Source organism: Oryzias latipes, chromosome 21 (genome assembly GCF_053564925.1).
Source record: "Oryzias latipes strain Hd-rR chromosome 21, Olatipes_Hd-rR_3.1".
In the NCBI taxonomy this organism is placed as follows: domain Eukaryota; kingdom Metazoa; phylum Chordata; class Actinopteri; order Beloniformes; family Adrianichthyidae; genus Oryzias; species Oryzias latipes.
This window is the reverse complement of record NC_136257.1, coordinates 21,971,161-22,037,827: the sequence shown is the minus strand read 5'-3', so window position 1 is coordinate 22,037,827 and position 66,667 is coordinate 21,971,161. Positions and strand designations below refer to the sequence as shown.

General features: G+C 37.0%; 3 protein-coding genes across 6 annotated transcripts; all 3 read right to left on the bottom strand.

The window, feature by feature from the left end:
• Nucleotides 1-16,846: 16,846 nt before the first annotated feature.
• On the bottom strand, nt 16,847-24,516 carry arsh (arylsulfatase H). 2 transcript variants are annotated; one of them, XM_011489673.4, is made up of 11 exons: nt 24,385-24,516; nt 24,013-24,162; nt 23,803-23,924; nt 23,562-23,684; nt 22,576-22,778; nt 20,900-21,120; nt 20,367-20,503; nt 20,106-20,243; nt 19,873-20,032; nt 19,563-19,684; nt 16,847-18,535 (listed from the first exon to the last, which is right to left on the bottom strand). In XM_011489673.4, exons 1-11 carry the CDS (start codon nt 24,387-24,389, stop codon nt 18,111-18,113), a joined length of 1,806 nt encoding a protein of 601 aa, XP_011487975.1. In that variant the 5' UTR covers nt 24,390-24,516; the 3' UTR covers nt 16,847-18,110. The 2 variants fall into 2 exon arrangements, with proteins under 2 accessions (XP_011487975.1, XP_004081913.2); XM_004081865.5 differs by having other exon boundaries at nt 24,013-24,159; nt 24,385-24,479.
• Nucleotides 24,517-30,215: 5,699 nt separating this feature from the next.
• On the bottom strand, nt 30,216-54,900 carry si:ch211-39i22.1 (uncharacterized). 3 transcript variants are annotated; one of them, XM_023950497.2, is made up of 12 exons: nt 54,544-54,900; nt 45,727-45,839; nt 41,924-42,563; nt 41,734-41,786; nt 41,593-41,668; nt 40,634-40,686; nt 40,518-40,557; nt 39,105-39,137; nt 37,845-37,895; nt 34,666-34,782; nt 33,493-33,552; nt 30,216-32,897 (listed from the first exon to the last, which is right to left on the bottom strand). In XM_023950497.2, the coding sequence occupies exons 1-12, from the start codon at nt 54,605-54,607 to the stop codon at nt 32,863-32,865; spliced, it is 1,335 nt and encodes a 444-aa protein (XP_023806265.1). In that variant the 5' UTR covers nt 54,608-54,900; the 3' UTR covers nt 30,216-32,862. The 3 variants fall into 3 exon arrangements, with proteins under 3 accessions (XP_023806265.1, XP_078796067.1, XP_078796068.1); XM_078939941.1 differs by lacking the exon at nt 39,105-39,137 and having other exon boundaries at nt 54,544-54,821; XM_078939942.1 differs by lacking the exons at nt 39,105-39,137; nt 40,518-40,557; nt 40,634-40,686 and having other exon boundaries at nt 54,544-54,811.
• Nucleotides 54,901-57,579: 2,679 nt separating this feature from the next.
• snx4 (sorting nexin 4) lies at nt 57,580-66,403 on the bottom strand. The gene is made up of 14 exons (XM_004081704.5): nt 66,243-66,403; nt 64,953-65,077; nt 63,196-63,337; nt 62,944-63,093; nt 62,248-62,295; nt 62,017-62,072; nt 61,799-61,871; nt 61,408-61,469; nt 61,261-61,326; nt 61,048-61,137; nt 60,437-60,536; nt 59,329-59,474; nt 59,001-59,115; nt 57,580-58,901 (listed from the first exon to the last, which is right to left on the bottom strand). Exons 1-14 carry the CDS (start codon nt 66,336-66,338, stop codon nt 58,854-58,856), a joined length of 1,317 nt encoding a protein of 438 aa, XP_004081752.1. The 5' UTR covers nt 66,339-66,403; the 3' UTR covers nt 57,580-58,853.
• Nucleotides 66,404-66,667: the final 264 nt, after the last annotated feature.

The window sequence follows — 66,667 nt, the reverse complement described above, 5'->3', positions numbered from 1 at the left end:
GAGTCAAAGAATGAGACAGAAGAAAAGGGAGGAAAAGAACAGAAAGATTAGAAGAGTGACTCGGGGAAAATTATGGGATGGGAACGTCATTTCAGACTCATGGTGAGGCTGGATTGTATCACTTTCCATCCATGCTTATGTCCTATTATTCTCTGCTCTCTGTCACAATTCAGTTATATAATACCCCTCATGATTCTTCTTTTTTTTTTCGCAGAGGCACAGAGAAAAGTTAAGATATGCAAACATAACATGCTTATAGCTTCAGTACAGCAGCCCAGGGTTTCCATAGAGTACATCTTTTCACCATCTGTTATTGTTTAAATGTTACAATTCATCAACATAAAGTCTGACCTTATAGATTCTTCGGCAGGACTGCAGTGATTTATATATGATGTAAGATATTACAGACAGCCTGAGGTGATTTACAGCGTCTTTGAAATATTGTTTTAAGTTAGATCTGGGTGTGCACAATGAGACGTGGGCATCAGGGGCCAATCACTTTCTTTAATCTCTTTTGAAGGGTTCTTTTCACTTTTGTTTTCTTTGCTTTATTTGTATGTGCCTCACATTCCAGCAAAAACAGAGGACTGCACTTCTTCATGCATGTAGCACATTTTCTAAAAAGTCACACTCTAATAAAAAAAAGTGTTTTTTAAACTGTAGGACATATATAAAGAAAATTAAGCTCAAAAATCACACTTCTGAGTATTTTTTATTCATATCAGGAGCAGACAACAAAAATGCTGTTGGAAAAAGGGGTTATTTGTGGAAATGCGCTGACCGTACCACAAGCTCCACAATGGGTAGGGGAAGGGGAGTGGGGCTGCCCTGCTCCAATGACACAATGACAGTATATATTTCTGGACATACTGACCCCTCCTCCACCCATTCCAAATAGGAAGTACCTGCTGGCTCCAAGACGCCAAAATCCCATAGACTTCTTCTATTGAGAAATAAACAGTTAATACTCAGTCATTCTACTTGTCAGAATAACCATTTATGCTCTAATACATTTTTCTTAGCATCTTCTTGCTAATTATAATGTCATTCATGATATATTTTTCTTCATCGCATGTTAAGTCATAAACTGACTAATTTGATGCCTCAGTAAAAGCATGTGGTGCTTGCTGGCCCCCACCACCAACATTTGATTGACAGATTCTCCAAAGCTGCTGTCAGTGGAAGGGGTGTGGACTTTGATGAAGCTTACTCCTGATTGGTGACTGCAGTAACCTTAGAAACGTGACAGACCGACTCGGACCAATCCCTGTCGTGTGGCTCCAAATGGTGGTGCCCGTGTTGCAGAAAAATGGCTGTAGTGATATATGTCTATACTCCGCTCCAATGGTTCCGCTGTTGGAGTGGAAAACTGCACCGATTTTTTTATGTTGCCTAAAAGTGGTATAATCGAAATTAAAATAACACTGGGAAAACTTTTACAATAGATCAAAAGGTGATCCAAGTGGGACTTTAAGCACAAAAGTAGCATGTAAAATAAAAAATTCCAAAGTGAAGTACAAACTAGTCAGAATCAACTCATTTTAGGCATCATAAAAAAATGCAGTAAGTATCTTGTTATGTTCGTTTTCACACAGTCACACTAAAAAACCCAGCTCCCTGGTGTACTGTGACACATTCATTTAATATTAAAAGGTGCCAGGCCCAACATCAGTTTTCGGTTACATTTGATAAACACATGGCAGCTGCTGTTAATTTTCTCAATGAGGCATTAAGAAGAAGACTCTGAAGCAATTATGAATAAAAAAAATGGCAGAGACAGAGCGTTTCATGCACACAATGCTGCAACAGTATGCTTACTAAGTTGGACACAATTGAGTGTGACTAAATAAAGAGATGCAATGAAACGGAGAAGACCAGTCTGTTACTAAAGATCTTCTTCTGTTCTGTATTTATTCAAGTTATCAAGTCTGACACATATAAAAACAATACACTTTTTCATCAAAATAAACAAAAACAGAAGAATAGGTTGTTGTTGTTTACCTAATGTGAAAAGTTAGACTTTGCCTTTGTTAAATGCATAATCTTTATGAGCAATAAGAATCAAAATGTGCTTTTCCAATTCTTTAAATGTGAGGCATATTTAATGCATGTGTATGCGCCCAGAGTGAAAACAGACTGTGCCATCAGTGATCAAATGGAGATGTCAGAAATCCTGAGGAGCTCTGACTCAGCTCATGACTCGTTGGAGGTACCAATGCATGTGTGTACAGTCAGTGTGATGTGCATGAAGGAGAAACGTGTTTTGTCCAAGATGTGAATAAGTTAAAGGTCACAGGATAATGCTGATGATCACACAGTGAGTTGTTCTCATCTCTTTCACTCTTAGTTTAACATGACATTAAGCTTTTAACAAATGCCCATGTTATATCATCAAACTGAATGAAAGACATAATTTAAAAACACTAATATCGTGCAGGTTCCGTGCATTGCATCTAAGGAGCAACCATGTGACTTCCTGGTTGAGACCAGTTAAGGAATAAAGATACCTGGAGCCAGGTCCGCTTGCCAAATAATTAACTAAATTGGCTGTTGCACAAACAAGTTAACCCCCATTTAATCCAATAAAAAACAGCTCACCCATAGGGTACAACAGAAATAAATTGACTTATAAAAATCTGGTAACAAAAAAAGCATTTCACTATTGTGGGTAAATAGATTCTACTGTAGATATTTTTTTATGTTTCTTGATTTTACATAAGTAAAACAGTGCACATTACTAAAAAGAAAAATAGAAAATAAACAATATTGGTGTTTTGACTGACACGTGATCATTGATGTTTACAATGAAATTGATTTTGCAAATGCTTTTACAACAAGTTGTAATAAATATGTCAAATTCCAATAGTGTTTTGTGTTTTAGCATCAATTCATCATTAAAAAATTGGTTTTAACTTGGCCTACACACACAAACAAAAACAAAGGTCATGCCTTCACCCATTCTTACAGGGATATATCATTTTTTACCTACCTATAGACACAAGTTATTTTTTAAAACAGACAAATTTTCATTGCTGGCAATGCTTGCATAGCATTTCCTGAAATACCCTCAATTTTTCAAGTTGGTAAAAAAATGGTCATAAGTCTGTAGTTTTGACAGTTTGTCTGTTTTAATCAGTATTTTTTTTCTGAACTCTGTGGTGTTGACAGAAATCCTCACTTCCTAAGGCTTCAAGGATGTTATTATCGTGGCAAAAGGTCAGAGTTCAGGGTTTTAAAAGATAATCAAAAAAACAATAAAAAAAGTGGTTAAACCTTGTGCTATCCTAGGCACTTTAACGTTGGGAGTTGGGTCATCTAGACCCACTAGACAGTGCGCTGAACCTTTTTTCTTCAATGATTTGTGAACCTCACTGGTGTCCATGGATTACACGAAATCTTTCCACCCTTATCCACCTTTGTCATGGTAGGGAGAACACGTCAAAGTAAGGGTGGGGTCATCTAAGATAGCACAAGGGTTAATTAATTACAATGGAAAAAAAAGTTAAATTAAATCCTACAAAAAAATACTTTTTTTTTTTTTTGCTCTCTAAAGGGATTCTTTTATTTTTATGTAGCCTATAGCAAAGACATAGATTTCATTACCTTAATCCAAACATAAAAATTGTGCACAATTACAAAAGAATGACATACATGTATTTTTTTTTTTACAATTTGTTATTGATAAAATCTATATTTGTCTAGACTAAAATATTTAGACACATTCTTATTACTTGTATTTCCTAAGTCTAATGACTTTACTTCTAATAACCAAATTCTCTACCATTCTAAAAGACAGGCTACTAAACTACATCTACCTTTGTACAAAAGAAGTTGACAGTAATTATTTAGTATAAGATAACTATCTATAAAATCATAAAATAGTCTCACAGATCTTAAAATTCAAACTCGTCGACTATCTACAAAACTAAATAAAAATAAAAATAGACTGCCAACCAATTTTTTGTTGTGGTGTTATTGCAAATCAAATAACATGTAGACACAGAACATGTTCTTCATGTTATTTTATTATTGTTTTAATATTAATTATTTCTTTTAATTTACTGTGTTTTATATATCTGGGGATGGTTTCACCAAAAGCCATTTTGGTTTCTTCCACCTCTTGTATACATGTATCACGTAGATACTATAGTTTTATTCTCTGTTTTCTCAAATTTTTATGCCATTATGTTAATTAGGTGCTAAATAAATAAAGACATTTCAGCCTACCTTCTGTTAAATCAAAAGGGACCATTGTTAAGCTTCAGCTCTACTTGCTTCATTTTGACAAGTCACCACTGATGAGAGAGACAGGGCTGGTGTAATGGTTAAACGCAGACGAAGTGTTTATTATCAGAAATAAATGCATGTTGTGGAAGCCTGAAACTTTCGCGGAGAGCGTACATTTCTGATAACACTTCGAAGACTATTATCCCACTTATACCATGGTAACTTACAAAAGAAATAAATATTTAATCCGTTTTTAGTATTTTCTTCTTGTTATTTTTTTCGGTTTAGATGACCTTTTTCCCCAAAAGTTGACGATTTGTTACGGGGTGCGGCGCATTTTCACGGTAACATAACAACGCGCCGCTTAGCCGGCTGAGCCGGCACAGACCTCAATAGCAGCGGCAAAGGAAAGCGATATATGTGCTCATGTACAAATGGGTTGAATAAAGCATCAGCTCAGAGAGAAAGTTCAACTCCTCCAGTTTGTCTTTGTCCAGAAGATGAAGCAAAATTTTCTTACAAAAACACAACCAGCAGTCAATCAGAATTAAGTATTCACCAGGCCCATGGTATGAAAGGTTTTATCCAATACTTATATTTATTTATAATATATTGAATACTTTGTAAAATATCTTTTCATTTACTCAGTTGCTAGAAAAAATGTTGTTGTGATGGTAATTGCTCACTGATGTAAGCGTATACTGTATGGATGAATGAAACTTCTTTATTCTCAGCTATCCTCATTTCTTCCCTTGTGCCACTTGTCATACAGCTTTTCTCCGGCTGTTCTACAATGTTTTACTTGATTTTCTTGTCAAATCCTTCAAATCCTTCACCTGCTCTTACCCAGACCTGCTTCTTCCCTCCTCCTCATTACCCCCCCCCCCCCCCCTGGTTAGTAATGACTCAGCAGTTTCTCCATTTTCATCCTGCCAACTCATCTATTTCTCTCGGAGTCCATCATCTTCTTTATCAGCACAGAAAACTTGTCCCGAGTTGCTAATGTTTAACTCAAATGTTTTGCTGTTTGACCAAAATTCTTTATTTTATATTTGTTAAATTTGAAATTTTGACTGAGATTTCAATATTTGTTTCAGCTAATTGACCAACAAACAATATTTTTCTCATAGTGTTTAAATCTGGACTAATAATGTCAGAATCTCAAGCAAAGACTATAAAAGTATTGGATCATTTGTCGTTCAACTCCTTTTTGTTCTTAAAGGACAAAATACAAGGAATCAAAACAAACACGTTGCTTCTAATTCTTCAGGTTTTTTATTTTTTGGTTTCTTGTTGTATTATTATTTTTCCAGACATCTGAAATATCTTTTCAGGCATTTTTACCTGAATTTTCTTCAGTCCTGAAAGTCACTTGTGAACGAGTAAAAAAAGTATATATATATATCATGCATTTCCCAAATGACTAGTGGGGTGTCCAGAAAGTCAAGCAAGGGTTTCAGGCCATGTACGATTTATGTCATCTTGCAGTTTCCAGAATAGCAGCCTTTTAGAAAATGTTATGTGAAGAGTGGGCCTGTGCAATGGCAAATGCTAGCCTGCTCCTAGTGTTTTAAATGTTACTATTATAATACTAATTTAACAGAACAGATACATATTTAACTAAAAACATATGGTGACATTTTTTTATGCTTGCAAAGATGTTAGAGAAGGGATCTGGTGATTGCACTCCGCAAACTATGTTGTTGCCTTTGATAAATAGAAGTTGTTCTGCTTATTTAATCTTTAACGGATGAAGGTTCTCCCTGATTCTATCATATTTGCACCACAAATAAAACGAAATACTGCAATAGCTCTGCAAAATCCATCTTAACATTAAAAAGAAATCCAGATGACCTAAAAAAAGACCTACATTCCCCCGTTTCAGCAGTGATCTGTGGTGAACATATAGCTCGACTGAAGAGCCAGTTAAACAGATGGAGTCTGCTGCAGTCATCTCTCCAAAATAATAAAAAAAAATCAAAAAACATCAAATATCAGGATCCAGTCCAAAAATTATCTGCTCGATACTGCGTTTTATCGCTTCCTCAAAAGGTAAAAGGAAACATTTTGAAACACAGCAAGACAAGTTATCATGACATATCCATCCATTTTCAACAGTAAAAGGCAATTTAAAGGGGATTAAAAGTTGTTATTGTGCATAAATTAAGTAAGGCTTCTCCTAGATAATTGGTGACATCCGTAGATTCTAACTGCTATATATATTTTCATATTTGATTGCTGGAAACTTTATCATTTTAAGTGCAAAAATAAAAAAAGGTATATATAGGTCTTTTGAGTGAATGTTGTTCTCATTTAGCTCCTAGCCAACAATTTTAAGTCTTACCAGGCAAGTGTTGTAATTCTGCAACACCTAATGTAACGCTTCATTTGTAGTGTAATAACCAGACAGACCTATGTTAATACGAGCATTAAAACATTTTAACACCACAGCAAAAATGAATTAAGCCCTGAGAGGGTTAAGGCTTTGACATATTTGAATTCATAAAAATATAATTATTTTATTTTTGAAAAAAGAAAAACATGACTTGAAATGATACTTCATACTTACACCAGCCATTGTGACCCCGAGGCAACAACATACGGTAAACAAAACCATAACATGTCTCTGCCTTTCTACGCATCTATAATATGTGATTATATGCAACAGAGGTTTGAAAAAAACTTGAATTTTTTTTTTTTTTTTTTTTTTTGCAGTTTCTTTTTCATTTGGACATCATTTCTCTCTCTGTGAAAAGCCCAGATTCTGGTTTTGTCCCAATTTTAGTCAATGAAATTTGGCTAAAGAGCTTCTTGTCTCTTTGTCTGAGCATAAAGAGGAGCCTCTCTGACTCATCAACCTTCTCATTCCCTCCCGTCTGCATCCACCCCCACCCAGCATCTAACAAACAGAGAAATCACTCATGCCTCAGCCTCTTTTGATTCATGCAGACCTCCTCATCTGTATAAAAACCAACGTGTTTGCTCTAGCCATCGTGTTTCCTGTTCGTCTTCCCAAAGCATCAGACAACTACCTCTCAGCAGTAGACTCCATAATCTCATTGGATTTCATCTCCTCTGTTTCTCTCTTTTACTTTCATGTGCTTCTTTTGCCCCCACTGCCCTTTCTCTTCCCTCTGTGACTTTAAACCCCCTCTCAGGCTCTCATCATTCCCCTGCTCCATTGCCCAACCCCCCGCCCCCTTCTCTTTTCAGAGCCAGAAGCGTTCTCTCCATCGTGAGCTGTCTCTGTTCATCTCTCTCCTGCCTCCCCACATCAATATCCTTCAATCTCTCTTTCTCCCAGTAAACAGAGTTACGCTTCCGCCCGCTATCGCCTTTCTGCCTCCAAACCCTCCACCATCTCCCTCCGTCTCTTGTGGGTACACATGACCCATGCCTCCATCACTCTTGTCGTTTTGTCATTATTGTATTCTCTTAACCCCAATCCTTCTTTCTTTAAATCACTTCTTGCCCCTTTTGTCTCTATTTTAGTTCACCCCTCAGTTCGTTTCACTGTTCTCCATCTCTCCTCAGTCATCTTTCATGAAAACTGCCAATCTTTCCCACTCAATCAGTCTCTCATTTCATCTTCCATTTTCTCATCAGCCACCACTCCTCAAAACAGATGGAATGACACAACTCACTACAGTAAAGCATGCACAGTACATGGTTCCTGAATGTAGCCTTCCATGTCTATAGCACACCCTTTTGGTAATAATATTTTAGCCTTGAATCCACAGCATCTAACTTTTTATTATTAAAAGGTATTTGGAGAGGTAACAAGAAAGGAACAGAAAAAAACTGTTTATTGAACTAAGATTCAAATCTTTCTTAATTTGGTTTAGTTACATTTAACCTTTTTAGTATGTAAAAAGCCTATAGCTTTGTTGATGTGGCTTTAAACAAGACATGTTATTACTGAACTCATTAAAATATGCATTGAATCGTTTATCCGTTTAAAGAACCACCCAATTGAAAATTATGCTTTTTTTTTAACATGCTCTTGTGGTATTTTACTCATGATGGAGGACATAAAAAAATTAGGCTTAAAATTGCATTCCTGTATTCAAATGATTGTGAATTAAGAGCAGATGAAAAAATGCTGTTGGAAAAAGCATGGAGCAGAGTGTGTAGGTGCAACATTCATTGGGCCTCGAGTTCCCAGCTCCGGTGCATCTGCTTGCACACAAATAGATCCACAAACATCTTTGTTTTCCTCATCCAAGTTGGCATCTGGCTCAAAACTGTACGCCTGGATAGCTCTAGTATTGCTCACCAATTTTGTTGCACCAGTAATGTTGTGTGGGGATTGTGAGAGGTTGTAAGCTAGCAGGAGAGAGTGTACACAAAGGTATGATGGGAAATGAGGGCAAGTTTCTCTATGCACCAACAGTTCTACCCACAACTCAGAGGTGAATTTCTAAGGAATGTCCTAAATAATATTCCAGAAAACAACACAAATTTTTGTTAATTTTGGCAAAAAAACCCAGCATAATCTTAATTAAAAGACCACTGGGAATGCTTTTACAACAGATCAAAAGAGGGTCGAAGAGGGACTTCAATGTATATTGATGGTATGTATATTGTGCATGTTTTGTGAAACCTCTTTTGTCATTTAAATCTTCTCTACTTTTGCACAAGCATTTCCCTCCTTTAAACTGAGGGAGTGTTTTTTGCTTTAATCCATAAGACTTTATCAGTCGGAAATATGTTCAGGGTCTCTATATGCTTTTATCAAATCAGTACTGTGTCTTTTTCTCATTTCCATTTAATGTTAACCTCTTTATCCTGTTTCCTTTTCAAGTTCCAAGGTTTGCAGTGCATTTCCTATTTTATATCCTTTTTTTTTTTGTCTTTCTGCCTCCCACTTCTTCTATTTTATTACTCTCCTTTGAACAAAATAATTTTTTTTAGTCACCAGTCAGCCTGCATTTTGTTAGTCACACTTCAAAAACTTCGTTTTTGCTGTTCCTTCTTTCTAAATCTTTTTTCCTGCTATCAGTCATAGCATCACCCAGCACCCCTCCATCTCTGACCATCACAGCATTTTTCAATTATTTATTCCCTGCTCCCTGTTACCTCTTGCTCTTCGCCGGCCTAGACCCTGTCATAATGAGTTATGGTGGGAATTTCTGGACAGAGCCGTTATGAATCTTTCAGGCTGATTTGGTTATATTTACATATTCTAAGGACTGCAGTGACTTTCTTATCTAGGCCTGTTGTGAGGCAAGCTTCCTTTGTGACTTAATATCCTATTTCCAAAAGTTCTAAGCAATTTTTTGAATAAATACTCTGGAATCATAACTTTATTTTGCTTTTCTGCCCCCAACAACTAATTCAGATCTTTTCATTTGTCCTCATCTCCCTTTTTATCCCCTTAATTACTTCCTCCTTTAGGGAGTCAGTCCGCCTGTTTTAAGTTTTTACGAAATTACTTTTCCCACATACTCAGAGAATAAGTTTGCTCAAATTACAACCATCTTAAAACCCTATTTTACATATTGGTTGGCTTTTATTTGAAGACACCAGGCTTCAAATTTTTAACTCACACAAGCGCAGATACTGCCACCTACACGGACACACCCATATATGACTAATAAAGTTAGGTGTCCTAGTTTATTTGAAACAAAATAAATAATTTAAATATTTTTTTTACAGTCTCATTAAAGTAGGGCACCACAGATGCAGATCAAAGTGTAAATAATCAGCTTCCCCGTGTTTATCTTCAGCCAGAAAAGGGGTTAGATGGGGGGACGGCATCAATCCATCATCTTAAATTGGACAATATGGACTGGGGCAGAAAACATAGTTAAAATGATGCAATCCCAAAAATATTTAAATTACCCAAAAGCTTTTGCAGGTGTTTTATTGAGACATATACACTATCTCCGGATTGTCATTTGGTAAAAAAAAGTTTTATGGTCTGTTTGATGATTCGTGTTACAATATATTTTTTTCTTTCCATAAAGCGCCAGGATTTATTTTGTAGATAATTTGTGTAAAACAAATAAAAATTAAGCTGCAATAAAAAAGGTGTTGTGACTTTATAAAGTTTGTCTTAAAAGTTTATGGTTGTATTTGAGTAAAAATGTATCTGAATTTTCCATGAGACTGCAAAGTAAAACAAAAGATTGTAGTTTAAAACATAAAAAAATTTAACTGTCTGTATATATTTAAAACTGCACAAATCCCAATCACACTCAATTAAATACAATTACCATAACTCACAAACCTACATGAATAAAATCAAATTAAAAACCAGCCATATTTAGTGCATTTCAAGAAAATAACAAAATAATTTTCGATCAAATTCATTGGTTATGTTCACATTTAAATTGGAAGTAAGTACAAAAAAGTCACTCTATTCCTTATCTCATGTACAAATTTCAGACAAAACATTTGGGTACGAAAGAGAAAACAATCTCTATACAAATGCATTGCCCAAAGCATGATCTAATGCATGTTTTACTATTCATAAATGTTTTGAAGAGTAACATTTTGTCAAGGATCAGCAAATAAAGGGAACTTGTGGCATTATTTAGAAAATAAAGACTTTCCCTCCTTTTTAAACAGCACATTCAAAGCCAGATGCTTTTTAAAAGCAAAAAACAAAAACAAAATACCATTTTTTGTCTTTAATTTTTTAATGTTATAAAAATACTTTTCATCTAACCCTAAATTACATTTAAATATATCTTCATATTTGATGCTGAATATCCCAGTATAGCACCCTTTAATAATGACAGTTCAAAGAAACACTGGAAAAAATGTCTCTATAAAAACAAGGAGTACACATATGCAGGCCATATTTGTGACTTCTCACAGAACATGACCAACATCTCTCTGACATCGGCACCGAGAGTCATTATACACTGCTGCAGCCTGCGTGTATTTTTCTGGGAGTTGGTAGGTCGAGGTGTCAGATGTGGGAGTGGGTCGCTCTTTGAAAACCTGTAATTGGTCTAAATTATACACAAAAACTCCCAACACATCCAATAAACAGGCTGTAATTTATCACTTTGCTGCAGGACATTTTTCCCCCCTAAATCAAAGTGAGCCACAGGAACATCAAGCCGTGGAGCAGTTCCTCTGGAGTGCTAAAAAGAAAAACAGATGAAGACTTTGGGGCCAAATTTAGTCAATTTAAGAGACCTAAAGGCTGGAGGACTTGTAATGAAGACTATGTGTGTGTGTTCATGCATGTGTGGTGTCCTATTAGTCAAGCAATTTCACTATCTGCTTTTCATCAAAACCCCACCCTCAAAACACTTCCTGTCACCAAAGAAGGGAAGACCACAGCCTTAAATGTTTGTAGTGTTGACTTTACAGAGGTGTGTTTGTACATGAGTGTGTCGTTGCACATGTCTGCCTGTGTGTGTTCTTGCCAATTCCTCTACCCAGGCTGTATTGCCCTCAAGGTGCCTCATTAAAAGCACATATTCACATGAATCAAAAGACAAACAAGAGGACACGTGTGTAAAAACAGAATTCTTTAGCCCGCTATCCAGATGCACAGATCCAGGGGTGCAGTTTGTTTGTGATAGTTCCTCTGCATAGACGTAATAGCCTCAAGTGGCAACAACTCAGCCTGACTTCTGAAAGCACACACAAAACATACACAACACCTCCATGCACAAAAACCTGCTCCTGCAGCCTTTAAAGTTGTGATAAATGGCACACTAAAGCTATGCATCTGAGATTTTCTCCTCTGTACTGCATCATTACAAACATGTGTGCACACTCATACCCTATCAGCATATCTACATTGCCTTTTAAAGGCTTCACTAATAAAAAAAAGTCATTATCTTTGTCTTTATTTTTACTATCACAAATGCTTTTTATGCCATCTAATGTAATAGTGCTGTAATGCTGTGTAATTGTTGCTTTGCACCAGCCTCTTTTTATCTAAGAGGAACCACAGCCGAACAAATCACAGCTTAGCTGCACACTATGACCTCAGATCTCTCCTTATAGTCCATGTGTTTTAGATATAAATTAGGCAGCAAATGGAAAAGATAATAAAAAATGACAGGTGATCTTCTCACAACCTGTTGTCCACGTGATTTGAAATCTTAAAAAAAAGATAGAAGCTAGAGAGGTGTATTCTGAGGAAACCTTTCATCTCCTGTATTTTACTTTATCCATATTCATGAGACTTTGTTTCAAGTTTGGGCTTCGTATGTTTAATCATTTTCCTGCGGCAGCAGGTCTTTAAACACGTAGCCAGCAAAGCTCTCATTCTAAAGACATCAGGAGGCACACGTTTAGTACCTCAAGTCAAAGGAAGAATGCTTTGCTGAAAGCTTAATAGTATGTGAAGGAATCACCATGGATGTCGGTTGCGGTAAAAATCTCAGCCAACATGAAAGGCAATATGACACCTGGCTGGCTGCAGACACGATGCTCTCATTTTCATATGTCTGTGTGAATTCATTCCCTCAACAAACAAATACCCTGCTGCGCTTGTGGATCTAATCGTACTTGAGATGGGTAATAAAAAGGCAAGAGGATATGTTCTAGAGTTGTTTGATGAGTTTAAAACCCTCCTGGAACACTGGTAATGTTTTGTCTGGTCTCATGTTTTATTTGTAACACTTGCCTGTCCTAGCAGATCTTCATGTATTTATTTCCACAAGCCCCTGGTTCCGCCTTCCACACCCCGATCTGCCTCCATTCCCATCAATCAACCTCAACCTGACTGTTTTTTGTGCTAACTTGTCTCATCTTTCTCAGGTTCATCCATGTGTTCTTTGTTTGCTTGACTCATTGCCTACTCCCCACCATCATTTTTTGGTTTTAATTCAAAAATATGTAGATTTTACATTTAAAGTATTAGGATTCTGTAAAGTTATAGGATTGTATTTTCAGGCCAGACCAGTTATCAACCTTTCTTCTTTTTTCTGCAATTGTCCAGAGTACTTTTCAGTAATATGTTGAATGCAAAGTTAACCACACTGAAGGTCTTATATCATTAATATGTTGCTGAACCAGGAAACATCCTTGAAATAACAATTATAGCACCCCGACCTGCCTGAAAGCTCACTTCAAGAGAGTCTCAGCCCATAACAAGTAGGGAACAAAGCTTTCTGCATGTAGACTGTGTAAACTATCATCTAAACATCATCTGTGTTCATCAAAGCAAAAATATGTGAGTCTCTAATCAGAGTCTACCTGGATAGACTGAATGAGAAGGTTCTGACATCAACAGAATGACCAGACCTCAGCTGTACTGTAAATGTCAGGGATGTGCTGGAAAGGAATCAGCAGCCGTCCGACTCTCTCATTATTACTGCAAGAATACCTCTTATATAAAGTAATTTGACCTTTCGCAGAAATAAATGCTATGATGCTGCATCTTCAATAACAGGAAACCATAATGAAAAGATGCTGCAGTTACATAAAAAAATAGTCCAACTAAATAGTGGGATTGATTTCCTGGAAAGGCAGTGTTTATATTAGGAAGTGTGTGATTGAGTGAAGAAACTACCGAGCACCTTGGCAGGATGTAAAACAGAAGGTGTCACATTGTAAAATTATGTATCATTGATTATTTCCAGAGGTGGGGAGTGTGGCATTACATTTACCAAAGTACTTTTAAAAGTATTATACCTAAAGTAATTTCACAGCATCACACCTTATACTTTAGCTTGAAGTAGATTTATGACGAGGACTGGTACTCTCATTCCTATTCTTAGTGCTGTAAGTGTCTCATTGACGAACACTTTATTGTTGCCCAAAGACCCAAAAGAACACTCATTTCAGACATTTGGAAACATTAGGATTTGCATATTTATTTAGATTTTTTAAATGCTTGAGTACTGAGATTTTACGGAATACATCAATATTGCATTTAAAGCATAACTCATTAATGAAATGATTATTTCACCTGGTAGTTCTTTACCGTTCAGTAAGTAACTGGATGATTTCTCTTTATTTTTTCCCCTTGGACTTTATTAATACGGTTTTGCCTCAATAGCTTTTACTCAATTACATTTTTGCAACGTTATCCACCTCTAATTATGTAACAGATCCCCAAAGTTAAAAGGATTATGAATGTAGATTGAATACATGCAGCTACAAGTGTGTTTGCGTTCCTTCAGTTTGTCTATGTGGTGTAAAGATAGCAGCAATTTCAAAAGCAATTGAACTTAACATAGACATGGAAAAAGGGTGTCAAGACAGGAAGCTTAAAGTCCCACTCTGATCATCTTTTCAACAATTTTCAAAGCATTCCCAGTGGTTTTATAATTATGATTATGCCGTTTTTAACCAAAATTTGAAAAACTTCTAATACTGTTTCTGCAGGGCAGCAGTAATTCCTTTTATTTCTTATTTTTTTCTTAGTTGTGAGCTGGACTGTTGGTGTGAAGTAAGCCCGCCCCTTTCCCACCATCCATCTGTTAACAAGCTCTCCCACCAGCTTACAGCCCCTCACAACCCCAAGATAACATTACCGGTGAAACAAAATTGATGAGCAATATTAGAGCTGTACAGTTTTGAGCCAGATGCCAGCTTGGACAAGGAAAGCAAAGACGTACATGAATCTATTTGCCTGCAAATGGATCCATCAGAATGGAGCGAGCGGGGCAGGGAGCTTGTGCCCCGCCGACTGTAGTGCCCACGTCACAAATAAGCTCTATTTAAACAGCATTTTTTCATCTTCTCCTGATCCACAACAATTTGAATGAAGAAACACTCAGAAATGCTATTTTTAAAAAAAATGCTATTTTAATATTCATTTTATCTAAATATGTTCTCCATCATGAGAAAAATGCCACAAGAACATGTTAAAAATACCAAAGACACTATTTAAATGTGGGACTTTAAAGCTACCGTACATTTGTATGACTTCCATACCACTGAGTGTACAACTTCTTTACAGAGTTGATTTAACCTTGATGCAAGGATACATCTGCGAAAAAGAAAATAAAAGGAAGCCCTGAGTACCTCTGTTTGGGATGAAGGGGAGCAGTTTGTTTAAGCTGCCAAAGCGCAATGCTGTCTTCTCAAGCTCCATGTGCATTTGTGGGTGTCAAACGGAGGGTTGTAAAAAATACTTTACGACATGCCATGAAACACTGACCTTTACAGAAAACCACTGATCTGTTCAAAACCAAGTGATATACTGTGTGCATGCTTGCTCATGAACATGGTTGCGCATTCACGCCGGTGCACAGATTCCAGTTCCTGCACGGTTAGTGTGCGAACACAGCCTGGCATGTGTGTGACATGATGTACAGCCAGAAACATTCTAACCCCAGCAGCCATCTTTAACTCTGATGTACAGCCAAATGTGGTTATGTATGGCCAACCTGATGATTTACTGATCCAGCTGTACTGGAAGTGGCTACTGTAATGAACTTATGGAGAGTTTGATGAACGGGACTCTGCTGGCGGATTGAGGGTGGGGGGTAAATACTGCGACCATGATGGCAGCGATTACAGTGATAATGATGATGATGAAACTTCTCTCCTCACTTACAAATGCGACTGCAATTTTTGCCGGAGGGGGGAGGCAGAGGAGAGGAGGACAAAAAGAATAAGGAGAGGCAGAGAGGAGCTAGGAAGAGAAAACACAGGAAGTAGATTAATTATGGGTTGCTGCTGTTGCAAACTAGGGGGCTTTGACAGTCAGCCATTGCTGGAGGGAGGCAATCTCGAAGACGATTAGAATAAATTATGATGACACTGACGATGCATAGGTTCACACAATATTAAGCAGTCCTTCATTATTCAAGATCTGAGAGCCCAAAAGGTGCTAGTTAGGTCAACCAGCATTTATGCATCCTGTCAATCTAACATAGAACTTCTATTGAAAAGTGTTACTGCGTCACCAAAAGCCTACAATTTGCAAACTTGACTAAAAAAAATAAAAGTACCAAGTGTTATAAATAAAATAGTAATAAACGTTTATTTTTTTTAGTTAAAAAAAAAAAACTTCAAGTAATTAAGTCATTAAAACCTGTATAACTGGGGTCATAAAGCACAGAGACAGGAATGAAATCTTATTTTGCATTGTTCTCTTGTCCCAATCACAGTTTGACTTTGCCCCCTAATGGTGGAAAGCTGTATCTGCTTCCTTACGGATTTTTTTTCTCCTTGCTCAACTGGACTTGAAAATGACTGCATTAAAAACGTGCTCACTAGGGATGCCACAATTCTTGGTTTAAATCCGAACCATATGTTACACCGTTAAACCGAATCTTGGGGAAAGTGTATTATTATATGCCAACTGCATGCCAGTATGTTTATATTGAAAGTGTCAAGCGCATGTGTAAGAAGAATTTATTTATCATTTTAATATAATACACCAAGGTTATATGAGACCACTGAAAGGGTTTTTCTCCATTGTGAAATCATTTATTAACAAATTAAAAAAAATATTTTTCTGAATTTTTTGTTGTTGTTTTCTAATCATATCATAAAATCATAAATTGAACCGGAAAAAAAACATGACCCGATCCAATTATGAAGAAGATGTACTGTTACATCCCTATTGCTTACTTTATATACTTAACACTGGAAAAGTCAGAGTCTTTATTAGTTAACTGGTAAATTTGGTTTTTTATACCTTTGTAATGTGACTGCCCTAAAACACAATAGTACTTCAGTCTCTGATGCATAAAAACATATATTTTATTATAAATATTGAGAATCTTTTTATATGAACAACTATTGGCTCATTATAAAATCGCTTTTAATAATGATAAAACTTAAGAGAATCAAGAGATTTTTTCCTTTCTTCAGATATTTCAAAATAAATAACCACAAGGAAACTCATTTCAAGCTTATCCCAACAGTTCTACATGGTGACAGTAGTATTATTGTGTGGGATTGCTGGTAGGATATAGGAAAAAAAGAAAAAAAATCAAGATGTGATAATGAGTATGACAGTGCTGAGGATCTCAGAAAAAAAATGTTTATACATTTAAAAAAGCAACATTTAGTTAAAAGAACAAAGATTGATCAGAGATTTTGTGTGAAGGTTAAGAATTATTTATATGTCTTAAAAGATGTATGGCAGCCCTGCACAATAAAACATCAAAGAAAAACACAGCGAGCTTAAAGAATAACAACCGGTAATGTTTTTCACATTTTGCTTAATCAATACTTTGTACAACAATAATGACTTTTAAAATGGTGTGGTTTTTTTAACCAGCAATACGAAGTATATCTCTCTTCTAACATTGAGCCATTTATTGATCTGCTGCAGATAAAAGAAAGCAGACACTGTCTGCTGTTTGAAGAAGAAAAAAAAACAAGAGGGCTGAAGCAAGCGTATGGCCTTTTTGAAAATATAGTATAAGAAATATACTTTTCTATAATAATGCAGTTTCTTTTCTTTTCTTTGCTATTTCGGTAAAATGTCTACCGTGGTCAGAACTGTGTGAAGATTCTGTAGCATGAGTTTGACATTAAACACTTTTCTGACCTCTTTTCTTTCCAATGTGCAGTAAATAGTAAATACTCCTGTATCTTTCATTGATTTGGTCTAACTTCACCCCACCTCAGTTTCATTTTCTTAATTTCATTATACGTGTGACAATGATAAATAAAGATCTATTATACATTGTATTTGTAATTTGTTTTAAAAATAGTATTACCTTATTTTCCTTAGTTAGCCAGACTATAGTTAAGACTAATACGTCATTTTGTGTACTGAAGATTAGCACATTAACAAAAAAAACCAGATGGAGTTGTTTTAATCATTCAATAATCAAACCTTTTAGGGGAAATATATTACCGGTATTTATTTTTTGTGTTTACTTCTGTTAACCTGTACAGCACTTTGGTTCCTCAGTCATAAAGTGCTTTATAAGTAAAATAGATTGAATTTACTAGTAAAACAAAATCCCTGATTTGTAAAAGATATGATTAAAAACCTATGCTGTTGTGCTCTCATAAATAGCTGCATCCTCTTTGCACCCACAGAATGGAAAAGTCCCACAGCAGGGCTGCAGCCAGGGTCTCCAGAGAATCTTTTCCCAAGTCATTTGGTTCTGAACGTTGTGCACATCTGTGCTGGCCTTTGAAGCATCGTCGGCGGATGTCACTTCTTGTGGAAGAGTGCTCCTATGTCTCATTACGGCTTTGGCAGTCCGCTCAAGGACTTCAGCATAACGAGGTTCAGTATCTGGAGTCAGGGGGCGGGACTCCGAGGGGTCATGGAAAAGATCAAACAGGAGCGGAGGGTTGTGGTGCGTCACGTGCTCACCATGGCAAAGGCAAACCTTTGTGTCATAGCATCCACCAGCTCCAGGTGGAGAGAAGTTTGGGGTGAAGAAGTGCACTTTGAAGACTGAATCACCTGAATTAAACACACACACATATTAAAAACCAGTTTATCGGGTTAGGAGGCAGTGATATCAACAAATACGTAAGAAGATCTGCAAATGCGATGATAAAACTTTCAAATCATCCTGAGAACCAGCCAAACCTGGAGGACATTCTTTCATTAAGTCAAGACAGTCAAATCAAATTTGACTTGCAATTTATATTAACAAGACATGACACAGCAGCTTTATTTTAACTGAGTTCAAATAAATACAACAAAATGACTTATAACTGATAGGACACAACTCCATACAATGTCAAGTAACCAAAAGCTTTGCAAAACAGACGTTTGCTCGCAAAGCTGGAGTTGAAATCACAAAAAAACTGATGTTTGCCCAAAATTCTTACCTACAAAAAAGTGTTTTCAAAGAAGTGTTTTTAAGAATTACCTTAATCCATTTCTATGAATAAATAATTTGATCTATTTATTTTGTAGGATTATGTCAAAAAGCAGAAATCTTCAAGAATATGAAATGAATATAAAATGAAAACATGAATGAAAATGAAGCAGCAGTCAAGAAATGTTTCTGTCTCTTATAAAACAGGTGCATTTCTATCTAAATACAAACAAGATCTGTTACATGAATTTGGGAAAAGTCACTAATGCACAAGTGCAAAAGGCATTCCACACATTTATAGATTTTAAAATCTTTTAAACTTTTAAAACCCTGCTGAATTATATTAGATCAATCTGGAATAAACATTTAGACTTCTGTAATATATTCATATTAGTTGATGCAAAATCTAAATCAGACTCTGCAGACACTGAAACCAAAATGAAAAAGCGACAATAAATTTTGCAGAAGCAGGTGAACATATATATTTTTTTTTTTTTATAATGCCTCTACAGTCCATGAAAAACTGAATGAAAACTCTGTATCTGTGGAAGTCTGTAATAATGCATCACAAAAGTGACAGGTTTTGATCTTTCTCAGAACGACTATTCCTAAATACGTAAAAATCAAAGATGTGAATGTGAGGGACTACATGTGCAAACTTACTGCCAGGGGGGTGCCAGCGTACTGCATTGAGGTAGATGCCACAGTAATGGAACATGAATTCGTGTTGTGATCGCGCAGCTTTTCCTTCAAGCAGTGGCATGAGGTTGTAGCCATCAAGTTCTCTGAGAAAGTACGAGTAGATATGACAAACCCTGATTACTACCACAGAAATGATTGTAGAAAATTACACAATGTTTTTGTTCATGTGAACAATTTTAGCAGAACTTAAGACTTATTTTATATACGAAATCAGTTTATCTGTTGGAAGAAAGAACACAGTGAAAAAAAGCATAGCCTTCCATCTTTATACCTATCTGGTTTTTTGTCCCCAGCAAGATACTTCAGTGTGGGGTACAGGTCCATAAGGCTGGTGGGTTCTTCCACCACCCTTCCTGCTGCCAGACGGCCAGGCCAACGGAAGATTCCAGGTACCCTAATCCCTCCTTCCCAGCCCCCCATTGCCTTCCCTCCTAGAAGCAACACAAAAAAGAAAATACTTTAATATTAAAATTACTGTATTCCCATAAAAACAAAGCCTTATACCTTTGTATATTCCATTCCATCCTCCTTTTTGGCCAATGTGAGCATTGGAATCCTCCAGGTGTCCGCCGTGGTCTGATGTAAAATACATCAGTGTGTTGTTGGCCAAGCCAAAAGAATCCACAGTTTCTATAACTTTGCCTGCAGAAGTGAGTTTCATGAATAGAAACAATTGAACATTAGGACCTAACATGTATCACGTGTGAACAAATGACATGAGGTCCTGGACAGTTCTTAACATGTTGCTTTACAAACTCCAACTACCGATGATCCAGTCCACCTCCTCCAGATTGTCACCATAGCGACCATGGCGACTCTTGCCAGTAAAGGCTGGACTTTTGAACAACGGCGTGTGGATGTGGGCCAAAGAGAAGAAGAGGAGGAATGGATGATCAGCATTCCTAAAAAAAAAAGGAAGACAGCAGTCAAATTATCTTTAATCTTCTGTATGAATAAAACACCTTCATTATTATAAAACCACTAATGTACAGGTCTGGGAGTTGTGGTAAGAATTAACTATTGTCCAGGTGAGTAAAACACTAAAAATGCTTAATTTATTGAATATTTAATATAAAGTGACAAACAAAATCAGTATGTCGGATTGGGAATTCATCAAGAGGAAAACAGGACACAGCCAGCTTTACCATTCTAAATTATTACAAATATGGGGCTTTATTTTATCATCATGATTTTTTTTTTTACCATGCATTTAACTCTTCAATAAAGTTACATTTTACCTTTACATTTAACATTTTTAAAGGTTTGGGATGACTGAACATAGGCTTTCTTTTCCCTACCTTTTTATAAAATTCTGTGCTTCTCCCAGCAATCTCTGGGGTAGTGTTTCCACTGTCATGGGCTGCTCAATAACTTCTTGGTTCCTCATGATGATGCAGTTCCAGGTTTGCAGGAGCGCAAAGGGCACATACCACACAGCAGCTGCTACCAAACCAAGAAAGAAAAGCAGCACCAGAAACCAGAGGCTGACCTCAAGAAGACCGCTTACACGGACGAACACCTGCAAAAACACACACAATTGACATATTTATTAAGATCTTCACTGTGTAATAATCTGATTATTATCTCCTGAAGCGTGGAGATTCTGTTGGAATGAAAGCGCACATATGGGGGTTTCCAATTCAAGCCAAAGCTTTATTTCCTTAACAATATTTCTAATACAGATATCCGGGCTTAATCAATTTCCCTGAATGCCTTTTAATAGAACAGGACTCACAGCATGAACACAAAGAAAGAGCACTGTTTCTCTCCCTGTCCACGGATTTATGCAATGGATATATGAATATGTACGTGACAGGGCCATTAGCTGTCACGTAACCATCTGCACAGAGAGAATACAGAACACATCCTGCAAACAGCCTCCCCCTTACACCCTGAGTGCCTGGCACCCACCTCCCCAACCTGACCTCCCATGTGTCTGCTCCTCTAAACTGCAGTGGGGCCTCTCACATGTATGGCATGCATGATCTCCTGAAAATGATTCTGAACCAGTTTCTATGGGTTTTATTTTCTTCAAGTTGTATGTGTCATATATTCTTCACTCCTAATCTTTTTATATACCCCTTGTGCTATCTTAAATGACCCAACCCTTACATTGACGTGTTCTCCCTACCATGACAAAGGTGGATAAAGGTGGAAAGATTTCATGTAATCCATGGACACCAGTGAGGTTCACAAATCATTGAAGAAAAAAAGTTCAGCGCACTGTCCAGTGGGTCTAGATGACCCAACTCCTTAAATTGCCTAGGATAGCACAAGGGTTACTGATACATATTGTAGTTTACTGTTGTGCCGTTAGACTCTTGAGTTATCTGGAAAAAACCACTAGGTGGCATCATACACTAAGACAGTTTTGCCCTTCCAAAGAGTAAAACGACTATTAAAAGCAGCTGTTACAACGTGTTCTGCTATGAAGTCAGAAAATTCAGTTGAATCCATGTGAAACACTTGGGAAACTGGCAGTGAATCTTTCTTATTGACCCCTGTGTTTATTTGTTAATGTTTGATCTAAAATCGTTGGGTTTGTTCCTGCTAACACAAAGAGGAAATAAACTTCTTTCACACAATCTTCTTCCTACATATTTCCCACAATTATCTTGTCTATCTACATGATAAACAGATTTTACTGTCAATATGGTGCTACCATGAAGACATCTTACAGGCTGCCGTGACTGCGAGTTTCACAACTCAGCCTTCTGTTCTCAATGTTCTTTCAGTCCCTTTGGCACATGTCTAAGCAATTGCTCAGTTGTTTCGCTTTGGGGTGAAAAACACAACAGCTCTTTGTTTTCCAATTTCCTCTATGTTGTCTGGCAACAAAAGCATATCTCTTGTATTTGCTTTTGTGTGCAGTTCTTGCCTTTAAAGATCCCACTACTCAGCAGGATGGGTGTTTAGCGAGTTTACTTTGAGGTGTTGATTTCTTTTAACAACAAAAGACAAAAAAAAAACCTACCATGGTGAGAAGACCTACTCCAAACAAAAAAGTAAGATGCTGGAGTGTTTGCTGGACATCCACCAGCACGTCTCTGCCCTCTCCGGGAACGCAGTCATTGAACAAAGTGAATGGCAGACCATAGAAGTAGCTAAAACCATGTTGGTTTGGGTGGTGGCAGTGATCCCCTCTGGATTCACAATTTACACCTAAGTGCCATTTACCTGCACACAAACAATAACAGCAACAAGGATTACTGCAGATCCAATGAAAAAAAAATATGAGCCCACCTAAACATTTTACAATAAAGTACTTCAGCATCTGTTTTGGTGCTTTTAAAGGTGGGTTAAAGTCTTAACCCTCTAAGAGCCACATTAATTGTGGCAGTGGTACTAAAATGTTTTAAGACCCACTTCAGTGAAAATAGTGTTTTCAATGTTTTTAACATGCTCTTGTGGCATTTGTCTGATGATGACGGACGTATAAAAAGAAAATAAAACTTAAAATTGAATTTCTGACTATTTCTTTATTCAAATTCTTGTGAATCAGACGCAGACAAAAAAGAATGCCGGGAAAGCATATACACAGAAAGCGGGAAGGGGGGGTGGGATTATTCCGCACCAACAGTCCAGCCCACAATTTAGAGGGGAATTTTTAATTAAACTCCCGACGCTCTGCAGAAACTATGTCCTAGAAAACAACACAGATGTTTTGGTTTAGGCTAAAAACGGCATGATCATAATAAAAAGACCCCAGGAAATGCTTTTAGAATAGATCAAAAGAGGATTGGACTTTCAACATTCGGTTGGCTGTTCTACACAAAGCGTGCTGCTAATAAAATCCATTGTTTTTATGTGCTGCCAATGCTTGTAAAGTGTGAAATGATTTCATAACTTCTGCCTTCTCCAACCTGCAACCATAAAAGGTTTTATTATCATTTTTACTAAACATATCAACAAGAAACAGGAAAAAAAAACACAAGCAAAGACTTATTCCACAAACCACACCAATTAGGCCAGTGGAGTATCCTTGTTGCTGCAGCCTCTTGGCAAAGGTTGTCTCGCTGGCTGGGAGTCCTCCTGAACCTGCGAGGAACAACAGCACCTGCACGCGACCTGTGCTCGCCATTCCTATGCAAGACAAAAAACAACATGTTTCCATTTCAAATCATCAAATAGAGATGGTGAAGATGTATTTTGGGATTAGCAAAACTAGTCTTGCATTGACTAGACAGCCACAAAGCCTCACCTGAGCGAAGAGCATAACGCCCCGTCATGAAAGCTGCCCGGCTTGGGCTGCAGAGAGGAGCTGCAGCGATATGCTGGGTTAGTTTGACTCCCTCTGAAGCAAGTCTGTCGATGTTAGGAGTCCTGCAACCGTGCAGCACGTTAAATGTGCAAATAATTAAAGAAAAGTGTTGATATATATGAGGGGCTTCGTGCACCAGTCAGTGTTTACCTGATTGTGTCGTTGCCATAGCAACCTATGTCCCCAATTCCGAGGTCATCCACCATCATGAGAACAAAGTTGGGCTTCTGCTCCACTGCGCTGACATCACTTCCTGTTGTCAGAATCAGGGGGAGAAGAAGCGCCAGCATGGCAAACCTGCTGCACGGGGGGGGTTTGCAATAAGTTCTTGTAAAATATCTCCGAGAAAAAAGGGAATTCTGCAGCAACATTTTATATTTCATGAGGTTTAACTTTTGGTTTGTAATACGATTAGAAACATTTGAAACCCATTTTTAGTTTTCTGTAGCCGACAGGTCGTTTATTCATACCTGTTGTTAGTTTACTTGTTGTTGTTGTTTTTCTAAAAGCAGGTAAACTCACCTCATATTTTCCAACCAAAGTGTCTCCCAACGTGTTCCTGCTTTGCTGTCCCGCCTCCGCAGCTCTACAGTAATGACTGGAATAGGAGCGCACGTGAGATTTGGCCGTAAAGTGTGGTTGACAAATCATCACACACAACTATTTCCACTCTCTTTAAAAAAAAAATTTGTTGTGGTTTTTAATTTAATGTTTTTATTTGTTTTGTTTTTTGTATAACACATTAAGAGGGGTTAAAGATGCAATTTCTTCCAAACGTTCTGGTCTCTTAGAGCTTTCAAGCTTAATTTTCACCATTTCTGGCCATTATTATTTAATATTTTGAAACTCATTGACTTCATTTAGCATTCATTCAAACATTTAGGAGTAACTTTAAGGTAACTCAATTATCTTTTTCTTTAACAAAGTACCCCAAGACATTGCTGATAAATTTTGATTATTATTTTACTAAAAGAAAATATCCAGGAGCTTGTGTATTTCTATTCTAACCATCAAAAATGTCACTAAAAGGGTAAGACCACAGGTTTTTTTAAATAATTTTACCCATTTTCTCTCTCAAAATTAAAATTGACTTAAAATACTGAGCTCAATTTCCTGTAAACCTTCATATACCCAAACACTTTAACTTAATCCATTGATTTATTTCCTGTTGTGAAAGAAAAACAGACATTTTTGCTTTCAAATAGATGCTAAAATAAGGTAAGTTTGGAGCAGGAGTGGTTTTATGCGACTTTGCTGTCTGGGTTACTTGTAAAGTGTCCAGTTTCTGTTCACATAACTGTCTGTCAGGTTGTTTTTTAGGCACTTTGCAGCTTTTGTTTGACAATATTTTCTGTTTTAGCTTGTCTGAGTCACATAGGTCTCAGGTTCTTCACTTGGTTTCATCATTACACCCTCCCCTGTGGTACATTTGTTACCTCCAGTGTTGTTGTGTTTTACTTCTGTAGATATAATATATGAAGTAACTTAAAGAAATACAGGACTCATGTTGCTGATTTAAATTTTGTGAGAGTAATATTAAATGGTAGGAGATTACTTTTGAAAAATTTGTAACAAAGTACAGTATGGAAAACTTGCACAAGAATGCTTACAGCACTGCATGGATTAAATTCCCCCCATCAACTAATTTACACTTTCCTTTTGCTTCTAACCCTTAGCAAAACTACAACTGTACTAAAAGTGAGGCAGAGTACTTGAGGTATACTTTTTATTTTCTATCTATATATATTTTGAACTTAAAATGTTCCATTTAGTCTGAAAACGTGTTCAGTTAGTAAATTTCCTACACTACAAGTAGATGGTCTATTGTGTTCATATTCTCAAATATACTTAATACAATGCACTTCAAGTGAGGGAAGTCCTAACATTTAATTTGTTTTCCAGTAATTACCTTGCCTCAACCGTTTTTCACTGGTTATACCTTTCCAACAAAAGGTTTCCATGAATTAAGACAAGACTTCTTCTATTATTTTTGCAGCCTTTTAAGCTTTCTTTACTTCTTAAGCATGCTTCTGCTTAAAGCATACATGCTATTTGTCTTTATCTTTTGGATCAAAAGTTTTGTTTTGAATCAACATAAATGAAAAATAATCCCAAGGGTTATTTCTTTTTTAAGTAACTGTTTAAACCATATTTCAATATTTCTTCTTCCTGTGCTGTGTTTTGATATTTTCCTAACAATATAAATAAAGTTTAAAAAATTATTTGAAAAAATGGGAGTAATTATTTTTTATCAACAGTTTGGTGTGGGGATGAAGACATTCACTTATATGACATTTTTAATGGTGTTGCTTTTGTCATTTCTGTTCATATACTCAGTTTGTTGTGTTTATAGTCTTGGAAGGTTTGGTTTGTCAAAAAATGTATGAGCAGAAATACTACAGCCACAACTGTGATACAGTTTGATTTTGAAGAACATTACTCATTAATACCTTCGATATTTTCGCTTTTTAGACATTGGGGCGTTACTGGATGAAGTAAACTATTTTTTTTAGATGCTGTTCTTATGTAAGATTTCCGTTTATAAAAGCTACTTAATTGCTTTACTCCTGCTTACCTTAAGAACCTGTTCTTCTTTTATAGGAAATTACACAGAATTTCTACAGGAAGACATTCTGCTGGAGATTCTGACTCAGACTGTCAGTTAAGGAAAATTCTGTTTTCACAGAAACAATTATCCGGTTTTAGTTTCAGTGGAGAGCTTTAGCTGGTAGGTATGAATTTGTTATGCATACATGTTAAACGAATGGGTGTGTTTGTTTTGTGAAGCAAGCCTAACAATTTTCCCACACCAGAGCACCTGAGGTGCATCTTTGTAGACTTGTCGTTATCAATCTTTCATGAAGTTTGAACTTGTTGAGCACAAGTTTCCATTCGAAAATACCTGACATGCTGATTATTATACATCATGTTCTCATCCTCATTTCATGAAGGTGAGAAACTGAGATGAAGGGGCTTCTTCTTCAAAGAAAAATATAAATTGAAATGTATTTACGGGATTATATTAATATTGCCAAGCCAAAAAAAAAGGTGAACTGAAGAGCAATTCAATGTCCGAGATCCTTTGTGAAATAGGCAGGGTGTCCGGAACTTCACCAACTTCAAAGACAGCAGTAGAACTCCCGGTGACAGAGATACCTGAATCACCACGACAACCTGACACTTAGAATTTCCAGAAGGCTCTTCATGGCGTATAGTCCACAAAGGTCACTGGTCCACTTGGCATCCCTGAGAGGGTCTCCTGTAGTTTACAAGCTCAAATGTATTAGAGGAACAAGGTTTCCTTCACTTCAATTATATCTCTCTTTTCATAAATGTTTTCCCCATTCTAGAAGGATGGACTGAGTATCAGTAGCAGATTACTAATGTACTCTTGGTGAAAGCTGATTGTACAGGGAGAAATCCTCCCAAATTTCCAAAGTTTCTACTATGGTAATGGAATCAATTAGGCCATTGGTCTACACATAGCAATCATGATAATACATTTAAATGTGATATGATTGAAAGCAGACTGTAACTTACGGTGGTGGGTCTTTAAGAGCATGTGAACACATTGAATCCTCACTGTCCTACTCTTTACCAAAGCCTTGCATGAAGTGTTAACAGAGAGAAGTCCTTTTTTTGCTATGTGGACTGATTTGAAGCATTTCCAGTTCTGTTCTGAAAGGTGGTTCACATGAGAAATCATGAACCAGGTTATTTGATAATGCTAATAGTAACCTGATTACTTAAGCTGGGAGCTTGTTCAGTTGAATAAGGGTTTTAAAAACTCTGTTAATATGTGGTTTTTCTCATTTTAAATGCTTACACTCAGCACCGGATGATTGAGAATATAATCCTACTCCGCACTGTCACCCAACAGCATCACCACATAAAAGGTTTGTGGATAAGAAGATGGAACTATGATCTAGATATTTTAACCTCTGTATTTTTATAGACTGACTGCCATTCAGACATTCTGCTTATAAATTCTGAACAATATCTGGTAGAGAGCCCACCCTAAAATTTGGGATGCAGTAGATTCAGATTAACACTAGGTCATACAAAAGACTAAATAAAAATGGGACCCAATGCCTTCTTGTTTGACACTCAGGATTAAGGGATTGGGAGATTGAACCACAAGAATAGTTTCCCCAGCACAGCTGTGATTGCACCTCACCCCTGCCCCAGGGGATAGGTCAAATGAGAACACTTTACACACCCAGGTGACTAACAACTGGGATTTTAAAATAATCGAGATATGATACTGCTTTCATAATTCAGCAAGGTGCTACCGACTGTAGAGGAGAGAAAAGAAGAAAAACAGAAAAAATATGAAAGGGGAAGTATGTGGAATTTTTACATATTTCAGGGCAAAAGTCACTTTTAGACAGTTAGCTGCTAATAACTTTGTTCTAATTGAATCTTTTTTTTATAGCCTGTCAAGAAGATGCAAAACCAGTTTTGTTCTTTTGCTGCCTCAAAGACGAAGGAATGAATTCAATTTTTTTTTACAGACAAAATCAATCTGCACCATCTTAGTAATAACTCATACCTATCTATTCAGAAAAAAGTACATCTTTTTTTTTACTAACGTTTTACTGCGGTTAATCAAGATCACCCCTACACTTTATAAAGTCAGTGACATGTTTTATTGTAGAGTTCAATTGCCAAAGTTCTCTGATGTTTTTTTATACAAACATAGTTTTTGTATGTGTAAGGAGAGTAATATTGTAGTGTTCATTTGCATATTATTATAAGCATAATACAAAAACCCCTGCTGTTAAATAGTATGGAAATAATGGAAAAAGACAAGCTAACTATTCCAAAACAAATATATCAATTTACTGAGTTCTGTTTCTCTAGAGCTGACATTTACGTGTTATTTTGTTAAAAACATTCTCCAGCTGCTAATGAAAATATTTCAATTCAAAACTCCACCTTGTACTTTTGTAGACTGACTGCCATTCAGACATTCTGCTGGTAAATTCTGAGCAAGATCTGGTAGAGAGCCCACCCTAAAATTTGGGATGCAGAAGATTCAGATTAACACTAGGTCATACAAAAGACTAAAAATGGGACCCAATGCCTTCCAGATTGATACTCATCATTAAGGGATTGGGAGGTTGAACCACAAGAATAGTTTCTCCAGCACAGCTGTGATTGCACCTCACTCCTGGCCCAGGGGATAGGTCAAATGAGAACACATTTTACACACCCAGGTGACTAACAACTGGTGGAATTTTAAAATAATAAAGAGATTTCAAATCACAATGTATTTGTCAATATAGACCATTGTCAATACGTTGTTTTTGTATGCATTTTTTTTATTTTCATATTCTGTGTAACTTCTCTGTTTTTCTCAGGTCGGATGTCCAGAGATAACAATGCAACTTTTTTAATTATACATTTTCATGCACCTTGATTGCAGACTGTATTAATAATATACCATAATAATAATAATAATAATTGAATAATAATTGGTCTAAAGTTGTTACCCCATAGGCTGATTCATTTTCTTGCTGTTAACTTAGGTATCATCATCATCATCATCATCAGCCTGTCACGCCACTGTTGGCGGATGGCCTCCACATCTTACTCCACTCATCACGGTTTTGGGCACTCTGGGTCCCCGTGCAGCCTGCCTTCTGCTCGATGTCATCTCTCCATCTTTTCATCTGTCTTTCCCTTCCTCTCTTCCTGTCCCATGGAGTCCATTCTGTTGTTTTCTTAGTCCATTCGTGGTTCTTCATTCGGGCTACATGTCCTGCCCACTTGCCTTTGGCTTCAATCACTTTCTCGTTGACATGCTTCACCCCTGTTCTTGATCTTAAGTCTTCGTTCCTGTCCTTATCTCTCCTCGTAACACCCAGCATTGATCGTTCCATGCTCCTCTGGGTGATTGCCAGTTTCTCTCTTTGGCGGTTGGTAAGTGACCATGTCTCAGCTCCATACGTCATTGATGGCAGTATCTCCCTCTTGAGACACATGGGCATTTTTGATCTCTCAGAAACGTGCTGTACTGTCCGAATCTCTTCCAAGCGGATGTTAATCTCTCGTCTATTTCTTTCGCCATCTCATTTCCTGGTGTTAGCAGTCTTCCCAAATACTTATACTCATCCACCTCCTCCAGTTGTTCTCCATCAACTTAGGTATAGGGTGTTCTTTATTTAATAGAAGTTATTACGGTAGTTCTACTACCGATTGATTGGAGACATAACAATCACATTTCTTTTTTAATGTTGCAACTGTTTAGTAAAACATTTTGTAATGCTCACAGATACTGACAAGTTTTTTTTGTTGTCTAAAAACAGTGGTTCTATGAGTCAAAGTGAAAAAAAAGAGAAAACAAGTGATCCCACTAAAACAGTTCATTTTAATCATCAAACATTATTTACACAACTCCAGAAGCCACAAGTGCCAGATAACAACAATGCAGTTCATACACAGGATAAAAACATGGAATTTAAATTAGCAGAAAAAGTTTCACACTTGTCTTAACTTGTTTATTACATATCAAGATGTATACAGGATTAAAAAGTGCTTCTCCCAATGAGAATGTTCTTGGAAAACATCTCTTCTTGTTTCTCTATGTTTTTCTTTTTCTTTTTGAGGACATGGCTCCTTGTTTTTGTGTTAGCTGATGCCCTTTAGCATGATCAGTGAAGTGCACTTCGGGGTCCAAGGCTTACATTCTGGTTTGGATGCTTTGTTTCAGCCTCTTGTGACAACAGGGAAAGCCAGGGACACAATGATTGTGTAAGATGTGCTAGCTCTGTCTTTTCAGGATGTTAACATTGTTTCATCCCTCTTCCAACAAAATTAGTCCAAGCATGTGTTCTGGACATATGTTGTTTCCCTTTCGGCTTTTCCCATCAGGGGTCGCCACAGCGAACGAGTCGCACGGTAAACTTGGCAATGTTTTACGCCGGATGCCCTTCCTGACGCAACCCTCTCAAAGCAACCGGGCTTGGGACCGGCACAGAAGTAGAGAAGGGAACAAGGGGCAGCCCGGAGTCGAACCCTGGTTTCACGGACGGAAGGTGCCGCAAACCAGCACGAGCTAAACTGGCTCCCATGTGTTCTGGACATATATATTGCAAAAATGAGCAGGGCTACAACAAATGAGATCTTTTTTTTCACTTTAAAGGCATCATTGGTCATCTCCAAACAATTTACTGTTACTCAGAGAGTATTTTGTGTATTATAAATATATACCAAACACATCTCCCACTTTCCATCTCAAGAGAATCTGCTCTATTGGCTATTACAGCTAACAAGATAACACGGAGGACAACAAAGCGTTGACTCTGTCTATAACCCACATTTCAAAGTGTAGAATTAATCAATATGTGACATCACAGACTATTCATATTTCAGCTTGAGGCTAGGCTGTTAGCAACAGTCTCTGTCTTGTATTGCAGCTATATGGTGCTTTAACAACTAACACACTACAAGAACTGCAGTAGTCTGAAATCTCTATAACCACATTTAAAAGTTTAAAGGGAGCGGAGAAGATAAAAAAATGACGACAACATTAAGACAAAAGTCTGTTCAGAAGTTAGTTTGTGCTACAGTAGCTAAAACGAAGCAGTAGCGCAGCTGTTTCTGACGCATTTCACAACAGTTATCACAAAATACCACAGCAAACAAGTTGACTCAAGACCATCAGCGTCGGCTTGTTGGCACCACTGCTAAATGTAAAGAATTCCTATAAAAGTCACAGGTGAAAGGTATTTGCAAATGAATCTTACAAAAGCACCGTAAACAACAGGCTTGCTCAGATTTAAAGACAAGCAGTTTGGGACTTTTACTGCAGAAATCAAGGCTGTTTGAAGGCTTAAGATTAGTTCAACTGTGGAGAAACTAAAACCGGCCTGTTGCAAACATGGTCAAGAGCAGCTGTTACAATCATTTACTGCATTTGTGTGCGACTGTTCAACATTTTAATGACACGACATTCATTCTCAGCTCTTTGATACATTCCCCAGTAATGCTAATTTTTTTGTTTAACCAATTTTAGTTTGTTGCCTTCCTGTGTGTCTCCAGATCGACCATGCCTAGCCGTGTCAGTGAAAGGCACTGTGGAGAAGTAAATACCGCTACTGCATTACACCAGACAAACACAGACTACATCGCAACAATGCTTAACACCTCACTGCTTGTCTGTCGGGTTTATGAAATTTACAGTTAAATCCTTTTGACTTTAATTGCTATTAAATACACTGAAACATGATGCTAGAAATTCATTTGGTGACTCTTCGGGTATCACAGTGGTAGGATTTAACTTTGAAATGTAATTTCAATAAAATTCATCTTTATGGACCTTACTTAACTGATTAAAGAGAAGAAGTACTCTGCTTCCTCTTTAGCCTGAACTAGAGCAAACACAACTTTGGCTGTCTGAGCCTCTACTACAAAACTTATGTAAAAGTATCAGTAGAACATTTGGTGTAAATTCTACTACTAAAGCTTCTCCACAGAAGCCACAAAATGCAGTGGTAGTAATGCTTGAACTTGTGTGCATTTTCTTCATTTTCCTTGATTGCCTCAAAGAATCACATTGCTATAAATAATCCAATATAAATTCCTGAAGAAGGATGGTGTCTAAACTTCAAAAATTACTTTTAGAAACAAGCAATTTATAAGCCATTTTATGATTACAAACTAAAGATAAAATCTCTTGGGTGGGCTATTCTAAAAAATATAAATATAAAAGAATTTGCATGTTACCAATACATTTCTTTATGGAAGAAAGTTTTATCCTTTCAAGTTACTACACTTGATCTCAAATTCTTTTCCACCCCCACATGAACGAAAATGAAAACAAAAAACTCATACGCAAGCTGTAAAGACAGACTCATATTGACCAACAACAGACATACAGTCAGAAATAAACACACAGCCCTACACAAGGACCTCACAGTAATGTAGCTCCACATGTAAGAGCCCAACAGAGAGATTGCCATTTTGCTAGACTGAAGGTGTTTCAGTCAGAGATCCCTACTTTTCAGGGGAATTCAGCAAGGTGCTGCAGACTGCAGAGGAGAGAAAACAAGAAAACAGAAAATAATTTGAAATGGTTAGGACACAAGTATGTGGAATTTTAACATATTTCAGGGCAAAGGTCACGTTTAATGACAGTTAGCTGCAAATAAGTTTGTTCTATATGAATCTTCTGGTCTTTTTTATTTTTATTTTACTGCCTGTCAAAAAGATGCAAAACTAGTTTTGTTCTTTTGCTGCCTCAAAGATGAAGGAAGGGATTCAAATTTTTTTACAGACAAAATCAATCTGCACCATCTGAGTAACTCATACCTATCTATTCAGAAAAAAAGTGCGTTTTTTTTTTTTACTTAGGTTTTACTGCAGTTGCAGAAATCAAGATCACCTAACTTCTACACTTTTTAAAGTCAGCGACATGTGATATAGTAGAGTTCAATTGCCAAAGTCCTCTGATAATGGTTGGATACAAAATCTAGATTTTACATAGGTTAAAAAAAGATTCAGAAGTTAAAGAAAATACCCAAAAGTTCTGAATAAATATTTGGAAAAACCTACAGACAAAAGAGTGTGGCTTCTTTGAAAATAGCAGGGTGTCTCAAAATACATTTTTGTGTATCTGTGTCATACCTTGTGGATCATCTGATTTAACCTCTGGTGCATCTGTCTTTTGTGGAGCTTCTGGATCAGCTATTAATTGTAAAGGGGAAAAAACACGAGTTAAAATAAAATAGATCGCAGAATCTCATAAGCATTCATTTTTATTACTTTTTTTTTTGTCATTTGCTTCTGATGCATGATCCCAACCTCTTTTCTTTTTACTTAAACTGCATACAAAAACCATCAACAATTTGAAAATTAACTCAACATACACCACACTAATTTATTGTAAACTGCCTCCAAAGTGTGACCACGTGTCTCTAACAGTTGGTGTTTCTTGGTGACGGTTGATTAAATACACAAAAAGCATTAGTTGTTTAGGCGTGGCCAAGGTCAATAACCTTGAATATGAACACACAACTATCTTTTACGTATATAACTTTCTTTTTCAACATGAGTGTATTCAGATGAAAAATAACTGTTAACATAGCAAAGTTTCAGAATTACACTCAGGCCCATTGACATAGTCTTAAGGTGAAACAGAGCATCAGCATAGTTTTTGTATGTGTAAGGAGAGTACTATTGTAGTGTTCATTTGCATATTATTATAAGCATAACAAAAAAAACCCTGCTGTTTAATAGTATGGAAATAATGGAAAAAGACAAGCTAACTGTTCCAGATCAAATACATCACTTTACTGAGTTCTGTTTCTCTAGAGCTGACATTTACGTGTTATTTTGTTAAAAACATTTACCAGCTGCTGATGAAAATATTTTCAGTTTGAAACTCCTTTTCAACTTACCTGGGCTCACAATAAAAAACATGAGTCCCAGTTATCCTTGTTGTCTGTAAATAAGCAGTTTGCTGAAACTGCATTTTAGTGTTTTAGATGTGTACCATCTCTTTTACAATTAAAAATGTTCTTTTAAGATCACCAATAATAATGTAAGTTTCCTTATTTGGCAAATGACCAAAGCCTTTAGCCAAACATGACATAGACTTGAGTTCAGGACCACGACTGCATCAGTGTTCAAGGTTTATTCTAAACAAATTTAAAGAATGGATTCAATTTTTTGTGTAATAATCAAGTTAAGGTAAATTTGTCACGCAGATCATTCGGTATTGAAATAAGTTTTTCACAATCAAATTGAAAGAAAAAATTGTCTGAATTGATCATTAAGCAAGTTGTTTATTATAGTTACCCTGTTTAAAGCACAGTTTCTTCTTTTGATAGGCAAAGTAGGCACTGACAGCTCCCACTGCAGACAGGATAATGCCGGACAGGATTCCCGCTAGCGCTCCAGAGCCCGACTTTTGTGCTGCGGAAAAACAAAACAATGATGTGACATTAGAACAATAATCTACCTTAGGAGTATTTCATTCAGGTACCATTTCAACTTGAGGTATTTTCTTCGGAATATGCATGACTGAGAGCGATTTTCAGTCACTACGGTGAGGTGACTTTCATGTTCAATATCACCATGGTTTCATTAGTAAAAAGCTATGAATCAGTGAAGCAAATCGCTGTGACACATCCCCTTCGTTAAATGAGACCAGATGTGAGTGTTTTCTGCCGTTTGTGTGAAAGCGAGAGGCATCATCCTGTTCCAGCATTTTTTAGGACTTTTCCTTTGTTTGTCATGTCAGAAGCATGTACAGCAAGCACCTGTAATGTGGTTGCTGTGGCAACAGTGGTCTGAATAGCTGCCAAGCTGGCTGAGAGCCAACTAAAAGAACTGGTGTAAAACAATCTTTTTTTAATGTAATTCCTATAGCCTGTGTACTTACATCTGTAGTCAATGACATGTATGAGTGACTTATTCATGAGTTAGATTGTTCACACATATTATCAGGTGTTCTCATTTTTAGCTTGAGGACAAGTCATTCTTTTTGTTTTTTTTGTGTTTTTTCACTCAACTATTTTAACTTTTCTTAGCTGGTGGGAAAAATAGATTAAGATTCTAGGGTGGATGAGGATTTGAATTCCATGTGAAAATACCAAATATGATGGCTAATTAGGTAAAATGAAAGAAGCAACATGAGTCACTTAACCGCAGTAATAAGGTATGAGTCAGAGATGTCAAGTGGGATGAAACGGGCACATGCAGTTTATCGGTAGGCGGAAGTGAAGGCAGTTGAAGAGACCAACATGCAGAAACACGAAAGGCCGTAAGGAGATGAGAGTTCGTTGGAATATTAGTCATTTAAATTTCTCCAGATGATACATTAGGTCTTTTCTTTAAAAGATTATGGAATTTAGTTTTGGCTTTAGTGATTCAACGACTTTCATTTTTTTGTCAGTTTTTGAAATTTGGATGTTCCTGTTTTTTTTCCCTCAAGTTCCTTAAAACACTTGATTAGGGAGGAGACCTGACTGAGCTAAAAATTTAGAGTCACAAATCAACAACTCAAACATGTTAAGGAGACGGAGAAGAAGAGGAGGAGGGAGGTTGACAAGCATGAAGAAAAAATATTACAAACAACACACTTCTGTATTCTGTGACAAAGGTAGAAATGTAAGATAAATAAGTTATGTCTAATATCCATATAAATATGCAGTATAAATGTAAGTTTTTACTCAACATACCTTTGATTGACTATCAACTGTCTTATTTTGTTTTAAATTAATATCTTAACTCATTCACAAAACTTCAACTGTTACACAATATGAATGAACTGGGATAAAAACACAAAGCTTTGGTTTTCTGAATAAAACTATTTAACAATAAACATTGGCTAATGTAGGCTAAGTTGTATAAATTCATAAATTTTCAGTTGGCAGTTGATGTCTTTTCAAAGGCCTTGATGACTTCCTCAATTGAACCACACCTCTTAGCAGCTGTGCACACAGCAATGCTGGCAGCAGAAGGTGTGTGGGCAGGCTGTTGGAAAGGTGGCTTAGCTTTGTTCACAGATGTCTATTTACGTTAAATGCTATGCTCAATAAGAGCATAGAAATGAAATATTAAAAAATAACTTCAGGAGAAATTAGTATTGACACATACAGTATAGCCAATGCTGATGTCTCCAATATGATATTTACCTAAATGGAATGACCACAAAATAATTCAGTTCATCAGCTTCATATTTTTTTCAACATTTTTTAACACAGCATTGCCTGACACCTGAGCATGTTAAGCCAATTAACCAGCGGGTACATCCATTGGCAGGGTACCACTGTTGCTATGGAAACAATTGCTACTCTTTGAACACACCCTGGAGCTTAGCTTGAAAAGAGCAAACATCTATGAAAAAAGTCCAATATATTTCAGGCTTTTATACGTTATATGTAAAGAACCGGTAACTAACAAAATTAAGAATTTAAACATATTCCAGTGTAGAAATCAAAGAAATGATAGTTGACTTCAACTTCACAATTCTTTTTTTAAGTTATATGTTTAAGCCTATTTGAACAAATAGCCCATCAAGAAGATGCAAAACCTCTTTTTTTTAGCTGCCTGAATTAAAAGAAAAAGAAAAAGATGCTTTTAAAGCCTCCTAGACAGGAGGAGAGAGCCGGCCGGAAGTGGGGGTCCCCAACAGAAAAAAGAAAGAAGAGTGATAAGCAAGAACCGACAAAACTCCTTTGTCAAAGGGATGCTGGAAAAAGTGAGGAAATCACAAAGATAAAGACTACAACCAGCCCCACAGGGGCTCAGAGGGAATGTAAACATTGTTTTTTTACCATTACCAGAGATCTTAAGGATTCCCCCTCCCTGTATGGAGAAAGCCCAGGACTCTGATGCCCAAAGGACACAGCTACCACCACCAAGAGTTGGCTCCCCCATAATGGAGCAGGGGACAGAGGACCTGTGGCGACCACTCTCCACGTGTAATGTGAGTTGATGTGTAACTGCATATACTGTGTTGCAGTAAGGGGTGCATGTTAGAATTGGTGGGTGGGGCCCTTGGACACCTCCTGTTTGTTGGCAGCAGCGTCCAGGGCCCCTCCCACCACAGGACCCTACATGTCAAGTGCGTGATTGAAACCAGGGGGGCAGGAACCACTGCCAATTAGTCCAACCCCCCAAAGCTGCATCTCACACATACACTTACCCCCCCCCCCCCCCCCCCCCCCCCCGCTGGCCCCCAGGCTAGACAGCAACATCGAAAGGAGCTGCTCAAGAGGGTTTTAGTGAGTGCTCCAACCAAGCAAACATGCCAGACTGTCCAGTCTAACCTCCCCTGTCCCATGAACTATTCTGACCCCCCCAGAAGAGAATCAGTAGAACATCCTTACCTCAAAACTATAAGGTGGTTCTAAAACTATTCTCAAATTATCTAACATATTGAAGGAATTATTTAAAATGAATAAATAAATAAACAAGTCTAAGGATCCAGGATAACATGCTTTAAGGTAAACACCCGAATTACTACTTACGATCTGCATTGTTTCCGTCGGAATTGCTGGCTTGAACGAAGCTTCGAGACTCTGAAAAAAAAAGACATATCTCAATTAAAATATCAACCATGAAAAATCTCCTATGTGAAACTGCATTGTGTTGAATTGTTGAACAGCATGACTCAAAGTACTGCTCAGTTCATTCCCATAGATAAAAACAAAGAATCCATTAATAACGGCTCGCTCACAGTAAGGGCGTGACCGAGATTCAGTGTTGACTTGCATTAAATGATGCATTTTCGGACAGAAACACCATCCAAGCAAACACTGATGAGAGGGAAAACCCAGAGGAATTATAAAACGCAGAAGGCACTTAGGCCTGAGTAATCAACAAAATAGTTCTGGCTGAAAGACATTGTGTAACTAGAAAATGAATTACCTTAACATATAAGATTTAAATTAAGATTATCCACATATTCTTTTTTCAAATTTAGTAAATTCCTAATACATGAATATTTCAAAGTGGCCCAACATTAGTCATAAGTGAGAGACTTTATGTTTAGTAAGTTTTCTTTGTGGATTTAATACCCCCCATAATCTCTTTTAGCCTTAGTTCTTCCACTTGGGTTTCTGCTCTATTTTTCATCCTTTCAGCTGTTTTCTTTACAAAAATTTCTTTTTCTCTTTTGAAATTCTTCTAATAGTTAACACATGTGTTTTTTCATCCGCGGGGAACACTTGCTCAATACTTAATGCATCCCTGCCCCTCTTGCTATAGCGCTTTTTGGAGGTAAAGACAACATGTGGAAGATTCACGCTTCAGAGGGAGGGTCAAATAAAGTGTTCTCTTTTAAAGAAGAAGGGCATAAATACTATACCAACTCAAGACAATAAATACTAAAATAAGATTAATGTAATTTTTAGCAGGAAATTAAAACAAAAAAACGTCTCCTTGTCTGAGACTGGAATGTGGGAGAGCAAGGACATCAGTGTGATAAAAGCTTAAAAAAACAGGGGTGTGACACCTCAGTCGTGAGAAAAAGAAAAGATTAGGGTGACTTCATTTTAAAGATGTCTGAAATCACAACACACCCAGTTTTGGAGGTACTATTACGTGAGCCCTAAATCTCACCTTATGAGCATCCTCAGGGGAATCATATATTTTAGTAAAAAAGGCACATCTGTTTCTTATAAAACAGTTAAAAAAACAGGAGGAATACAATAACTCTGTAAAGCAGCTCATGCACAGTTTACTCACTAAGTACTAAAGGTTGCTTGGGAAATAAAGATGTAATTTACCTTTACGTGAAACTTCATCATTAGCATATTTATCTACAAAAAAAAAGAATACAATTATAACAGCACTCACTAATACAACAACTTTACATCTAGTCTTTCATTTTTAACAATTGTGAAATCCAAAAACAAGTGACTTTCAAGGAATAATCCTAACAAATAAATGATTTAGATAAGTAAAAAGTTACAATATTACTAGAAAACCCAAGTAAATGCAAAAGGCACATTTTAAAATTGTGGCTTTCATGGGAAAGCTGTATTATTTACATGCCACACCCAATACTGGTTGCTTCCAGACATGTTACATCTACAAAATAATTTTTAAAAAATCATAAAAAATAAGGAATGCTAATAGATCTTAAAAAATGAAGCACCTTATTCCCATCATTTAAAAAAATCTAGAACAAATAAGACAAACATTTTTGAATGGTATCAGTCTTACAGGCTCAAGAGAACCAAGCTGGGAGTAGTTTGAACAGAAAACATGGTGATTCATATTTCACGAATGGTTAATCTTTTAAAATGACTGTAGGAGTTGGGCGAGTAATTCAGGAAGTCATAAAAAAATAAAGCAGGAACAATAACCATAAGGCTTGAAAAAAATTTATTTTGAAGGGGTAAAACATTATAGCTTTTGGAGCTATTGGCCTTTGTCAAAATCAAAATCAAGTTATTTATCTATCAAAGTTGTCGGTGGTAGTGTAATAATCTGGGCTGTAAAGACCTGACACCATGTAACAACTAAAAGACGCACAAAGTGTTCTCTTTGCCTTAAAATCCTGACATATAGCATTGTCAGTCAAAAAGCCAAAAAAGTTTTGTTAAATAACTACACTGTTTATCTGTGACTTAAGTTGTAAAATATAAATTTCAAACAAATTTACTGTAACTTTTGATGGTATAAACACAGGAAATGGAAAAATCAGTTTAAAAACCTACAAACTTGCATAGGAAAGGAGTGTGGTGTGTGCGCACACAAAGGTACATTAACAACATTCTTTTAACAGACAAGTTACATCTTAAAGGGTCGGGTTGTTTTACAAACTAGTTTGTGCAGTTTGTAAGGGACATAATAAAACAAGATCGTCTCAGTTTTGTGTGAAGCAGTTTTGCTATTGGCAGATTTAATTAGTTTCATTTGATAAAAATGTACATGAAAGTGGCTGCCACTGAAAGCTTGTAGTGACACCACAACACTAATGGTTTAGCAATTGGCTAATTGGCTCAAAGTGATTCTTCCTGATTCTCAGGATTTATCTTTTTTAACATATATTTTAATCTTCTCATTCTAAATAATTCTTCTTAAAAAAACAAAAAAAAACATCTTATGTATAAAATCAAAAATCAAATAGCCTTTCAAATGTTATATTTCTACCCCTGCATGTGTAGAGTGAATAAAAATATACGTATTCTTACGTGTGGGGTTTTCTTTTTTTTTCTCCACAACTGGTTCAATCTGCACAAAAAATATTACATTATGTTATATATTATGTGAACAATTTTAAAAAGAGATGACTCTTCTTGTCACTAACCTGCTCTCGCAAACGTGTAGGAATGGTTTTAGAAGTGGCCAGTTGATCACGCGCTGTTATTTCAGTGAATGCCCATGAAAAAGGAGTGAAAAAGAAAGGAAGGGAAGAAGAATTTTAATCACTTCAGAGACTTTAACATCACTTTCTATTTCTATTGTGGTTGTTTTTGCAATGTTCTGTATCACCTGAATTCCCTCCTGTAGGAGCAACGATTTTCAGGGTATATCTGATCAGAACTTTTTAAAAACAGATCATTTAACGTATTAAGCATAACACTGAACTTTAAAAAGGACTTTTTTATTCCATAAAGTCCCATTCCAATCATCTTTTGATCTAATTTAAAAATGTTCCCAAAATGTCAATTTTACCCAAAATCAAAAAACTTATGTTGGTTTTTAGGACATAGTTACTGAAGAGCAGTAGTAGATCATTAGAAATTCACCTCTCAGTTGTGGGTAGGACCGTTGGCACATAGAAAGCTTGCCCACACTTTTATATCATCCAACTCCAACCCAACATTAGCGGTGGAACAAAAATGGTGAGCAATATCAGAGCACTCCAGCCGAACAGTTTTAAGGCTGATGCCAGCTCAGACAAGGAAAACAAAGACATATATGGATCTATTTGTCTGCAAGTGGATGTATCACCCAGCGCATTTTCTACATCACTGCATTTGTCTGCTCCCTATTCACAACAATTTAAATGTAGAAATACTCAGAATTGCAATTTTGAGCTTTATATATATATATATATCTTTCATAATAAGAACAACGCCACAACAACATGTTAAAAACACAACTTTTATCAGATTGGGTCTATAAAGAAACCATCTTGTGCACAAAGCAAATTAACAGTTTCATGCTCTCCAAAACAATCTTTCAAGTCTTTTAAATTTTATGCATCATTTCTCCCTGAATGTATTTAAACATTAAAATGGATGGAAGTATGTATTTTCTTACCTTTGGAGTCTTCTGAAAAAACATTTTTCTTCTCAGCAGGAGCAACTGCAGTTTTTGTCTCATGAAGTTGTTCTGTCTGCAAAAAATGTTTCATAAATAACACAAACAGATTTAAAAGAAATGTTTCTTCTTGGTACCAACCTTATCTCCCAAAGGTGCAGCAACGGTTGTGGAAATGGTCATCTGATCACTGCCTGTTAATTCAGTGGATGGCCATAAACAAAGCAGTGGAAAAAAATCAAGGGAATAATTCTATACATCCATTTGTAATTTTGTCAGCTGGTATGACTAAAACATAAAAGAAAAACATTATGTATAAATTGCTTATTACCTGTTTGTGTCCCAGACCCCTCAACATCAATTTCTGCTGTGTTAGAAACTGCAGGCTCAGTCTCAGGCTCAGGCTCAGGTGTAGGCTCAGGGTCAGACTCAGGTGTGGCCTCAGGCTCAGTCTCAGACTCGGATGTAGACTCAGGCTCAGGTGTAGACTCAGGCTCAGGCTCAGGTGTAGGGTCAGACTCAGGCTCAGACTCAGGCTCAGGCTCAGGCTCAGGCTCAGGCTCAGGATCAGGTGTAGGCTCAGGTGTAGACTCAGGCTCAGGCTCAGACTCAGGCTCAGGCTCAGGCTCAGGATCAGGTGTAGGCTCAGGTGTAGACTCAGGCTCAGGCTCAGACTCAGGCTCAGGCTCAGGCTCAGGATCAGGTGTAGGCTCAGGTGTAGACTCAGGCTCAGGCTCAGGTTTAAGGGCAGACTCAGTATCAGGCTCAGACTCAGACTCAGACTCAGGCTCAGGCTCAGACTCAGACTCAGGATCAGGTGCAGGCTCAGGTGTAGACTCAGGCTCAGGCTCAGGTTTAAGGGCAGACTCAGACTCAGGCTCAGACTCAGACTCAGACTCAGTCTCAGACTCAGACTTAGGCTCAGGCTTAGGCTCAGGCTCAGGTGTAGGGTCAGTCTCTGCTGCGTTTCCCTATAATCAATCGATAGACATGTTTAATGTATTATATGGTTGCTTTATTCCAAAAGTGAACATATGAATTGTCAATCATCAGTTGTTTTAAAGAGGTGGCCAAAAAAGGACTGTAAATGTATTTAAGCAAACATAACAATGATTACACGAACAGCCGTTTTTCCAGTTGTTTCTACTAATACAAATGCAACACTGTACAGGCGTTGGGTAAAATTTGTAGAGTTTCTTTAATGGACTTAGTTAAATAATAATATAGAAAATTAAACTACATTAAAAAAGCTATCATGTTTATAAATATATGCTAACATTGACTATCAAATGTATACACCAAACACTGAAAAAGTTTTAAAAAATCTGACACGTAGAACAACTCCAAGAATTTTGCAATTTAAAATGTTGTGACAAATGAGGCTGTCAGAAATAAGTAGTGTTTTAAGAAATAAGTAGAATTTTAAGAGAATATTTGCCAGTACAGAACTAATCCGTGGTTTTAGATATAAAAATGTTCAATGTTTGCAGTGCAAAACGGTTAATAGAAGTCTGGGGAAGTCTCGGTTTTAGATGCCAATGCAGTTAACTGGATGAGGAAGACCTTTCGGCCTCTGTTAGCACTTCATGAGAACTCGGTGGTAAAGCACAGCTGGGACAGGTACTGACCATGTGATGCATTTTCAATACTAGTCCAATAAAGATTTGTCACCCTCTTATCTTATCTATAGTCAATAAAGCTGTATAGTCTTGGAATACCATAGAAAGCTATTGTGACATGCTGCTCTATTCACAGTTGTACTAACTAAATAGTAAAATGTAAAGCTTGGGTACGAACCTATCTCAGATAAATAGGAAGATAGGAGACAAGTCAAACGGTCAAAAAGGTGAATGGTTCAACATGCTTTTGAAGATAATAAAAGATCTTGATTTTTGTTTTGAAAAGAGGAAGGTACCTGCTTTGTTTTACATAAGCAGGTTGAATTCCCAAACTTTATTCTCAAGAGTATCATTATTACAATAAAATGTCACTCAAATAAATAACAAAGTTACCAAATATTTACTCAAGTGAGGGGAGTAAAATGTTACAGGTGAAGAAGTTACTCAAGTAGTTTGTAAAAAATGTCTAAATATATTGCTTAGAAATTTTGAATTTCATTTAACTTATTAAGCCCTAACAACTAAGATAATCTTAAAAAATCTGAACAAAATGTAAATAATGAATTAGATTCTGACTGCAATAATACAAATAATTTCAAATATTCTAAAATAGGTTTTAGTCCCATTCAGTTCAGATCCACCAATAAATTGGGCAGAAATGAAAAAGAAAAAAAAACTATAATCTGCACAATCTGGCATTTCTATACATTAAAAAAAGTAAATAAAAAGATCCATTCAATAATAAAACATTTGAAAAATAGGCAAATGTAGCTGAAAAAGAGTATTTTCCATCATATATTTAGTTAGGTAAAAGTAAATAGTATTCTTAGAGTATGATTTTTACTAGAATTTACTTAACTTAATGTATACAAGAAATTTTCATTTGTCCCGCTTGTACTATGCACTTGAAAAAATCTGTGATTATAAATGCTTTATTAGCCCTGGTGGCCAAAATGAACAATAAAACATTATTCTTTTCATTTAAAGAGTTTTCAATTCTGAAGGACATGTCAGTTTTCAGTCAACTTGCTAAAGAATTTAAGTAGGATTTCACTTTGAACGTCAGAAAGGATAGAACTTTAAAATCCCTAATAAAATGTGTCGTCAAAAGATTAAAAAAAACATTGATTTACTCAAAAGATTGCTTATCTTTACTGTCATCACTACAGTGTGGGAAAAGGTTGCATTTTATATAACCCTAGATAACAGAATGATACGATCAAAGGAAAAAAAAACTGGTCATGTTTTAAGTATAAGATTTTTTAATTAGTTAGTAAAAGGAATGCCAACGACCCAACAAGTGTAGCTGAACTTGAGAGTAATGTCAAGTGTGAAAGCTGTTCCATGTGGTGGCCTTCAAACTCATGTGTCATCTCACAAAGACTCTTATCTAAACAGATAATCACATCTAACTGTGTATTATCTAACCAAAAGACAGTTTGAGTCTTTTTCTTTCTTTGTTTTTTTAAATGGAAATAAAAAGCCTTTATGGGAAAAACCTGTTTTCTCGGGATGCTGCAGGGCCTTAGTGTGCTGACACATTCATGATTAATGTGAAAATCCACCAAAAAAAAAAAAAGAAAAAGGACAAAACAACTAAAACCTTTTTTCAAATGTACCTTAGTCCATTTTCTGGTGGAATTACATAGATCTGGGTTAATAAATATGATCAATATTGCAAGATTAGACTGAAAGTACCTGTTTAGATTCACTAAAACAATTTGAGATAAAACTCTAGAGATAGGCGGTTATTTATAAGCAATTATTCCTATTAATTTTTATTTTTTTATTTTTTTTTGGGGGGTGGGGGTGGGGTACATTCTATTTCGTATTTTAACACATTTACAAATGTTAAAAGGGTTTGGGGTTTAATGTGATTTGGGTTTCTAGGTTTGCCCTGAACCGTCCAATTGTTCTAACGGAATTTTACAGACACTTTCTTCCATCGAGCTCTGGTTACTTCTGCTGACTTCAGCAAGGTCACAAATTTTCCAGACAGACTCATCAACACAAAGCACACATGCTCAGCTATCTGCTGATCAGCAAAGAGCGGTAACAGGTTATCATGGTCACTAAAGTTCAACTGTAAAAGGTTACTACTAAAACAAATCTGTGAAAAACTCATGGTTTCCCCATGAATTCATGGGAAAATATCGCAGTCTCCTGGCTTTCTTTCATCATTAAAAAGATAAATTTGAGGTTGATGGTGAGTCTGCATGATGGAGTTTGGTTATTTGTTGTTCCAAGCAAAAATAACTGATACTTAATAAGATGAGGCAAGTTCACATTTATCTTTGCTTTCTCATTAGGAGTGCATCAGTGGTGGAGTCAACAACTTGTCACATGTGAAGAGGTAAAAAACGGGCAATGGACACCACCAAAACAAGGGAAGATGTTATAGGATCATTTTTACAGTCCATTAACTCAACCAAATCTTTATTTGAAAAGAAGTGTAAAAAAATGTTTTATCCTGGAAAAACTTTATGCAACAGGGCTTTCCACTTGTATTTCTCACCTCAGGTGGTTGATCGTTCTCCGTGCCAGGGTCAGCCTTCTCCTCTTCTACCACATCTTCATCTGCCTCAGGGTTTACCGTAGCGTCAGGATCTTGTTCTTGCATTGCACCATCTGGAGAAAGTTGAGTAAAAAAAGGGGGGTGACACACTCAGTTCCACAACATGTTGTTTTAATTTGAAAAGGGTGGGAGACAGGATTTCTCAAACACCACATGGCTGAAAGAGCTGTCCATATTTCGACACAGAACATAAGGTTGTAGGTTGGCTGAGTTAAATCAGAGAACAGCTGATTTTTAGCTGTTTTTTCGTTTTAATAAAAGGTTTAATTCAGACAAAAAAATATTCAGCTTTAAGATTTATTATTTTCTTTCTAACCGTTTGTTTTCACTATTGCATTCAAAATCAAAACACATAAAAATGGGATCAAGAATAAAGTAAATGGAGCCTAAGGGCGGCTCTTGTTAGCACCATCAACACTCTGCAACATGACTAGCACTAATCACACAAGCACACATAGGAGCCACTCCCTGGTCTGATTGGCGCCTGATGTTCACGCTAAAGCCACCAGTGCATGACAGACGCATTGATCATTCTTGCCTCAGCATCATATGTAGACTCAGGCATGGCGGCTCTGTACTAATGAGAAAACGACAAAGCTGGTTTCTCTTTCATTCTGTGCATGAGGTGTTCCTGATGTGAGTGTGTGTTTGGATCGCCTCTGTGACATTCCGCTGTCCTGTGCGAGGAGCTGAAACAGCAAAGCGCACACTAACATGGTTGTTCTTTGGATCAGCTGACTTCAGCATCAACCAAGGGCCGCTTTTCCAAGTGAAATCTTCACCCAATGATATCCTCTATTGTCAGTTCAATGGTAGTACAAGTGTTATTGTTGCATATGGTCTCATTGAAAAATTATGGCAGGATAGACAAGCTTGTACAGCCAGGGTAGGGGGCCAAAAGACTTCAAGAAAGATAAAAAGAAGGAAAAATAATTCGTCATAGGACAAATGAAAGCTCTGCACCATTCATCGTTTTCTAATAAGTTAACGTTTATTTTCCCTCTACATAAAAGTTATTCGTGAGAGAAATTGTAAAGGATTACTTAGCTTGACAAGTGAGATTTTATCAGCCAGTGATGTCTTAAGGAGGACCAGCATAAACACTATCTGATGTACTTCTGTTACGTAAACCTTCTCATAGCAACAGCTTTTGGAGAAAAGGCTGGAAACAGTCAAACAATCGTGGAGAGCTGCATGGTTACTGAGGGTAATTAAAACAAGCACTCTTTGTTTGTCTCCATCTGTTTTTCCCCTGCAGTTTATACCAGCACCTTTGCATCCAAGTCATCACCTTTGAAGCCAAATTTTAGAGAAAGAACCCACTGAAAGGCCTTAATCAATTCCACTGTTGGTCAAACTGAGTAAAAAAATCCATGGATGACAATTTTCTATTGAAGAAAAGAAGATTTATCAATAACTATTACAAAAACACAAGTGTGTTCCACATTCAGACATGGAGCTACAGAAATAATGAAGAATAACAACTGATGAAACATAATCCTGACAAATGGAAATTAGAAAATGTAAAGTTTTATGACTCAAAACGTATCTTAACTGAAAAGTTTTTAAAGTCCCATTGCGATCAGCTTTTCATCTATTGTCAAAAGCACAGTACTGTTGGCACAAAATAAGCTAACCCCCAGTTACCATCATCCATTTGTTAACACTCCCCCCTACTACCTACAGCCCCTCACAACTTAAGACCAACAAAAATGGCAAACAATGTTGGAGCTATCCAGCTGTACAGTTTTGAGGCAGAGGCCAACTCTGATGTGGAAAACGAAGGCGCACATGGATCTGTTTGTCTGCAAGCGGATGCAGAATGGAGCAGAGCAGGGAGCTTGTGGCCTGCTGTTGTAAGTTCTATATCACACATCCAAGAATTTTACAGCCGCATTTTTTTTGTCTGCTCCTGATTCACAAGAATTTATAGATTCAAGTCATACTCAGAAATGCAAATTTAAGCTTAATTTTCTTTATATATGTCCACCATCATAAGAAAAAGGCCACAACAACATGGTAAAAACACCAAAAAACAAAATTTTAATCAGAGTGGGTCTTAAAAGAAAAAAACAAAAATCAAAGCTGAAATAAGGAATGCAAAACCAATAGAGTGAGAGTTAAAAGAAAGTGTTCAGTTCAGGCAGTCTTCAATTGATAAAATACCAGATTTAGACACGTCAGGACAAAAAAATCCGACAGAAAACCAGCTAAACTTCTTTACAACTCTGTTGTTAAGTAATAAAGTCTGTGAAGATTCTCGGCCATCCAGTCATGTTATTACATAACCATTTTACATTGAATCTTGTTCTTTGGGGGCAACTGGACTTTAAAAGATTGATCTAGAAGACTCAGATGAGCCCCTGAACATCTTCCAGATCAACCTTCCAACGTCCAGTTGCCTTAAACAACAGAATCCTAAAGTCAAAACAGATTTACCTGCACTAAATTATTAGGATTAAAACAAAAAAAGGAATTGCAGACTAAAATGTGAATCCTACAATTATAAAACCAGGGAACCAACACGGTGGAAATGCAGCTGTGTCTTCATCACTTCTTGTTGATCTTTTTCTAAGAATTCCTATGATATCATAGTTTTCATCAAAGACCCACTGTAGGTATTTTGGCAGTGAATTGAGATGAATCAAGATGGCCCTCAGGTGTTTGAGTTTCTTAGATTAAGGTAAAGATAAAAGATAGAGAGACAAAAAAAACTTCCTGAACATTTTTTAAAGTTTACAGTTTTGTTTTATTTGCCAGAGAAACAGTTAAGTTAAAGCGTGTGCATGAGTCAACTCTGGTGAAAGTGTGGACGTGATTGGGAACATTTTTTGCACAGAATTGCTTTTACATGCACACTTTTGAAGTATGCGGATCTCATTCTGCTCCTTCAGGTCTGTGTGAAAAAACTTGTGCCTGCATAAGGAAACAAAACCTGCTTTCAGACCCTTTTTCTGATGCACAAAACTCTCTCCTCTATCTGCCAATTTGTCATTTCCTCGTTCAGCAACTTCTACATGAAGTCAGGTTTCTGTTCTTCCCCTGACTATTAAACATACAAGCAACCACATGTTTGCACACATGTGCAGTTCATGTTCACATTTGTTTCTGCAATTGGAGCCCAGGTTGTTCTGTTTTGTGTTAGCACGGCAATGAAAAAAAAAAGCTCTTTCTTTTCCTTCGTTTCTCTCCAGTCTGGTTGCCTGTCAGTTTCTGTGACTAACAGACTCCCAACTCCCTCTGTTTTACTGCCACTACTTTCCCTGAGGCTGTTGAGTCATCTGGGCCTCTGACATAACAGCATGCTATTATATGAGACTGCACATTTCCAACACCGGTAAATTGCGTAAAAAGGTCCTTGAGGGGAAATGATTGAGTTAAACTAGTTTTAACATGAGAGGGATACTCAACAATCCAGAAAAAAAATCTGTTTTTGAAGACTAGTTTGAGCGAAACTTAACAGGAATTATTTCAAAATAAAAGCAAATTATTTGACAGTATTTAAACAGGATAAAACAAATTGCACACAAATGTATCTGGTCGTTACAGTTGACCTTTTGCCTCGGTCCAGTACACAAGGTTCGGCTAATCAGCCCCTCATCAAGCTGTGTAAAACCCTAATAATGGCACCAGCATTTGAATCAGGTGTGATGGAGCCGGAAAACAAGTAAAAAACATGGAGAGCAAGCAGGCATGACGACCAGAGTTTGGGAGTACTGCTCTAGGGGTAATGCATCTGCTTAATGGGTCATTTAACAGGTCACATCTGTTGGCGTTAATTTACACATAACAAAAGTTTGTGTACACACAGGTGTGTGTGTCTGTCGACACTTTTGCAAAAAATGTGTTAAACCAAACTCATTTTGGCTTTGTCTGCTTTCATGTGTTCATTTGTGAAGGCTGGAGCCCCTATATGTCTTTATTTATCTGATTTACACCTACAAGCACTTTTTTCAAGTTAAAAGTGTGCAGCAGAGTTTGCATGTGAGGCACTACGGCTTCCTCCCACAGTCATCCCACATGCTTCATAGGTTAATTGGTGACTTTAAAATGTGTCTTAGGTATGAACTTAAGTGTGTGTGGTTGTCTCTGTGTGGCTTTGGCGATGTACTGGCAAACCGAAACTTTAATCGTCCTCTTTTGTGTTACGGCCAATGCAACAACTAGAAATTATAAAAGGTGAACCTGTGGTTTCTGTTAAAATGAAAGGTTTCTTACAGTGTTTATATATGTGACAGTAATAAAAGTGTTTTCTGAAAACAATTTTATGAAATACGCCGACAACTTGTTCTTTAATGTTTGGTTTCAGTTATACAACTGACTTCTGAAAAATAAAAAAAGCAGAAATAAAAACATGACATGCTAAAATACCATCCTGAAATTTGTAGTTTGTATGCACGAATGAATAAAAATTTTTGGCCTAAGACAGGTGATCATATCAATTAACCAACACAGAACTACTTATTTGCAAGCTTTAAAAAGTTGAAGGTAAATTATATTAATTTATATGGTAATTTTAGAAATATATTTGTCCATTGTACAATCTCTTTTCATGATTTTTTTTCTTGTTTGTTAGCGGTAAATGGCATACTTGTAGTACTTGAGTACTTGTTCAGACATGTTTCAGACCGAGTTTGTGGAGAGTCTTCCCTTTTTAAGCATAAAACACCCAGCTTTGAGGAAACATTGAAAATGTCCCTTAAATCCCCACCCACATTTTCCAAGTTTCTGTGTTAGAATGCGCAGAATAAAAATGACTCTGTGGAGGTTATTCAACACTTTGTAGTAATAAAGTTGTACAGATAGTGTCAACTATTAAAAACCCAAAAGAGTTGTGTTAACTCTGAAAACTCAACACCATGTGTTCAATGTCTTGAGGTTCTGCATTAGTGTGACACTGAAGAAACTGCCACAGTTCCTGTTTCGGCAGAACATCTCCACTGTTCAGCAGATCAGGAAAGAAGCTGTTTCAGTCTGGGGGTGGGGGTGGGGTGGGGGTTGCTTTTCATGCTGTGCTGTCTCCCTTCTGAAGGAGTTGGGGGGGGGGGGGGGGGGGGGGGCATACTGACAGGGCTGGTCTTCATTTACAGACCAAGACTTGGACTCCAAACTTGGACAGTCAAATCTCACCAGCAGATATTTAAGACTTGGCCTTATGGACATGAAGCTTGAGATTTGGGACTAGTGAAAAAGTCTCATTTGTTCTTTTTTTTTTTTTTGTCACCAGGAAGTCCCTATCAACTGTCAATGTTTGCATTGGGAACATCAACTGGTTATGACATGTTTGATTTGACTATAAGTTATAAGAATTCCATGAAAAAGGTATGAAGTATGGAGTTTGTATTAACTGGTTTAAGATTCAAAGCTCCACACTACATCTTGCTGGACCGTTGATCCCCCCCCCACACACACACAGACATTATTACAATAACAGCAATCGTAAGGCCCCACTGCCATTTGCTAAGTGTCGGTGTTAATGCTCAGACTTAAAATGCACAGAGAAAAAATGACGCTGTGGGGGTTATTCAACACTTTTTAGTGATAAAAGTGTACAGATGGTGTCAATCATTAACACTGAAAACAGTTATGTTAACTCTGAAGATGCAACACTATGCTCAGAATCACTTTAACAAGGTGTACATAAAGACTATATGATATCAGAGTTAAAATCAACTCTTTGAGTGTTGCAATAACACTTCTGTTTTTACTGTGTTCAGAGCGCAAGTGATTCATAAATAGTCTTGGTAAAATGATCATATTTTTTTAGTTTTGCTTCTGGGAATTTGTGAGGAAACTGGTTATTCTAAATAGGACTGTAAATAGGAAATTTTTAGGTTCGTACCCACAGCTTCCTTCACACAAAAATGAATTGACTCAGAGACAACACTTATCTTCAGTGGAAGTTTACTCCATACAAGCAGCACAAATCAGGTTGTACGAAAGGTTACGGATGAAGTGAACAGAATGCATTCAAAGTCCACACACCCGGATGCAGGGAGACGGGCTTGATAGAAGAACCCTGCATTTGCATATTTAGAAGATCATACACTGGACAATGGTGTGAAAATCACACCCACAGGTTGTTACAGGTGAGGTCCTCGAAGGTCAAGATGCTTCAAGTCTTAGATCTCTCTGAGCCTCTCACAGACATTTACCAGAACACATACACCAGCACACACGAAAAGGAAAAAGGGAGGATGGAGGAATTGCTGTGAGACAAATAGTTTTGGTTGTGCTGTCTTCAAATGTAATATAATTTTGAGATGATAATACATGCTGAATGAATTAAGTTTGAATAAAAAGTAAAAGGGAGTTTCTAACTATTCCTAACAGAATTGGTCATGTCATATTTGCTGTTTGAAAAATAACGTCGTGCGCCCAGGGTGTCAAAATGGCTTTTAAAATCCAGTAAAATAGATAGTCTTGTACTATATAGTTTTTTATTAGTTAGAGAGTAGGAAAATAAATCAGACATAAGCCTAAAGATGAAAGCTATGGAATCTTGAAAATATATTTACTTAAATAGCTCCTTCATTAAATGTAGAAACTTTCCCTTTTGTTGTAAATGTCATCATGATCCCTGCCCTTTTAATCTCTATTGAAATCAGAAACAAACGTCCAGTTTAGTTTTTGTGTTGTGTAAAGATGAAGGAAGTCCAAAACAAACAAAAAAGGAAACGTTTTAGAGAAGATCTTCTATTCCGACTCCGTTAACGAATATTTGAAATGTTTCAAATATACGGGGCCTGATTTACTTTTTTCTTTGTCCTTCTATGTTCACTTCATTTTCTTTTTCTATTTCTGTGGGAACAACAGAGCATTATTTCCTTACTTGTAAATTTCAGTTACGCTCGTAACCAACACTTATTGTTTTACTTACTACTTCTTCCTGGTTTCATTTGTTGAACAGTACCTGCTCCCCTTCATTTTTTGCCTAACTGGACGTCCGGCCGCAGGAATGCTCAGGGCTGTTCACTTTTGTTATCATTTGAGTATCACATAATACTTTCCATTTTTATATTTGGGTGTGTTTGCGAAAATCAAAATTTCACAAATTTAAAATCAGAAAACATCATGCACGTCCAAACTAAATGCTTGTAAATTAAGGACCATAATTTTTGAGACATAACAATAAATGTGCAATGTAAAATGTAAAAGAGAAGATCGAAAAATGTAGAAAACTTCAATAAGAAAAAGTCTTTGTAAAATTCCCTCTATGTGTGCCTACAAATAACCACACCTTGCTCTGTAAAAGGACACCGTCAACTCTTTAGAGATTGTGTCTGTTCACACAAACATTGTTTGGTAATCTATGGCTACATTGTGTGTTCTTGGATTCAAAGTGCTGCATTTATCCCACTTATAGACACTTTGAACGTGCCCCTATCTGCATGTGCCCATAGGTTTCACTTGTGTGCGTCAAGAATGATTTACGAGTAGAAGTTGAAGGTGCAAACGCAGGCAAGTCCGCACACACACCTGGCACACTTCAGTCAGGCACTTTTTCCTCCCTTTATTTGTCTCTGACACACACATGTTCTGCACACACATTAAATAATGATGTCCTCCAGAAATTCCAAATGCTTCGCATGTAGAAGCTGTTGCCCACCCCACCCAAAAATTGACTCATACAAACACTCACACATGCACAGACATACACACATCTGCTGCGAACCCTGAGGCAGAGGAAGGCGCTAAAACCAGTTGTCTGTTGGAAGTTCTCTGGTTACAAACACTCCCCATCAGTTTTATCACTTATTGCATACAACAAATGATGGAGACACATGAAAACTGACCTAACACGATACTACGGCATAGTGCTGTGCTCGCTGGCAAGAACACACACCCGCAGGGATTTCCTGTGTTTCAGTGCAACACGTCCTTAGAGTTTACAGTGAACTCACAGTCAAGGGACAGGACAGACAGGTGCTTTGGATGAAGCAGAAAAAAGTGTGCATGTGTTTTAAAAATGTTCATTCATTCTGGCATACAGATGAACCAGTAGGGTGAGATTGCGTCCCACAAGTTCACTAACGCTCAACTGAATTCATTTGCATAATGGTAGTGCACACTTACATGTCTATGATTTTAACAGATCTACTACCATCATCGTTCTTCCTCCTCCTCCCTTTCCCTTTTTCCCCCTAGTTTCTGTCTGTTTCTCCTTAATGCTCTCCTTCTCCCCAAGTGAGTTTTATTGCTCGTTTGAACAATCTGAAATCACTGCATGTGCTGCAGGGAAGGGCTGAGGCCCAAAGGACGGCTGAAAAAGAAGGAGAGGGGCAGCCAGATGAGAAATGAGGAGCAAAAAAAAAAAAAAAAGGGGGGGGGGAAAGGAACACCCTCTAGACCTAAACCTTAAAGAATACTGTGTAAACCACAGCACACATTTGTGAGGCACTCCAAGCACTTTTCTCACTGATTATGTCCAAGAAACATATCCTGGCTTGAAGATGAAAAGATTTTTGTTTACTTAAGCAGTATAGATTCAGACAGACCAGACTAGGACACAGCCTTACACAGACAGAAGAAGAAAAGCCAAAAAAATCTAAATAAAAGTGCACAGGTAAGATAGATAGATAGATAGATAGATAGATAGATAGATAGATAGATAGATAGATAGATAGATAGATAGATAGATAGATAGATAGATAGATAGATAGACAGACAGACAGACAGACAGACAGACAGACAGACAGACAGACAGACAGACAGACAGACAGACAGAGAAGGCAGAATTGGATACTGGGTCGGTACCTTGAGCCGCGCCGTGTGAAGCTAAAAGGCTTCCTAACAGCAGAATCCACAGGTATGACATCATACAGCCGCGCTCTTCTGGATAAATGGGTGAAAAAAACCAGATCTTGTTCTCTCTTTTCTCCGTCCTTCACCAAGGACAATTAACGCGCCGGTAGGTTCTCAGGTGGGTCTGGGAAGGCGTTCTTGCGTTCTTGCGCGTCGGGATCAGTGGATGCTCAGCGTGCTACAGACTCTCCTCTTTTGTCTGAGGAGAAGGTCCAGATTCTTTTTTTTTATAAAGTGGGCGGGGTCTGTTTGAGGATAGGTGAGCAAGCACCGAGTTAAAGCTTTGTAGTTGTTACATCAACCATCAATAATGACACTTCCATTCCCACACTAAAATGACTTTCAGCTATTTGGAGGGGGGGGGGGAAAGTCTCCTTGAAACCTGTTGGATAATTAGAATGAAAATCATTCTCGAGAAATAAAGAAGGCAGTTGGTGATTTGACTATAATACGCAAATACAGTTGGCAGGTTTTCAGATTAACAGAGTGGGTTTTGAGAAACCCTAACGGACACTTGATCATATCACAGCCATCACGGGGGAAACTAGAGTGTTGTGTTTTGCTAATAATAAAGAACACAGGTTGGTATTAAGAATTAATTAGAGATTTATTTAAACCCAAAAATAGTATTTAGTCGATTAACAGTATTTAAAAAAATCGTATGTGTGACCTTAAATGTGTATATTTATTTAATATTTTGGAAATGTTAATTATATTTAAAGAATGAAATGAATATAATTTTTTTGATTTAAATTTTTACTATGGGACACACTAAAATGTACGTCTACCGACAGAGGGCGCTGTTTACAAGTTCCTCCAAACACTGCGTGTCACCAAAGCCCCCTCTGGTGGTGGAAGAATATACTGAACTCCGGATAATTTTTGAAGTCCAATCAACACTGGGAAGACCAAAATGACGGAAAGAAACTCAGCTTTAAAGCTTAATCACTGCCAAACCTAAAAAAGACTTCCAAAAAATAATTCTATGAATGTAAACATATCAAAAAAACAGCACATACAGGATTAAGCGTTTCTTTACACGCCATAACTTCAATCATAGTTGCACTTGAAGGACAGTACTCCAGGTTCAGAAAATGGTGGGATTATTTTTGCGGGAACTAATTGTATTAGGATTAAAAATGTGTGTGTGTGTGTGTGTGTGTGTGTGTGTGTGTGTGTGTGGGAGGGAGGGTGGGGCAGGAAGGAGGTTATTTACCTGAAAATTTACAACCTGCAAGCAAACTTCAATGTGTCCCAACATGTCAACAAACATCCCAAAATGTCCATAGGACGTTTGGCTGACAGGGTTTTGTAACATTACGGCTTTAGCATTTTATTTATCAGATATTAAATCGGAAAACAACTTTATAAATTCACAATCAAACTCCAGAGCTTGTATGTATGCAAACCTATGATTTGATGATTTCATTTGTCACCTGTCACCAGCAAAGGGAGCCCTCTGTGTTTCAGAGGTTTTATTCTGCTTAGTTGTGTAAGGGTGGGGCAGCAGGTGTTGTGGCGGTTAGCACTGTCACCCAATAGTGAGAAAATCCTGGCTTGAATCCAAGCTAAGTTCTTTCTGTGGACTTTGCATGTTTTCCTTGTGCTTGTGTTGGGTTTTTCCCCAACACTCTGTCTGCGTCATGTGATGATGACTAAATCGTGGTGTAGGAGTGTGTGTGTGTGGCCCTGCAATGGACTCAAACCCTGTTGGGATAGGCTCCAGCTAACTTCCAATCTTGCAAAAGTATTCGTGGGAATTAACGATGCATGGAGGATGCTTAGGGCTTTGTTCAATTGCCCAGATGGATCAAGGCTTAAAATTTAAATCTTCTCATTGGTAAACCGTCCACCTGCTTTATTTATTTAGTTTTGAAGTTCTGTTTCTAACCCTTTGAGTATGACGTTTTGAGATTTAAAAGCAGCCTTTCTTATTTGGACTCTTCCAACCTTAAATCCGCCAAGCTCCACAGGTGCATAGACCGTCTAATGGCACAAGTCATGCATTTTGTCGTCAAGAATTTTATCATTTTAAAGAAAAGAATAAAAAAAAAGGACAATTGTTTCAACAGCTGTGACTGTGTCTCAAACTATTTTTGCTTCATTTTCCATGAAATATCCTTTCAAAGTATTTCCTTTTAGCTATAGTTTACAAAAATGTAGATGATCCACAGAGGGATTTCGTTCTGTCTTGCTGTATAGTTTTGTAGTTGAGTGTTGAATCTGTGAATACAGATGAGACAGTTCTGCCATTTCGACCATCTGTCAGCCCACCCCCCTTTCTGCATGGACTCCTTTCCGGATGACCTTACTATCCAAGAGAGTGACTTGGAACTCATTAGAGAAATTAATAAGCTGGGAGTAATTACATGTCCATCAAAAAGCTGGCACTTCAAATCTTATTTCTTAGGTGAAAATATCTGTCCAGCTATTTGTCGTGTGGTAATGCTGCCCTCCAATTAGCTCAATGAAAATGTTTTTATCACTTAAGTTATATACCAAACTTCCAGTCCAGAATGTATAATTAGTGAGAAATTATTGCTACAAATCTTTTTATTTCCCACAACCCTGATACATCTTTTCAGTAGTTTCTTTTAGGCCTCACCTCACACTTCCTACACCTAAAATGGTATCACAGTTCAGGAAAAGGAGCAAACAGCTGTTTGCATTCCCCGTGACAGAGGAAGAAATGCAGATTTACCTTTGTAATACAAGTCTTGACCTATATGTAAACAACTAGACACACCCATGGGATTTTCCTTTTCCCACAGGTGTCACAAAGCAAAGCCAAACATTGAGCTTAAGGCTGTGTCGTGCTCGACACAGACAAAGTACAAAAGCCCGACCTTTCGACTTTGTTCGGCTAAAGCTGCCATCTCCTAACATTTAAAACAAACACAGGGTGGTGAAAGACAAAGACTGAGAATATGGCATGAAACCCGGCATCTAGTTTCATCTGAAACAAACGTAACTGCTACAAAACCTGAGAATGCTTCATCAAAAATGTTTATTAGAGTTCAGGCAGCATAATTACATTTGATGTTTTTACTAGAAAAAAACATGGATTTCAGTTTTGTTGTTAATTCTGTAAAAGACGACATTAGTTTGGCTGAGCACAACATTCAGATGTCAGATTCATTTGGCAACAAACTTTGTTTAAAAGAAGTTTTCTGTAAGACAAATAGAAAAATGCGTCAGGAAAGGCCGTTTAGTCAGCAGAGCCCCAATGGTGAGGCATCCTGACAAAGGCAGCAAAGCGTCATCAGTTTACCAAAAAAAAGGCCATAAATTCAGCTGTAAAGATGCAGAACTACGGGCCTCCCTATAGACTGAGTGCATGTTCAAATCCAATACTTTAACCAAAGAAAGATCATTAGCCCTGCTTGCTCCCTTTTGATTAGTACCATTAAAAATGCACTTGGTGATCAACATATTGGTCAGCTATTAATTATTAGTGTAGTACAATACAACGCAAATATGACAAAGAAAAAAAATAATACATTTACATGAAGTGTCTTTGTTTTTTTAAACATTCTATTTAGGAAAAGAGCTCTGAGTTTTCTAGCTTAAATTATTTAGCTAAAACAAGAGTTCAGCCATTTTTCTGAGACCTTAAATCCACTGACATCAATCTTACAGCTTCAAAATGTCTGAGTGGACTTCAAATGAGCCCAAACATAAGCATTCTCCATTCTTTTATATGCATTCTCCTCCAACATTCTTCTTTAAGTTCTCGTTTAGCAAAAATTTGCAAATAACAATTAGTTTTATTTTCAGATACAAAACGGTACAAAATGAGTTAGTGCAGCTTCTTCTCAAGACTAGATTTGACAGCTTACAGCTTACCAGAAACTATCAGGACTTAACTTTTCTTTCGTGCTGTCAATTTTGTACCAAACATGGACATTTTAGATTTTCAGTACCAAATTCACAACAGCAAAAAAAAAAAAAAAAGAAAAAGAGTTATAAAAAGGTTAAGACACTTGAATTTAAAAGGCAATTAAATTCATTAAATTCTGCATTGAATTTGTAATGTTGTGTATCCAAGCATGTTTGTGCACGATGAAAAGACAGAGAGAAATCGACAGAATTATCATCACAAGAGTTGCAGGAAAAGCAGAGGCAGTATTTGGGCTCCTAGAACGTTCTTGCAAAATTATAGCACAAAAAAAAAAAGGAAATTAATGTACATGTACATGGTCCCCATCTGTGCAACCTCAGACGGCGCCTGGGTGGAGAGTGTGACCGGAGTCTGAAGCAGCTCACATTTTATTGAAACAATCCTTGGCGTTGGACCACACTTGGATTCCCTGAAACCATTGATTAAAAATGTGATTACAAAACATGAGTACAAGTCAATGTTTGTATTGAAAACAAAAAGATGTGCGGAAAAGAGTGGAAGGCCACACCTTCTTACACATGCTGATCTGCATTATTGCGTAACTGATTAGTGCTTCACGCAAATCTTTGTCTTTCTGCTCCTTGAAGCGTTCAATGTCCTCCCATGCAGCACTTACAAAATCTCTGATGACCAGAAGACCAAAAAACAAGGCATCGGTAGACATCTTTCACAGAAGACAATGGTATTGACTGCAGAAAAACTAAAAAAAAACAAAACACTATTTGTCTGATCTAAACTGCCTTTTTTTCTAGTTCCTCCTTTCTTATGAATGAAGTTTATGTATTTTGTAAAGCCAGTGTTAGTTGAATCCGTTAAGGTCTGACTGTTAAACCTACCGGCACTCGGTGTTCTTCTCCATCACTGCTTCCACCCCCTCTTCGATGCTCTGTTCTATGGCAGATAGCCTGCTCTCCCTCTGTTCCTGGGTCTCCGAGCCAAACAATTTACTGGTCATTCCCTTCAGAGAGAAGACCCGTACCGTCTGCACACACACACAAACACGCAAATGAGCTTCGTTCCTTTCATTTGATCTCTCAAAAAAAAGTTTAAAAATAACAAGTTAGCCACCTACCCTAGATATCTGGATTCAGAAAGTGAGAAAAGTCTTTCAAATGGAAAGACTAACTTTTCTTTTAAGACATCAAATGCAAAACTTTAATGTAAGATGGGGCCCAGGAAAATCATTGATACTGTCATCAGCTTGATAATACCTCTAGCTAGTCAAATGCTGTTTAGATTTTATATTTCTGTTTAAGGTGAAGAGTCTTATAGTAATTCAACTTCCTGTGTGTATCCTCGTTCGAATGGACCCACTGTATTCAGGTTGATTATTGTGGAAACCATGGAGACAACTGTGTGTAATGCTCTGTTGCAAAAATTTGAATAAAACATAAGTTCTAAAAAAAAATAAAAATAAAAAGTTGTCCTGCCAAATACTGCATTGCTACGGTTTGACAAAAACATGCTCTATTTCTGTGCAACACCTATGTTTTTGGCCAGCTTAAGGCAGAATTCAATAGTTTGCCGTTTAATTACTTATTCTGAATTAATTTTGCTTTCCACTAAAAAAAAATGCTTTGTGCATAAAAGCCTGTAAGGCAGTCATAACTGACCAGGTTAAAAAACACAAAGACATTTAACAAAAGAACTAAACTTGATATTAAAGCGAGTCCAAACACAATTTGCTGTCTTTCATAGACTGTAAGAAAAGATTAAAAATCAACTTACAGTTAGAACCAGTTCATAAACAGGTAGTTCTGAACAGAAGCTAAACAAGCTAAAAACAAATCCCAGTTGCAAAGATAAAATGTTTAAAAGCTGCTTTTTAAAATACGGTTTAGACTGCAGAGGTCGATGCCGTTAATAGGCCGAGTCCCTGCTTTCATGCAAAAGTATGAAGACGGTGTTAGAGTCACACAGAATGTGCCGGAGATGCTCTGTTACCCCAGTCACCAGCTCCTCCTTCTGCTGTTTCTTGTAAGCAAGGTCCTGAGATGCCATCTCCAGCTCATACTGCATCAACTCGTGTTTCTTACAGACTGACCTTAAAAACACAGATTCAAACATCTTAAAACGGCATCTAAAAGTGTTAATACTGTTTGGTGTGTAAAATAAATAAATATGACGCCAAAAAAGTTTTAATTTGAAAAAAAAAAAAAAAAAGTTTCCGAAAAATCAAGTAATTTTTTTAAAGAGTAGATAGTAGAAATTTTTAACCAGTGAATTAATAGTCACTGCTGATAAATAAACAGCTAAATTCATAAAATTTTTGTGTTATACACTGTAGTGTTTTCATAAAACACAGGTGGCTACTTATTTAAAGCAAGTGGGACTGAATAAAAAAAAAAAAAAATACTGGAATTATTTAACGTTCAGTTAGCACATTAAACTTCACAGCTTCATTAAAAATAATATAGAATATCAAAAATGTATTAAACCTCTGGTAGAACAAACACCACACTTTTGTTCATAGGCTCCAACCTATAAAAACCCAGTTTAAGACCCAAACTTGAAGCAAACACACCTATTGAATTAAAGCCTGACACATCATTTACCTGACTGCATCAGTGTAAAAGAGATATTCTTTCAGCTGGTCCGCATAGTGCTCCTCTTCTTCCAGAATGTCATCGATTGAAGCAGCATACCTGCAAACAGGAAAGCAAAAACAAGCTTGTAGGTAAACCATTGTCCATAATGTTGTATTGGAAAGGCTCAAAGGCTTCAGGTACAGCGGTTGAATAATTCAGCATTAACATTTCCCCACTCACGTGTCCATGTGATGGCCTGCACTCTGCAGCCCATCTCCCATCTCTCTTTCAATAGCACTCCACTCACTGTAGGGATGAAAACACATCTCCTTTTCTATTTTCCCTCCGCAGTGACAGAATAATGTCTGTTCAGCAAGCAATTCGCACCTGAAAACTCTGCCGTAGTTCCCATGGACCTTGTAAACACCATACAGTCTGTCTGCAACACGCTGGAATAACAATGAAAGGTGTTTTCTTAAAAAAAAGGCAAGTGGTTTTTTTAAGACTTTATTCATTTATCGAACAATAAAACTGACAGAGGAAGTTAAAGGGTTTCCTCACACCAAATGGGTTACAGGTATGTTTTAAATCATCATAGCCACAAAAAAAGACGACCAACCAAAGACTTAACAAATAAATAAAACAAAAGACTAAAAAGGGTTTTTCTTCTTTATAATTGACATTATGACAGCTGACAAATTACTCCTAAACCCCTTGTGGTGGCCCAACACGGAAAGATGTTGAAAGTGGCAGCGTGTTCGTACATGCTCACACTTACCGCTCTAACCCTGAGTAGCTGAGAAACAACCGTGTTCAACTCGTCACTGTACTGTTTGAGTGCTGTGAATCGCCTGTAAAGCAACACAAATGTCAATAATAATTTCTTCCCCCACAAATGAGCAATTTCTGCGCTATTTTGTGAGCCGCAGTAGTAAAACTAGCAACTTTGATTGTTTTTAGTGGTCATATAAAATGTTCTGAAGCTGAAATACCTACTTGTCTGGGTTTTTGACTCTCAGCATAGCACTCACTGACTTGAGTCTGGAGTCCACCTAGTGGAAAGAAAGAGTAATTACATCACTGGAGCTGTGATTTGAACAATGAAGCCTGGTGCAGTGTTTTATGGGAATGTTAATATGAAGAGATCGAAAACAATTTAGATAGAAATTGCAGATAAATTAGGAACTATTGTTTTTAGATGATAGGCATAAACAATCGCTTCCATACCTTATCTTGGAAACCAGTATCCAAAACCGCCTCCCTCCATCCTTTTTCCTGAAGTAATTTTACAAAAAAAAGAAAGAAAAGAATGATGTAAATTATGATTTATTATCCTAATATCAACATAAAACATTGTCAAAGCATGCCAGTTAGCAAATGAGAAAACAGACGTTTTCCAAAAGTCTACAGGATTACTGTCTGTTGTGGCTTATTCTTCCTAATTCATTGTGCTTTGGTGGACATTCGGCTCATTTAGTTTCCAAGAAAACTCCAGTAACCTTGAGACAGTTTCACAATTTTTGAAGAGAGATCCAGTTTTTCAAAAGATTGTGATGCTGTTTTGAGCTCCTGTCTAACCAAAAGTATCAAAAGCGAACAACAGTAGATGTATTTCACATATTAGTCAAAATGTCAGTGTAATCCTGGGTTATTGTGAACTCAAGCATCTTTGCCTCTCAAGAGGAAAACTCCCAGCATCATAGTAGCAACTGTAGTCTTACAATTAAAACCTCCTAAATCTTTTCCAAGCAAAATCCTCAATGATACACATAAACTTTTAATTTCAACAGATAAAATGATCCATTTTAAAAGCACATCTCTATGTTTTAAAACGTTTAGCTGTTGATGTACTGCTTGGTAAAGTTTTTTTTTTCTTTTCTTCTGACCATCCCAGGCTGGTTTCTTTGGGCTTTGCCTACAAACCTCCGTGAGAAAAAGGAAGAAAATTTTGTCATTGGAGAGAACATGATGTGATGCAACACGCAGCAGGAAGTTTTCCAGACCAACTCTGCGCCGCTCGACAAAGTCTGGGTCCAGGTTGTCGGCTGAAAGCTTGTGCCACACAAATTCAGCCTGAGTGAGACATCAAATCAAAGACATTTTTAGACAGGACGTTTTTGTTTTAGGAGCGAACAATCCCATTTTTATTTGAATCTATGAACATGGCTTACTCACCCTTTTCTCTGGCAGTGGGGGGATAATAATAAAGGGGTAAGTGACCAGGAGGTAAGTTCTGAGCAGCTCAAACTCACTGTAGCGTCTCCACAGAGTGTCAGGTGCAGCTGGTGTACCTCCTTCTGTGACAGATTCAGCTGGTCTGCGTTTGGGCGCATGGACAGAAAAACAAATGTTCTTTTATTTTATTTATTTTTTAATCAGGGCTTGAACAGGTCTTTTTAAGTCAAACTCACATATTCCAAAGGTCCATTTGAAAGTTCTTCCAGCTACCTACTGTAACTGTGTCCAATTATATATCACTCTTAATAGATGTGTCCAATATTTAATCACAAAGCCGTTTTTTTTAAGGAATTTTGGTAAAAGAGAACTACCACGGATTAGAAACTATGTGATTTAGTGGTAAATTTAGATTAAACAAAAACACAAAAAAGGTTTTTTTTTTCAACAATCTTAAGTACTTATTTCAAACTTTTATTGCTTTTCAAACCTTAGAAATACATATTTAAAATTTAGGCATTTTATGGATTTTATGCACAGAAACTAAGGAAACACAAGAAAACAATGATTTTTTTTTAATATCTACACACACATAGAGATGTCTGTTTTCTGCTTCTTGCAAATGATCCAAAAAGTATTTTTTCACAATAAAAGTCTAGATTATCAAGCCAGAGACTGCAACAGCAGCATAACTAGAAAACTCTGTTCACAGAGATAGGATTTGCATACATGTTATAACACAGCTGAATAGAAGTATGGTTGTGTGGGAACAACATGCTGTTTACCATTATTTATTCTAATAGCTATATTTATCAGACTTTGATGTGAGAATTCATGTAAAAATATCTGCAGAGCCAAGTATTAAACTTAATGGGGAAAAAATGATGCAAGACAAACATGAATAGAGCTGGATGCTGGGGAATTTCTGAATGCACTATTGAATTTACCAGCATAATGTTTGTGTACCAAACACTGTCTAGATGTGTTTGACATATTTAAATGTAGGAAACATGGTCATGTAAATGTGCACTCGTTTTACAGGTGACACTCCCTGGGACTCAGAGGATCATGGATTTAGGGAAATAATTCTGTTTTAAGTCTTTAAAAATGTATCAAACTGTAAGATAAAGTTTAATCTAACAATTGTGTGAAGCTATAAAACAGGAAGTCATTGATTTTATTTATTTTTTTTTACTTTCACAGCTGATTTTTGACTTGATATTATTGCACTGAATAAAAAAAGATCATAGTTAACATGTTTTACTCTATTTTCTTTTCGTTTTTTGTGCTTGCAAAGATGCACTACCAAAAGAAAATTGAAGACATGTATTAATTAAAAAGATTCGATTAAGCAGCACAGAATCCCAATTTTTCAGTCAAACAGACTAGGTGGGCATTATATACACATTGAGGAAACACAATTTGCATTTTTAATGACCAGCCTGTATTTTTCTTTTTGATTTAAAAATATATAATCATCATAGTTATTAAGATTATCTTTTTACGACAGTTGGACTGTGCCAAACAGCCTAAAATTACAAATACACACCAAAAATATCACATCTACATTGTACAGTCTTCTTGAAGATAATATTACAATGTCAACAAACACAAGTCTATGAAAAGCAGTATTTCTTTATTCCCCCACAATGTCAGACCTACCGGAAAGCCAATGAGCACAAAGTAACGTTGATATGCAGCACTGGATATATATTACATCTGCGATCTGCAATGACAGTGAATCGATGGCCTCCTACCGTATTTCTATGAGGTAGACTGTGTAGGTTTCCTGCATATTGACGGTGTTCTTCCCTGTTCTCTTTTCAGCCTCGGCCACATTTATCTCCATTTTCTTTAGCAGAGATGTTCCTCTCTCCACCATCTACAAACCCGAGACAAAAGAAAACAAATATAAGCCCACTAGTCCAAAATGTGCAGCATTTAAAAAAAAAAAAAAAAGTGTTCAACCCATAAGACATGAATCAAACTTAACTTTTAAACCAACAAACTGCTTTTTTTTCCCCTTTTTAACTCTGGATATTCAATAATAGCAATAACAAATTCAATTTTTGACTGTTTTTCAGAAACAAAGTTGATCAATTCATGTCAAATTAAAAGTGAAATGGTGCCGTGAGTTTGTAAATATACATGAAACCTGTATTTGGGCGAAAAATAATCTGATTCGATTTGAAGACGTAGTTTCTGAAGAGCGGCAGTAATTTATCCGAACTTTGCCTCTGGGTTGTGGGTGGGACTGTAGGCCTGCCCTCATTTCCCCTCATCTATTTGTTTACATGAACTCCTGCTAGCTTACAGCCCCTCACAACCCCAAACTTAACATTACTACTGGTGCAACAAAAATGGTGAGCAATATTGGAGCTATCCAGCTTTGAGCCAGATGTCAGCTCAGACGAGGAAAACAAAAACGTACATGGATCTATTATTTATATAAATAACTTCATCCTGAGATTCACGCTATGAGGACACGATAAAAACGCCAAAACCAAGATTTTCATTGAGGGCGTTTAACGCAGCTTTGCTTACAGACAGACACGCCTTTCCCCGTTTTATGCACTCGGACAAAATCAGACAAATGTTTTTCACATCACATCGATACTTCACACATTGACATTCAGTACAGTATTGCTTGTTTTGCTATAGAACTCAGAAGTTACGCTCCGGTTTAAGAAAACGCTTATTTGCAATGTAGAAGACATTAGAGTAGTCCATTAAGTTCCGACTAGCTATCAAGAAAGCTAACCTAAGCAGTAACTTATAGTTGTTGAAGTTCAAAGTAAAGTTACGCAAAAAGATCACTTTCGTATTTTGCGACTTTCACTTTACAGTCCAGGAAGCCGAGACAAATAGTTCAGTTAAATTCGTAACAATAACATAAAACTGAAACAGTGCTTTCTTAGGTAAACTCTCTGAATGCTAAATTATGGTACAACTAGCTAACTTTAGGCCGTATTTGGAAGTTTTTTACGACAGAAAGGCTCCTTCCAATTGCAAACTTGTCTGATGCAGGAAATAACCAAAAGTACGACCGTGTTTATGATGTTGTTCTCTGACTCCGTTGAAGTAATGTCGGTGTTGCCAATCACGGCTACTTCTTCGCTACTTCCAGAGTCTGCCATGATCATCTGACCGCCTCGCTGCTGTCAGCTGAGCTGGCAGAGCAATGCAATGAAGCCTCCACCACGCGCATGCGCATTTGAGTGGGAGCTTGGCATTTAAAAACAGATTTTTAAAAAATCTTTACCGGTGATTGAGAAACTATGGGCAATTAAATGAAATGAAATGAAATGAAATGAAATGAAATTAAATGAAATGAAATTAAATTAAATTAAATTAAATTAAAGTAAATTAAATTAAAAAAAACGTATCTCTGACCAATTTTTTTGGACAAATCTTATTCAGAACACACAATACAAGACATCCCATTACTGGTGCAAATTAACTTGAGTAGAAT

Bases quoted from the DNA above. Each gene is read 5' to 3' on its own strand.
- si:ch211-39i22.1 (XM_023950497.2), bottom strand. From the start codon at position 54,607: ATGATGTCATACCTGTGGATTCTGCTGTTAGGAAGCCTTTTAGCTTCA. The intron at 40,687-41,592 runs GTAAGAAAATAC...CTGAAATAACAG, and splicing joins TTTTTCAGAAGACTCCAAAG to CGCGTGATCAACTGGCCACT. The intron at 37,896-39,104 runs GTAAATTACATC...TTTTTTTTTCAG, and splicing joins TGATGAAGTTTCACGTAAAG to AGTCTCGAAGCTTCGTTCAA.
- arsh (XM_011489673.4), bottom strand. The intron at 23,925-24,012 runs GTAAACACTGAC...GCACGGTTGCAG, and splicing joins TATGGCAACGACACAATCAG to GACTCCTAACATCGACAGAC. The intron at 20,244-20,366 runs GTAGTTGGAGTT...TCACTTCTGCAG, and splicing joins GGAGGTGGACTGGATCATCG to GCAAAGTTATAGAAACTGTG.
- snx4 (XM_004081704.5), bottom strand. From the start codon at position 66,338: ATGATCATGGCAGACTCTGGAAGTAGCGAAGAAGTAGCCGTGATTGGC. The intron at 62,073-62,247 runs GTATGGAAGCGA...TCTTTCCACTAG, and splicing joins ATACTGGTTTCCAAGATAAG to GTGGACTCCAGACTCAAGTC. The intron at 61,327-61,407 runs GTGCGAATTGCT...TCATCCCTACAG, and splicing joins AACTACGGCAGAGTTTTCAG to TGAGTGGAGTGCTATTGAAA.